Here is a 60,948-nt window from a genome sequence, read left to right as displayed (position 1 = left end):
GACTTGACTTCAACCATAATCAGCATTATCAAAATAATAAAAGGCGTTTCATTTGACTGGTAATAGTCCCGACATTTTGGTTATTTATATTGCATCAAAAAGAAAATTGGGAACTTTATCAAAATCTACAACTTGTACAAAAACGAGAATCATATTTTTGGATGTGCACTATTGATACACTGTTGTGAAGATAGAACAAGTAGTTTTGACGATTTCAAGTCTGAAGTATCCCAAAAGTTGTGTATATTTACTTTTGACTGTCTTATGAAAGTGATCCAATTCAAGCAGAGCAGAGAATCGTACTAAAGCAATTGAGGAAAAACTGTAATAGACCATCGCTTCATGTAAGAAGCATGGCTGATATAACATACCTTGTTGTGTTGTCTTTATGAGTCGGCGGGATTTATAAGCATTCCAAGCTAAATTGGAACACACTATTAAGCAAACACAATATATGGATTGGAACTCTTATGTTCGTTAACTTGCACTAGCTGTTGACAAGCAGACAGCGTGCAGACGGATGAGAATGCGTTAGGAGCTGAATGACGCACGTGAAGGCCAAAGCTGCAAAAAGGGATGCGCGTGCTCGCTCGCTATCTTCACTCAACGCAAGACGTGCCTTGCTGGCCTGAGGACACTTTTTACAGCGATCTCCTCCCCGTCGTCGTCAGTGAGGGGGCAGGTCCTTTTATACTGATCAGTGTTCCGTCCTCCGGCCAAGTGATGCTGTAGCTCACATACATGAGGGCTTCGCTCAGCCTTCCTAGCTCATTCTCCACACCAGCGAAACGTTTTTGTAGGTGATCACTTCAGCACCGCAGCCAGCAGACAGTTCCATCACCCTCCCACGTCAAGCGGGACTTCGGGCCGCTACTCCCCCGCAGAGGGCTTCACGACGCGGCTTGCGATCTCGCAGCCTGTGGCGCGGCGGTTGGACCAGCATATTTTTTTACCAAATTATACTTCATTGAGGATGGCGCCAAAGAACCTTTGCTTATTCCTTCTTTTCTTTGTATTCAATCTACTTAACCAAACATCTGCCTTTCCTACACCGACAGCATCAAGCGATGGTGAGTATTTACTATCACACATTTGCGTTGTGAGAAAAAACTAACTACCGGTAACCAAATATTTCATAGTAGAATAATAAAACGTACCAAGTACTGAGAATAAACAGATGTTTATTAATCTATAACTGAAGCTGGGATAATAGATGAGTTTGTGTCTATTTGTGTCTGTTTCCACGGTTCCATGTCAATTTAGCTTAAAATCTGCTCATTAAGAGAAAACAGCAAAGTTTAGCCTCAGCTCAGTGGCGACCGTTGAGGCCTGTGGTCTATTTTCAACTCTGTTTAATCTTTTGTTTGATAATCCGATTGAGGGCTGCCCAAAGGGAGGGTGGGTGTTGGAGAGGGAGGTTAGCAAGTATTTCTATGTCTAGAAGTAAAAGCGGAAGCCAATTTATGAAATTCTGTATTAATTACTGTCACCGGGTCAATCATTGCAGACAAATCAGTTTACAATCGACAGCTGACAGAAGAACGGCCACTCCAGGAGCAGGTGAGGGTCTCTTTTCTTTCTAAAGGAAATCAAGAATAAACACAATGTATAGTTGCTATCTATTCATCAAAATCTCTATATTTCCTCAGATTGCCGAGGCAGACAGTGTTAAGGCAGCTGTACAATCGACTGGTAAGCGGAAATTGTAGTGCCATGCAATCAATGAATGACACATCCTCAGTTCAGGTTTCAGCACTACCAGTAACTTTGGCGTCACTTTGTGCAGAAGCTTCAAAATAATGAATGATGTGCAAATTTGAGGGCTTTGCTGATGAGGTGAAAAATTCCTGGTAGATTTCTATGAAAATCTAAGACAAAAAAATTGAGGCTGAGCAATAAATCCAATCAATGTTAATTTCAAATCGTGCTGTAAACTTGTTATTTTCCAATTTGCTAAATCTGCAAATTAAAACGTATTTTCAGTACTCTGATAAGACTGATAAGTATAGAATATTATGGGTACTAACAAGGAAATCGTTACATTTAAGCAAATCAGACATTTTTAAATACTGTACCATATTTACAAGGACTAAATTTGCTTCATTTATTGTAACTAGAGAGAAAAAATTAGACACTCAATATGATAATTAGATTTTGTGTGGTTTTCTTTTCTTGTTTTTTTTTTGTTTTTGCTTTATCATGAAACAATCAGTATTGACATGTGGAAGCAGGATGTTATCAGATATCAACATTAGTGGGGGGGAGTTATTGTATATTCCTAGTTCACTGTTGTGAAATCAGCTATTCTTGTCAGGAAAAAATGCACCGGATTCCTTTGTTCAATCACTGAATAATGTTTAAACGAATATGCGTAGTTAGGAATTGATTAAAATCAGAATCGTGGATGATACAATAGATATTTCGTTTTGTGGCCATATTGTCTCGACCAGAAGCCGGCACTCTGGTCTTTGGGGGGCTGCATTTCCTACATGGTTTCGGAGGTTTCTCTTTTTCAACTCGGGTAAAAAAAATCATCTGCTCGTTAGCAAGATATCAGGAGCTTATAAACAATCCTGGTAATTGAAATCATCAAAGTTAAAAAAGAGAAACGTCCAAAAACTCGCAGGACATGGGCCCCTAGAGGACCATGTTGCCCACCTCTGATCTAGTCCTACAAAAACTGTATGGGAATTATCCTGAAAAAGAGACTGCTGTGAGTAAGTTCATGCTCGTGCCTGCAGTTTTCCTTTGTTTCTATTTGTAGGTGTGGCAAGAAAATGGTGAAAGTAAAAAAAGGTCTGTTTCAGTTACAGTCCAAACGCCAACCCAAACCCCAAAAGAGATGAGATATGAGTTCATTAGAGCATGTCTAAGAAATGCATGTACATGCTAGTGCATGATAAAGAGCTTGACAGAGTGGTGTATTTTGATTTCCACATCTTTCTATAAAGACTCACGTTGGAAAATTGGGGTAATTTTCCACTCTTGTTTAAAAGCACTACTCAGTGTGTAGAGTGATGAAAGCTTTTCATTTTTTCATCATCAGAGAGTAAGCGACCCGCCACCTCTGAGGAATGGGACGCCGACGACCCGACCGTGCTGAAGTCATTAGCACCGAGCCACAAATCCAAGCAGGCTGGTGAAGAGGTCGAGCAGAGGAAGGACCAGTATGTTCCGGATGAATCTGACTCAACCAAGAGTCGCCGTCTAGCTGAGGAATACGACTCCACCAAAAACGGGATGGAGCAAGGTGAGCTTATGTTTCAAGTATTTACATTCAGTTTTTTCAAGATCAGCTTGACAAAAATAAGCTACTGGATGACGTTTGAACATACCACGTGCGTCTGCAGGCGGGCATGAAAGACAACACGTGGATGTCAGGGGGATTATCTTCGAATGCCAATGTGCCAGCCCTCAAAAGCGCTATCTTGACAATTGCCCTTTTAATTCAATGTTTTCAAAATACTGGAGATCGCATAAAAAGTTAAACATGTTTTTCTACTGGTTGATTTTTTTTTTATCTAACAAGATGGCGGACAAACATGTCAGCTCCCTATATGTGAGCCTCATGTTATGTAAAATCAACACAAATCTACCTAAAAAAATGCATGTTTATACAATAGTTAACACATTTTTCCTTACTATTCAGATCAATATTTTTTTTTGTTAATAATGAGTTTTATTTTTACTGCTAGGAGGCGCTAAATAATACACAATGCCCAATACACAATACACAACATACTCGTGCTTAGTTGATTTAATTTTAAATTTTAATTTTTTTTAATTAATGAAAAGGTGAAAAATATGCTATTGAAGCATTGTTTTGGAGGTTGGTAATCCATAATCCACCAGCTCAGTAGCCTAGATGGTAAGGCGCCCGCTTTGAGACTGGGAGGTTCGGGTTCGCGCCCCGGCCGAGTCATTCCTAAGACTTAAAAAGTGGTCGGCGGCGCCCTCTGTTGGCTGCGGCTGCATCGGCTCGCTACAACGGGTCAGGTGCAATCGACATTTCGTTCTGTGTACATTGTTACACAGAATGACAATACAAGGAAATTATTATTATTATTATTATTATTATTATAAAAAGCGAGTACCACACCCATTCATAAAAGTAACTGAATTAATAAACATAACAAAATCAGGAAATTCTGAAAAACTTAAATTTTGAAAATTAGTAACCTGTTCTGAACATACTGTGTATGGACAATAAGCATACTTTAACATTTTCTTGATTTAGTTTTGTTTGGTTATTGTTGTTTCTCGAGTCTATCAATATGCTCCAGTACCAAATGTCTATCATATCAGGCCAGGGACCAACGTTTGGAGACTACTGACACGAAGAAATACAAACATTTCTAAAGGTTATAAATAAAGTGAATCCCTTACAAAAGCTCAAAATATTGACACATGTACTATAAAACAAGTCAGTAAGATATAAATGCGGATGTGGCAAAACATATTCGTAAAACCCTATATTGTATTTGCCAGACTATTCCCAGATTTCAGCGCAGTCAGTAAAAATGGCATAGTGTTAACCATCTGAAAATACAAACGTTCTGCCGCATGATTCATTGTGTTACAATCTCTTAATTGAGGTGACTCAGGCACAAATCAGTTCTCGCATATGGCCCAGAATCTGTGATCTTCTCATCAGCTTACGTTGTTAGGTCACAACATGCAGCAACGCACACTTTGGATTGCGGTGTTTTGTTCCCGAGTCAGACAACAATAGAATGAAGATGATCTAATAAGTCAACACGGCGTTGCTCTTTGTGGGATGTGTAATATTTATAAAAGACTTGCACTGCTTGAATTGGATCACTTTCATAAGACAGTCAAAGTAAATATACACAACTTTTGGGATACTTGCCAAAATCCTACTTGATGTAAAAATGGAAGAAAATATTTATAGTGTTTACTGCATTTTTGCAGTTTGATACCGACCTATTGCAACTTCCTGCATTTAGAACTATTCTTCTTTTTTATGTGCACCTCTCTGCTGTTTTTCAACTCAGGACAAAACATTGTGTAATATAACATCCTTTGATGCAAAAGATGGTCATTGGCCAGAGATATAAATGCAGTGCCTTGCCGCTATTTAAGTGATAAAATTAAATTAAATTAACATGGCCACCATCAAAATGTTTCAAGAAAAAATGATATGAAACTTGGCCTTTTTTTTTTTAAATATACACTTGTGGTTAAAAAAAGTTGAAAGATCGGTGATTAACAAAAAGTACGTAAAAACGTAAAAATCCATACAGCTACCGCCTTACTCCCACACTTAACAGTCAGCTGATTGTAGAACAGGAGTGAATATGATGAGAAGTTGTAGTAAAACAGTCTAAAATCCAGTTGCACATTGGGTAGGCAGGGCGAGACAAATGTTCTCAGTTATTGGAGAATTCCGACCTCAACATCCATATTTCAGTTATCAGGATTTTCACCCTTTCGGAAAAGTGAGGCAACAGAGAGGAGAGAGAAATTGCAATAAAACAGTCCAAAAATCGGAGGTCTGGGGAAAATATTGATATTCCACATTGTAAGGTTTGGAATGTAAGCTTGTACGAATAAAATCCATAGATCTAAGCATTTCAACTGTTGTAAGCTACCGGCACATTTCTGCAAACCGTGAATATTCATATTTTATTTATGTAAGCCTAATGAAGTGATTTTATCTACCCCTTCAATTCTTCCTGATATAGCCTCAGTGGAAAACGCCTACTCCTTCTTAATAAATTAATTGAAGATGCCTGGGAGACTGTTCTATCAAATGAAGTGAACGATAGACAATTAACTGACCAAGACAAATGATGTCCCCTCTCATCCCAGATGACACAGACACGTTCCATCAGGTGGATGGAACACCGCTGACGGCCGACGACATTGTGCAAAAGATTGCAAACAAGATCTACGAGGAAGACGATAGGGGCGTCTTTGACCGGATTGTGTCCAAGCTGCTCAAACTGGGTTTGGTACGTTGGCCAGTACACATCATCATGCTTGACTCTATGTAGGGGGATGCACACAAAGCTGATATGTGCACAAATATACACTAAGTGGTGAAGACCCCTGGCCCATTCCTTTGTCTCTTCTTAAAAAAAGACAATTTTTGAATGTTTGAGTTTACATCTCTCTATTTATATAAGTCCTATTGACTGACAGGGTCTTTTAGAATGGTAGCATTGGGAAAACATACCAGCAAGCTGATGTTTTCAGAGTTTTAGTGTTGTTCAAATTGGCACCAAGTTCTTCTTTCCAAACTATTGTAGCTGTGACCGAAATTCTTACAGATACAACAAAACCAACAATATGTGTGGGGAAAAAAAGAAATATCTTAAAGAGCAGGCTGTCCACAGAGTGTAGTATCACAGCACAATCACGAAATGTCTGTTGAGGGGGAAAAAATAGCAGGAAACGCAGCTCACCCAAAGAGACGACCACAACCTTAACGCCATTGTAAAAATGAGATGCTTCCAGAATTTGGGGGAGCTTCAAAGACTGTGGAGTGAAGCTGGAATCCTGGTTTCAAAAGCCACTGTTCACAGACTTGTGTGGGAACTGGGCTACAAATATAAAGTAATGTATACTTATGTTCCCATGGTCAAACCACTTCTGAATTGTTGAAGTGTCCATGGGCAAGACACTGAACCCCTAATGCCCCCAATAAGCAGGTAGGCGCCTTGCATAGCTGCATAGCCGCTATTGGTGTGTGAGTGTGCGTGTGAATGGATAAGTGTGAAGCACATTGTGAAGTGTTTTGGGAGGTCTACATTGACTTGAAAAGCGCTATATAAATGCAGACCATTTACCATTGTCTCACATGTTGTTGATTCTTAGAACATATTTTGAGTTTTTTATCTCTAGGTTTGAAGCCTAAAATATGGCAATATTTCAAAAAGTTCTGCGGGGTAATACTTACGCAAGGCACTGTACATCAAAAAGTCTCTGCAAGTACATGAGTTGAATCAGTCAGTCCTTATTTTACACAAGAGCCTTAAATACAATTGCCGCCTTTATACGAAGATAGCGTTGGCCTCTCATCTGAGGTGCAATAAAGTAAAATGCAATCAAATATGAGTGAATAGGATTTTGTTCACTGGTGTATTACTGTTACAACACAACAAGTGCTCCGTTCCTCTAAACTGGCCACTCACTAGTGCAGATCTAATTTATTTAATCCTCACACCTGCTTTTTGTCTTGCGCTTAGATAACGGAAAGTCAAGCTGACACCCTGGAGTACCAGGTGGCTGAGGCCCTGCAGGATCTCATTACCAAAAATGCCAAAAACAACGAGATTGAGGACAGTGACGAAGAAGAAGTCAGGGTGGCGCAGGACTCCCAGGTAGAAAACTTGGTAATATCAAATTAACAAAATCTGACGTTCGTATGGAGAGGATTTCAATACTTACAAACATGCTCCTTGTGTTTGTAGAACAAATGGGAGCAACCCAGTCGGCGTTACAATGACGAGGACGAGGACGACGAGGTATTGGATGAGGCAGACAGGGACGCTGAAGACGAGGACGAGACCCTAGACAAAGCTTGGGCTAGAGACGATGACAACGAAGTCAACCCCGAGGACGGCCTGCGTGATCTCCAGTACTTCCCTAATTTCTACCGGCTGCTTAGGAGCCTCAATTCAGGTGACTGGAAGGATCATCTTACAAAACCTTCTGAGACAAAGGCTGTGTCATTACCATGACAAAAATGTGTTCACATATGGGTCACTGATTCGTCCTCCTTTGTAATTTTGAATCCAGGAACACACAAACACGACACTAATTATTCATCCTCCCAGCTGCCAAACCCCTGCAGCTAAACGCTACATGATAATACCAACACAACCGCGTCCAATTACATTAATCCATCTATTATATACATCGCTTATCTTCAGTAGGGTCCCGGGGGTGCTGGAGCCCGTCCCAGCTGTCCTCGGGCAGTGGGCAGGGGACACCCTGAACTGGTTGCCAGCCTGTCGCAGGGTACACAGGGACAGACAAGCTATCACATAATCAGTGAGTTACCTAAGTGGTGAAAGTACTCCTGTGGTTCTAAAAACACTGAGTACTTATTTAAAGGGGGTTTGATGTGTCTTTAAAAGTTAAAATTAGAATATTTTCTCTATTAAGTACTGTATGTGTTAACAATGTCCAAATGAGTTCAAATACCTTTTAGAATTGTTTACTTATTGTTTCCTTACTTATGACTTCATATGCAGGGCTAATAAAGTACAAATACACCTTGAACAATCTACCACAATACATCATTACAGTACTTGGCTACCTGCCATTGCTCCCCCTGATAGTTTTATGATTATCACAGACCAAGACGCTCAGGAAAGAGAGACTCTCATCACCATCATGAAGACACTGATAGATTTTGTGAAGATGATGGTCAAGTATGGCACCATTACACCTGAGGAAGGCGTTTCCTATCTGGGTAAGAAGCAAAGCATCAACTTTTAGAGCTATTCCTGAAAAGGCACTGCAAGCACCTAGAAAATAGAAATAGAAAAGGCCCTAAAGAATGCACAAACAAAAATTATGAAGACTTCACTGATTCCAAAGGTTTGTGTACATGTTTGTTCTATTTTTCTAAAATCCAGCTCAACCCCTGTTAAGGCCCAGCACAGCCCAAGCCTGACCTACTACCTTTATTTAAGGGACCGAACACGAAGCAAATCCATCATTGATAGATCGATAGATAGATAGATGTTTTCTGTATATTCCTTTATTTTTTATTATCATTAATTCAAGCTATCAATGCAGCAGAGGACACGAATTAACAGATGATTACTTAGTAGTTACATAACTACCCTGCACAACTACAAGATAAAAACTGAAAGGTGAATTTACATTTAAAAAAAATCAGGAATCACCTTGGGCATTGGTGTAACATGCAAAATGTAAAAAATGTTTAACGTTTACATTTTAAAGTTCACAGTGCACTTCAATAGTAATAAATCTGGAGATGAAAAATGTTGGGCATAAGTAATTGAATCTCTTTATGTGTAAGTGCACATCAAAATGTGTGCATGTATGCTGATTATTCATATGGCTTAGTCCAAATAAGAGTGGAAATGTATTGAGGTAATTTGGCTTGCAGACAAAAATGGATGAAATTACATGAGTACGAAAATCAATAAAGACTGAGGTTACATACTGAGGATTTATTGTCCAATGACCATGGAAAGTTTGCCACAAATACAGTAGCTCACATCCATTATCAGGATGTTGATCTTCCCAAAACAGAAATGTACGGCACTCACTCATGTCCGTTTCCTTCACATGACCCTGAGGGGCATCTGCGCATTAATAACCGTGATGTGGGTTGCCATGGTAACCCGTTGGCCTTGGCCATATGGTCGTGAGGGGGTGGGCCGAAGGGATAATTGGAGCGATGTTCACGACCGCCTGGCAACACGTAAAGTTGAGCCACCTTCACCCTTGGTTGAGTCAGCAGGCAATGTGCACAATATCCTGAGAACACAGGAAAGAAAGCAAAAGCAAAGAAACAGATTTTTTTTCTTTTTTTCTCTTTTTTGACTGTTGTCAAAATTCTTAAAGATACAAATTGTGAGAAAATAGTAGCTAATTTTTACATAAAATCTATATATTTCATTGGTATAATCCTATTGTTTTTTGAGATAATGCATTTTGACGTTCGCATGTCTTGTCTACGTCATCCTGATCTGTGACGTCATCTGAGGAACACCAGCACGCGAGCATGTTTCAAGCAAAGTTTTGGTTGTTTTTGAGGTGAATGGCTAAGTGTCTGACAAAGAGCCAGCAGTCAAAAATAAAGAGCTACCAGCGAGAGGCTTACCGGGACTGATCAACGAAAGGCGACCGCGGCCTCAGCGGAAAAATGCGAGGCTGGCGAACCAGAAAACATGCAGTGAGCTGCCAAGCTGACGGAGAACCAACAACGAAAAGCGTCAGCGGCAACGGTGATAAACACAAAGCTGGCCAGGAAAAAACAAACCGAGGAATACGGCAAAACCAGCACTAATGCCAGGCGAGCTGATTACTAAACACATAGTGAACAGGATAAATCAAGGGATATGGCAAAACTTCTGCTAGCGCCAGGCTTGCAGACCAAACAACACAACGAGCTAACAACAGTGCCAAGAGTGCCAACCGGGAACAAACAAAACAGGAAAGCTTTCGGCAGCCCCATCGTCTATCTCCAAGCAAAAATGATCGGTATGCAAATGCTGTCCACTACAATTGCTGTCTGTTATGGAGCTGGCCTCACATGTTGTGTTAATGGAATTTGTCGTTTTGAAAGTGTTGCGTTACTTCAATGACGTCACAGCTAAACAGCAAACATGCTAAATGGGTCAACTTTGAGACTAAAAGTCCCCGATGCATGCAGTGCTTTGCAACATATTTATATAATAGTTGGAAGGTACACTGCACGTTCTGTGCCTAATTGAAAACAAATCTGTGAGGGAATGCCTTTGAGAGGAGGCATTAGAGAGAAAAAAGAGCATTTTACAACACTAACGGGGGCCGTACAGACAGATTTGTTAACAGAGAGTGACATCATTAGAGAGAAATTGTGGCAAGCCATTGTAATTGTAAACAAGGGGAAACGTGTAATGTAAATTATGAAAAACATTACCATTACTCTACATTTACTTATAAAAGTAGTGACGTATTTTTATGTTTTCTCACTTGTGCAGAAAATCTGGATGCGATGATTGCGATGCAGACCAAGAACAAGCTCGGGAAGGTTCTAGGACCGTCAGACTTTGCAGGTAAATAAACAAAATACATAGTGGCCAAAGAAAAAATTGATTGTGCCGGCAAATATTTCTTGGCATAAGGATGATCTTATGCAAAAGTACCGGTGTATCAATTCCATCCATTTGAATTACATTGAATTGTAACGTATTGTAAATTGTAGTTAACAAGCCCCTACTTTTTGCCACATTTTAAACACTGCGACTTTAAATATGGTGGTGCTTATTCATATTTTTCTTTTCGTGGCAGCACCAAGTAAAATGGTAATACATGTATACTCCTTTCCATAATGCATGTGCTCTAAATACAAAATACCGCTGTTCAGTTCAAACTTTAGTAGACACTCAAAATAAGACGAGAAAACATCAATGGATTTAGAATTTGCAAGGAAGACCAGCAGAGGGGCTTTCAGATAAGAGAATTCCATCCCTTCTTCAAACCATCTTCGAGACCCCTATTTTTATTAAATCTTCGAGGTTACAAAACCAGATCAGCCCTAAAAGGTGTGGATAACCAAGAGCAACAACATGATTGGCCGATAGTGACGATGATGCAATCGTCAAAGCAACGAAAAAAGTGAGTTAAAATAAGGAACTGACATCCTATGAAATCTCCTTTGCACTTGTCCAATCGTAAAAACAGAACAAAAGTATCAACCATGCTGACATCTGGAAACATTTATTGATTTAATTTCATTTAATTAATTTAGTCCAGACTACATGCATATAACTGGAGCAAAGCAAGAAGTTTAACAAAACTTTATTAAAAATGTACAACATACTCACGATATTTATTTTTTTCACTCTGTTTTATTCCTCAATGTATACATCCGAATTGAACAGCAGTGAGAGTTATCCCTCAAAAACGCTACACTTCTCTTTTCGTATCATTGCCGTCAACGTCAGTTCGCTGAGGTTTTCTTTAATCCTTGAGAAAGGATAACAAGGCATGCGATTTGATCCGGTGGTCTGCCGAAACGTCCTACCGTCTCGAGACATCATACCTGACCTGACAGTAGCAATTTTGTTTCCTTTATAATCAAGTTAAACTAGCAACACTGAAACTCATAATTACTGAACTTTTACTGATGTTATAAAACGAATGTTGTCATGCATACGTACACTGCATGATTACCGTAGTCACCGAACACCAAGCTATAGAGATAACACAGAAAAACACGCCAGGCTTTAGAGCTATGTCAGAAAACAGTATTTTCAAGCAATGAAAGAGTCAAGTAAGACAAAACCAAAACGAAAATCAAAAGTTCTCACCAATTTCAAAGCCACATATTGCTATCAGCACTGTGCACGTGCGTACGCACTGGGCATTGGTTGGACGTCTTGAGAGGTGAGAAGGAATTTCAGAACACCGGTACCGCAGAAACCACCGACGAATACACAAAAACTCAACTTCCACCTCTGTGTTACCATCTGGCTCTATTCTCAGTATGGTTGCCTTGGTGCTGTTGTTCAGAAATATAAGGCTCACTTAAAGTTTTCTTGCGGCGAAGTAGTAAATATGTGCTAGTCAAAGTGAAGAGCGATTTTATGCTCTTCTTTGAAGTTTCCTGCTAGTGTAGCGTGAAAATGGTAAAAGTAAGAAATGTTCTGTTTCAAATACAGTCCAAACGTGAACACAAATCCTAAAAAAAGGAGGGTGTTTTTTTCAAGCGCCTCTAAGATATCCTAGTACTTGATGAATGAAGTACCTTGCGATCATGACTATATGCCAGTAGATTACAGCAGAGAGTAACATAGTTTTGAAATCCGGACAGCACCTTTGAGTATTTAAGAGGTAACAAAAGGAAAACTGTATAAATAGTAGTACTTTTATAGGTCTAGTTCAGTTGAAGAAGGCCTAGGGATTAAAGGAGTGTCATGTTTCCGGGCAGTGAGCAAGAATTTGGACGAAGACGACAACACCAAGGGCGAGGCTGCAAAGGTGCAGAAGGAATACGAGAACCTGAAAGACTCCACCAAGAAGGACCAACCTTCTACCAGTCAGTCCGCAAAGCAGATGAAATGAACACACCACATGCCTCCAGCCCTCAGATATGATCCCATATAGTTTCTGAAACCAAATGGGTTTTTAAATTTACTCATGCCAACTTTCTTCTCTTGGGGGTGTGTTTTCACCCCTTTACGCACTGTTCCAGACAAAACTCCTTTTGACACTTAACAGAAATAAAACGTCATCATTGCTATTTTTTTTTCTTTCAAACTGAAATCTGGATTGGATTGGTGAACCAAACGCACTAAGACGGAAAACAATATTTTGAGTGTTTCTTAATTGTTTCAAATAAGATTTGCCTTTTGTTTATTATGATAAGATACTTTGGTCCTCTACATACAAGCTTGTATCTAGAATCTCTCATATCTTGAATGAATTATCTTCAAAAGAAATGACTGAAAAACAATCAATGTATTCTCCTCCTAACAAAATTATCCAAGTTAACCTTAAACATAAAACACATCTTCCTGATCACCAAAACACATTTTAATAGTACTTGAACATAAAAATACAGTAATAAGATAAATAATGTTTTATTAACTAGGTAAAATGTGAGTTTATAATAAGCGTTTATCATGGAAGAAGTTGATGGTTGTTATCAGAGGTGTATCCGTAGGGGTGGAGGAGTGAGGAAGAGAGGTGTGGGAGGAGAAGGGGAGCACGGCCATCTATTGGGAGCGTCTGAACATTTTTGTAACTTGGATTTTCTCTCATATTTCAGGCAAGATTTTGTGCTCGAAAGACACCAATGTTTCGTAACCAGAGTAGCTCATAACAACTATAGGTTCAATAGTTTGTATTGAATAAACAAAAGTTGTATCAATACTCTAACTATAAACCGTGAATATTATTTTTTTGGGACACTTTCAATTTTAAACCTGTCTGTGAAACGATCACATTAGGGAAAGTTCCCAAAACATATACCTGTTGTTGGCTTTTAAAGGCCCAAAAGAAAATCTGAAAACAGTAAATGGGTAAAACAGCATCAAATTGCCATTCATACAAAATAGAATAAAACTCTTCCATTGGTCATAAGGGGTGTGGCGAAGAAAAACACACTTCCTGTTTCATTTAGCTCCAAAAGGCTGATCAGACATTTTTTAAAAGATTGGTTCTTTGTATCGATATGCAATATAATGATATTCTTGTCTGAGAACAGTGGTTACCAACCCTTGTTTTAATGAGATAATCCTTGTGAAATATGTTCTCAGCTAAGTAGCAGGACAGAACTTTTTGATTTTGGTATATATAAATAAATAACAGTAACCTATTTTACTTCATTTAAATGTGAACTGTAAATTTATCTTCCAAAAAAGAATACAAAATCATTTAGGAGAACTATTTCATATCCTCCTCAAGGGTCAAATGCCTCTTCTCCACAATACCGACTCCTCATGCCATATTGCCATATACCGTCTTTCCCATTTCACTCTTTGGGCACAAATGTGGCTGATGCCTAGAAGTTTCTTGTAGCATTGCATCTCCATGGCATCACACCAAAATCCAAACGTGGGTCGCTGGGGTGCTGGGCTCATCCCAGCCATGTTTTTTGGAATGTGGGAGTAATCCGGAGTGACAGAGGGCACTGGGAAAACATGCAAACCCCGCACAAATATGCCGGTAGCTGAAATTGAACCTGAGTCCTCTGAACTTTGTGGCGGACATGCTGATAGCGACAACTCCGGTTGCTACTGTGATGTTTGACACAAAACGTCAAGGTGATCCGTATGCCAAGTAATTAATATTCTAATTCAAACGTACAAACTCAAAGCCCCAAATAAGTTCAGTCTGAAACACAGCAGCAAATGATGGAATTCATTTCTCTTTCTGTGCAGCCAAGTACCAAATTACCCACGGTCTGTGGCCTGGTGGTTAACTGATTCAATGCCATTATGTATATTGGTAAACACATTTTCAGAGGAATTGTCAGGGTACCAAAATGTAAAAATATATATTTCTTTGTTGTTGTTTTCTTTTAAAAATCATTATAAAGCGTTTGGCGTAACTCGTCTGTAAGTATCAAGCCTCCGGGAATAATTCACTATGACAAATCACCAATAGATGGCAGGAGTGGCTTTAAAAGAGATCTCTGTCCACACATCAAGGAAGCCCCCACTTCCTACTATTGTTCCCTGTATCCTGCGATTGAGAGTGTGTAGGCAACCTCATACGCCAAGAAGGCTTAATGAAGCAGTGTTGTCAGAGTAGTCAAGATATGGATAAGTACAGCAAGATAACGCTATTTTTCTTTCTAAATAAGATGACGAAGTTCGTCACTCTCGGGGCAGAGACGGATGACGTCTCATGCATGTCCGCAGGAACGCGATCGCCATGGTGACCAAAATTGTGTGATCATGTCACCAAAACATCGGGCGCTGAAAGGTTTTTGCATCGTTCATGCATAATGAGTTCAGTGCTTCGACAATAAAATGTTGTTTTGCAAGCAAAGTGCCTTTGGGTTGATGGAAAGCGTTGTTTTTTCTCAAAAGTTTTCTCGGAAAGTAGTATTTTTCACAATGTTCTTGTTGTTTACTAAACAATGGTTAATGCTGAAAACATTTTTCTAATGAAAGATGAGGGCCCAATCTATCTTTTGATATGTCCAATGCCTATATAGCAGAACTAAAAGTTCTTTAGGCCTTCAAAAATGAGTCAAAATGGGAAAAAATTGCCTCGCACCGGCTTTTCCCAAAAGAGAGAAACGTCTTACATTGAATGCGTGAACTGAACAAAACATCTTCCCCGTCGTGTTTCCACGAAAAAACAAAGCAAACCTTTTGTTCCCTCTCAGCAGAGCTAGCGGGAGAAGAATATATAAATAAATAATTTGGCACATTGCAGCCAATCATAGCACAGAGTCCGTGTTTGGCCAAAAACTAGGCCAGTCCAATAAGAGTGGAACGGGCAAAAGCTTCTCACAGCTGTCATTATTTTCCCTCCCTGTGTGCTGCAAACTACTCGTTCAACTGTGAAAAAGGGTTATCCGAAGGAATAATATATCACATGAGAAGAATTTTCATTTCATTGTTTTGGAATGATGACCCTTAACACTACATGTATAAACACTGATGTTATGGCTAGTGCAGGGGTAAAAAAAATAAGAACCACGGGCCGGCCTGTTAAGTAAATGAGTCCGGGCCCGCGAGACAACAGCAAGAGAATCAAAAGACAAAAAACAGTTGTCACCAAAAGCCAGCCTCCACTCACAAAGCAACCATAGCTTTGTTTCTTTCTTAGTCTCTCCCTCTCTCTCTCTCTGTGTCTCTCTCTATCTTTCACTCTCTCACTCTCTCTCTCTCATGCTCCTAAACTCTCTTTCATTCTCTCTGTCTTTGTCTCTTTCCCTACCTCTCTCACTCCCTCTCTCTCTTTCTCTCTCTCTATCTCTCTTTCTCTCTCACTCCCTCTCATTCTTTCTTTCTTTCTCTCTCACTGTCTATCACTGTCTCTCACTCTCTTGCTCTCTCTCTTTATTTCTCTCTCTCTCTTTCTCTCTCTCTCGCTCTGTCTTTCTCTCTCTGTTTATATCTCTATCTCACTCTCTCAATCTCCCTTTCTATCCCTCCATCTCTCTCTCTCTCTCTCTGTCTCTCCTTCTTTCTCTCTCTCTATCTCTCACTCACTCTTTCTCTCTCACTGCCCGTCACGTTTTCTCACTCTCTTGCTCTCTCTTTCTCTATCTCACTTGCTCTCTCTTTCTATCAGTCTATCTCCCTCTCTCTGTTTATTTCTATATCTCACTCTCTCTATCTCCCTCTGTCTCCCTCTCTATCCCTCCCTCTCTCTTTCCCTCTTTCTCTCTCTCTCAATTTCTCTTTCTTTCTTTCTCTCTTTTCTATCTCGCTCTCACTCTCTCTCACTCTCTCTTTCTCTCTCTGTCTCTCTTTCTCTTTTTCTTGTCCTACAACCCCCCACCCCCTTACCTAGTCTGGCTTTCATTAGAACGTTTTTTTACCATATGGCCCACGACCTAATATAATTTTAACTGGGCTAGTGCATCAGGTTATGTTTGTGAATTTCTGATTGGCCAAGGCAATCATTTTAATTTGCATATTTTGATGGCTACCTACAGACGGAGCCGGCAAGTCCGAGATGTATCTGGAGGCCATCAGGAAAAACATCGAGTGGCTGAAGAAACACAACAAGAAAGAAGGCAAAGACGGTGAGTTGAAAGAAGTAACTTAACTGGCCGCTAGCTTCCGGCAATTGTTGGTGGGTGAAAAGTGGGTCCAAGTCACAGCGGAGCTTAAAGCTTTAAGCTCTTTTTGTTGTTCCTAATCTGCATTTCAAAAGTGTGCCACATAGATGCTTGGTCCATAGCTATTGAATTTGGATCACGCTTGATGAGTTTGTCCTCATTACAGATGATTTGACTGCATTGTTGGAACACAAAAGGTAGTATTAGTAAATTCATCACTAGGACACAAATCTTAGGAGACACATTTTTCTAAGAAGAAGTTAGTTTTAGGCGTAGAAAAAGCTATTTTTTTCTGTAAGAGGCCAGTTTTCAGCATAGAGCAACGTAACAAAGATAGCTTTCTGTGTAGAAGAATTAAGGGTTCACCATAGAAGACAACGCTAGTTTTTGATGTAAGAGAGGCTAGTTTTCTGCACAGAACGTTTTTTGGGGCAAACTGCTGCCAGCGGGCCACATACACACTTTATGGGATAACTAATAAAAAAAACATTTTTGGGAGGTTCCGACTTTAGCCCAGTTGTCCTTTTATGTCTACAACAACAATACTATCAAATACAACAAAATGACTACAAAACTAAATATCAAATTTAGTGCTTAAAGACAGGGACTTCTACAGAAATACTTTAAGATAATACTACTACCACAGACATATCAAAAATAGAAGTACCGGGTACCAGTAAAACTACAGTAATACCACAAATATTGAATTTTGGAAAGATTGCAAAAATACTTGAAAAAGAAAACTATGGTAACACTACACAAATAATATAAAAATACTGTAAACATATGGAAATACTAAATTCTAAAACTAAATCTGACTTAACAAATACTACTTAAATACAACAACAACAAAAATACAACTATTGTAATACTACAAATTGCACCCTGGTCATCCTGGAAGGAGGGTTATCACTTGTGAAGCCCCTTCCCGAGGTTTCTTATTTTCCTTATGTTTAAAATTTTGAGTTTTTCAGTGCCCGCATGTTGGTTCAAGATCAGGGAATGGTGTGATTCTAACCTGTGCAGTCTTTTGACACATTTTTATGATGAAGGGCTACACAAATAAATGAGACTTGACATATCTAAATATCAAATGAAGTGCCTAAATCCATGCATTTTCTGCGCCATGTATCTTCAATAGGGTCGCGAGGGTGCTGGAGCCTATCCCAGCGATCTTCGGGCAGTGGGCAGGGGACACCCTGAACTGGTTGCCAGCCAGTCGCAGGGCACACAGACCCAGACAACTCACTCACCCACTCACACCTAGGGACAATTTGGAATGTGGGAGGAAACTGGAGCGCCCGGAGGAAACCATGCAGGCACAGGGAGAACATGCAAACTCCGCACGGGAAGGCTGCGGTAGCTGGAATTGAATAGTGGACTCCCGCACCGTGGGATTTCGCGATAACCACCCAACTGCCGTGCCGTCTTGTGATTGAAATAGGGACCTAATATATTATTTTGCTTTAATCGTGATTGTTTCAAATCCAATTTGATAAGACTAATCCATTTAAAAGGAAATACAAATATAATATCTGCATGACTGAAAAAAATTTGATCCGTCCCCAGGATCAGCCCTTTGATCAAGTTTTTTTAACCCAATGCGGCTCCCGGCTCTAAATAGTAGCCCACCCCTTGCACAGAAGAAGCTTAGAAGAAGACAGTAGTTTTGGGGAAATAAGATCAAAGTAGTTTTTGGTGTTAAAAAAGCTAGTTTTAGGTGTAGAGGAAAAGGTTAACTTTTGGCATATAATTAATCAATGCTACGTTGTCAAAAAAGAAACTCGTTTTTAGCGTAGAAGAAGCTTGTTTCCAGTGTAGAAGAAGATGACGGTAATCGTTGGCGGGGAAGAAAAGCTGTTGTAAGAACCGCCTACCTATAAAACAACGATTATGTATTAGTCCAGAAAATACGATAAATAATTTAAAAAGATGGATTTTGAAAATGAAGAAAATCTGAGACTTTCTGTCGCCCAACAAACACTTTTGTGGTCATGTCTACTAAGGGTGGCAAAACCACATATGTTGTTACTGTCAATCCAATGCTTGAAAAATATGGCTGTTTTGTTCCAGTAAATTGGTGGCTTCTTTCGTTTTAACCTAAACAACGGCAAAGCAGGGGAAATTATGAACAAGAAATTGGCACATTTTAGGTTTATCCTCAGATTTGATCAAAAAGCCTAAAACTGTAATAATAATATCCAGTGGCAGGCTGTGCAGTTACGCCTAGGCCTTCAGTCCTCGTCTGTTTAGTGATGTGTTATCGTGAACAAACCAGCTCTTGGAAGGGAAATTTCCAGTTTTATCTGTGAGAATTCGGGTGGGGGAGTGGTGATTAGAGTCAACCACGACCGACACCGCGCGTCTAGTTCTCTGGGTCCGACGTAGCTGGCCTTACGGGAAGCCAGCATTGCAGACTGCACAAGAGAGGGACGGAGGGCTCTTTTGTAACAAAATCTTAGTTAAACAAATTTGTTTAGACAGAGACAAAGGAGAACAATGACGGGTGGATAGTAAAAATACAAAAAGTCAGCGAGAGAGAAGCTCGGCCAAACTGGAATGTAATGACTTACATTTAGGCCCGACCACCCGGAAATTTGGATCGGGTCGAGCTTGGGCTCAGGCTTAAGATCTTACCTCTGAGCAGAAAATGCCAGATAAAACCCTTTCCAGCTTGAGAAAGGCTAACTCCCTTCGGAGTTGTGAGACCTTTCACTATTAAATCAACACAACAATATATTTCCTTGCGCAGCTTGGTCTCTTCAAGGTAACGGCTGACGGCGCGATCACTTTCATGGATTAACGCCCCCAACCAATCATAGTGTGTGAAACCGGTGATGTTACCCAACGCTTGCCAGCAAGCGCTCAGAGGCCAACTTAGAATCTGATTGAAAACCAACAGCTTTCTTGAAGACTAATTTTATGAAACTGTCAGGACCAGAACAGAAACAGGACCCACTTGCGTGACGTTTACCACAAGTTTTATTAAAAGGAGAGGAAGGGCTGCGCCCACGATCCAGTGTTTGTTGGGCGCAGGAAGCAAGTCGGTCTCGTACTCGGATTGTGATCCAAACACGGAAGTGGATCTTCCGTAGCGAGCGATGGCAGAAAACTGGTCGGTAGCCGGGACTGGGAGAGCAAGACGTGGTCGGGGTCGGAATCTAGTTGTAAGCCGGGATGGGAGAGCAGTCGTCATCAGGATCTAAACAGGTCGTAGAGGGAGACAAACAGGAGCAAAACACTGGACAGGTGTGAGTCCGGGTCAAAAAAGGCTTGCCGAGTATACACGGAGATTCGCAGACGGACTGACAGGACAGGGTTCAAATAGTGACAGGGATCCAATCAGGACCCGCAGTGGTTGGCGCCAAATGAGCGGGCACAGGTGAATCGCATCAGTAATCATGACAGATACACGGCCTTCAGGATTTTTTCTGAAGGCCTCTGGGTGGAATCCGGAGCATAGCAACAACTAATGGCTGAAATATGATTAGTTATATTCTTAAATATAAAAGGGCACATCTGGAAGCAGCGCAACTATGGAGAGGCAATGAAAGGAGGCTGACAGACAATTTTGATTTATTTATTACGTAATAATAAACAAACTATAATTAACATCACACGATTCAGATATTTTTCAGGCCAGCAGAGAAGGCCTTGCAGGCCCTGACGGCCCACCACTGCTTATATCTCGTATTAAATACTGGAAATTTGGCGCTTTCATATTTTCTTTCTTTTTACTATAAAAGTTCCTGACCAGTTCCATGTCAGGCTGCCCTAATCCGCAGCTCAAACTGCATAAGATGAAACTGCACACCAGAGCGTGGTAGCAAAGATGAAACTGAATCCAAGCATAGATGATATCTTCAAAGATCGATTATCTCTGCTTTTTGGCAAGGGGTGTTGTTTCTTCCGTTATGGCTGTCTACCCTGAAAACTGATTGACGTACAAAAGCCACCGTGCTGCTGTAAAAAAAATCAATGCTCGGCGGTATTTCATTTGGCGACAGGAAATGAAATGTTAATGAGACCTAGCTGTGCGAAGGAAATTGCTTCTTACCCCGGGCGCACCGAGGATTCATTTACCATGTGTTGAAAAGCAGGTGCTTGGAGAAAAAAGGACAAGTGCCTTTTAAAAGACGTGGCAAAAAATTAGCAGTGAGGTTTTCACGGCGTCTCATCTTTGTGCATGTATGTGGGACACTTCATTAGTATTCTAGTGTGGGGTGGTTGTCTGGGACAACAGTCTCCTCCCCCGCCTGCCAGTTAACCGTTTGGCTAAAGGAGAAACATCTTAATAATAAGGAGAAGATACAAAGAACACCCTCGCGTTTCGAGTGTACGGCCAGTTTTCTCAAAGTGGGACACTCTCTTGTTATGTAAATCAACAATTTTAAGCTTTTATTCCGGTAGCCTCGATATTCAACTCCTGTGTACTTTTACAGTGGTGGCCTGAGATACGAGTGATTTTATTTGCAAACATTTCGAGATAAGATCTGCAATGGGGTCGTTATTTCTTGATGAGCAAAAAATGTCAGACAATAGCGTTATAATGACTCCCCTCATTTCGCAAAAATATTCAGGTTTGGGGCGGTCGATACCGGAAGTTTTGGTATCCATCCAATTCAAGTAAATACTGGGTAGTATCGATCAGAAATGATCTGATACGGATATTTTTTGCTTAGAATTTTAGTATTGACTAATTGAACACTTCTCTCCTTGATTTAGTTTATATTTTTGATATACCTGTATGCAACATACAAATTTTAGACACCGAAAATGTTTAATTTATTCAAAATAACTATCACAAACTTAAAGTATAAAAATACATATATATATATGAATATGTATAATACTGCTTCAGAGCAGATGGAAGAGCGTTAAACCAAAAAAAGCAACAAGGTAACTAAAACGCAAAGTCTGTATAACTAAAGTGCCGGCCATTCAACAATACAGTAGTTTGAAATTAAATCGGTGCTTCTATTAAAGTTTCAATTTTCTCTTAATGGCTCTTTTGGCATAGTGACAACGACATTACAGGTTTTTGTTCAAGAACAGTGATATGCTTAGATGTTTGGTTGCAGCTCGTTGGTCAGGGTGAGCTTTTTCAGAGTGTTTATGTACATTTTTGGTGATGCCACAGTAGCAGACAATTTTACCACACAAATGACTTACTTTTCTGTTGATGGGGGGCAAAAAAGTCCACCCTTTTCTGCGTTTCCCATTTGACTCTGTCATTTTTAGCTTCTGCTAGTGTTGGTCGCAAAGATTTGGCACTCTCTTCTTCCTGGCAGGCAGGATACAACAACCGGCCAGGTCAAGTGAGGTGCTAAAATTGTGCCTGTTAGTCACTACCTCAGGCTTAAAGTGACCCAGAGAAAGAAGGGCTGAGCTTTTTACATAGAGAAGCAGTCAAAACGTGCCTAAGACTTTTGGAACACCCTTTCCATAATGAAGGTTTTCAAGTCATGTTTATTTTGTATAGCCCTTAATCACAAGAAGTCCCAAAGGGCTGCACAAAATCCCCAAATTTTCAGAAAGGGTGCCGGATTTGATAAAATGAAGATGTGTGACTGCCGACTATTCAGCCTGGCATTCTTTCAACTGTATTTAGTAAATTCACCCTCCGTAAAAGGTTAGCAGTGCTTGGCGATCAGCGTCACGACCTCGCAACTTTCGTAGAAAAGTTCCTGCCGCTCTGCTTTTTAAACAGCTTCCAGTTGCTTCACCTTTTCACAGCCTTCGTCTGCAGTTAGCTTTCAGCGATTTAGAAAAATGAATCAACCTGCCTCAACTGCCTCACCTGACTTCATGTAACTGTTAGACCTCATAGCTGTGTGTCTGATTATGTGTCCAAAGGACTCAACTCAATATCAATTTTATTGTCAAATATCCTATATGCACAACAAACAGCAATGATGAAATGACTCCCTCTTTCCCGTGTTCAAACATGCAATCAATAAGGTACAATACCAGCTATTTTATAGCAGCAAGATCATACTAGTATGACTACACTTTACACATTAACTAAGATAGCAACATTTTCAAGTAAATGCTAATTAGGCAGAGAGGTCACTAGAATGTTCAGCAAACAAAGCGTCATAATTATATTGACTGTTCTATTGTCGGAAGGGAGGAACAGGTGGGCAGCGAAGGCCTCTGAGTTTTTTCCAGTGTCATGGAGACGGAGCAAATAGCCTTTTAGTGTGTTTACTCCAGCAGACGTTCCCATTAGGACAATCTCATCTGGCAGGTTGCTTGGAAATGTGCGCTTACGCCTACACATCACAGAGATTAAGCAGGGCAGCAGATGGACACAGCGGCTACATACTGCTTTTCCATCTTGGCTCCTCACAGTCAAGATTGAAAGAGTCCAATCAAATTGCATTTAAATCCCTAACACGCACAATGTTTGTCATTGGCAAACTGTATCCCGGCGACTGTATCGTGGATGGAGGTTGCCTCATCAACAGGGGTTTTCCTTCTTGAAATTCATAGTGTACTGTAAATCTCCGGATCTTTAATTAGTTTTGGGAACATTTGTTTTGTTTCTGCGACTGATAAGAAAAAGCTCATTTCGGAAGCTCAAATGATATCGCTGTGACATTAGCGGGAATGTGAATAAAAGGTCAAAGGAAATTGAACTGTCTTTCATTATAAGGTATTCCCAAAGTGAATTTTCTTTTTAAATAGACACAGAACGTGTAGTGTTCCGTCCCACAATTATGCAAATATGTTGCAAAATACGAGTCAGGGAGACCAAAAATGTATACTCAAGGTTTGTTTGCTGTAGAGCTGTGAGTGTTGTGATTTTGCCCGAAAGCAGGAAGCTCACAGTTCTCAAAAATGTTTGTACTTAATCACAAAAATGCTGAATAAAGTAATGAACAAAGGTCTTAAACAACAATAAAACTGTCTGGACTAAAAAAAACGAAAATGAAAATTACCCAACCCTGTGTGCTGTCCAAAATGTCCTTATAAAGGGTCAGGCTAAGTAGGGACGTGTGGGGTTATTGTCCCAATTACAAGCCCTCTCTTGGGTGGAGGTGGACCAGACCCTAACGGTTACAGCATTAAATAAAACAAACACCTTCAAAATAGCAAATCCCATTAAGACAACATGTAAGGCCAGTTCTGAAACTGAAAGGGATTTTAGTGAACAGGGATTGTATTCTTTCCGTGGTCGATCACTATTGGCTAAAGTTATTCGGAGGTCAAGGGGCGGATCCTTTTTATCATTTACAGGCTGGCATAGGCTTGAACGGCAAAACAAAGCCTGCAATCGGCCGAAAAAGATGTGACAATCATCAGTTGAATCGATCACTATTGGCTAAAGTTATTCAACGGTCAAGGGGCGGATCCTTTTTATCATTTACAGGCTGGCATAGGCTTGGACGGCAAAACAAAGCCTGCAATTGGCCGAAAAAGATGTATCAATCATCAGTTGAATCGATCATTATTGGCTAAAGTTATTCGGAGGTCAAGGGGCGGATCCTTTTTATCATTTACAGGCTGGCATAGGCTTAAGCGGCAAAACAAAGCCTGCAATTGGCCAAAAAAGATGAATGTGTATAGCACGTGGTTGACGGCATACAGAAAGCATTTTTTACTATTCTGTATTTGTAAATATTTTATTCTCCTGGATTTACTACACTCACGGATATAAGAGGACCATGGCTGCACATTATTATTGAACACAACGACTTCGGTGAGCTACTCCGGCTATATATTTTTCCTGTATCTTGTTTCAAACTGAACTCGATGTTTCTGCGATAAGCGGTGCAGATAATGGATGGAATGGAGTGTCTATTTTTAAATTAAACTCAATTCCAAGTGTTTATTGTCATATGCACAGTAAAGTTGCGAGCGAAAAAGAAAATAGAAACTAAGGAATGGTTGGCATTTCTTGAATCCCAAGACTTTAACCGTCCGAATGATGAAACGATGCATTTGAGTGACATCGTACGGACACCGCATCCGCACGTGTTCTCGACACATATTTGCGTCTTTGCAAGCTTTCGGAATGTTAAGGGGGTAATAAGTTTGACTAAACTATCTGACTGTTTTGTCGACGTTCCCATTGTAGCGCCTTATAATCCGGTGCGTCTTATGTATGTCAAATATAGGACCAAAAACTATTTTTTGGGGTGCGCCCTATAACCCGGCGCGCCTTATAGTGCGGAAAATACGGTACTTTAACTGAATTACTTACTCCAATACCAAATATGCTAATAAAAGACAAAAGAAACTAAATATGAATAAAATTATGACTCACAACACGTGGTAAGCTTTCTCTCTTGTAACCTCTTCGACCAGTTAATATGTAAAACAATAGGGTGACAGGTTCTGGTGTTCCTTCGATGACATCAAAACACGGTGAGAAAATCAAGACATGCTGTCTTCAAAATACATAATCTCGGAAAATAATTGCAATATACCTTGAAATATATATAGATTTTATGCAAAACCCATATACTATTTTGCATGTTTAGAATTTGGGATTACCTTGAAATATGAAGTTTATGTATGTTGCTCAATAAGAGGATTTACTTTTCTAGAAGATGTATTACAAATCTTGTGTGAATTATTTAATAAACACTAATTAAGAATACTTCAAATGTGACTTATCACAGACACTTGGGCATTTGACAACAACACAAAACTTGGTGACAAGTCTTTTAGAATTAAATAAAGAAAGTAGTATTTTAATATGTATTATTAGTGAGTTAAGGATTCCAAATGAATGCTAACGTGAAACTTTTTCTTAGCTGTGTTGATTGCTATGCTAACTGTCCAAGAATAAACAGCAACATTATCAAAATAGCTTTTTCTAGAAAATCAATAAAAGTAACAAACCTAATTTTAGCTGAAAGTATGAAAAAACTACATAAATGAGGTTTATAGCATTATTATTCCTTGATGAGATTTTTCTTTTTCGGATTGTTTTATTTACCGTTTTAAAAACAAGCCAGGTTAAATAATTATTAAGAAAGGCAATAAATATTTAACGAGTTAGATACTTTTTGTGGTACCGCCGCTGTCATGCAAAAAAAAACCTAGCTCCATTTTGGGGCTATTGTTGTATATTTTTACTTTCTATATTTTTTAACAATTACACTTTTCAGCAAAGTTCTACAAAACGGCTAACTTCTTAAATAATCAAAATATTGGTATCTGTTTACATTATAACATTCCATGCAAAAAAAGTAAAAAAGAAAATTACAAAAAAGAGATATTGTATTTAACATTAGAAATAGAATTGTCTTTGATAACAATGTAGTGAACATTGTTTACAACGAGATTGGACATGGCACGTAATAAATACACAAAGAAACATAGTGTCTCTCCTTGGGGTTAAAACATCTTAATTAAAAAAAAATCTTCTTAGTTAGCCTATAAACGTTCATTAAAAACTATTTATTGATTTTACATAAACATGAGGCTCACCTAGGGGAAGCTGCCGCAAGTACCCCCGAAATTTAAAAGGCTTGTGAAAGGCTGAGCCAAAAAAAGGAAGAAAATGGTGCAATATGCTCACTTTTGAGTCCCTGTAGTGTGTACCGTTCAATTCCAATTGCACTACACAATACAGTGACATCTAGTGGTCAAATATTACAAAGTGACTATTTAAAAGAGAAAAATAACGTTAAATAAATGTCATGACAAATGGGCAAAAATGAGTGCGATGATATGTTTGTTATTTAAAGACATGTGACTTCAATTCAGGGTGACTTCTATTTTGACTTTCATCTTAGTCAATAATCGTCTCATTATTTATAAAAGAAAATCAAGTATTTCTAATTCAATTGCTTTACATTAATTATATAGTGTCCTATTCTGCTTATTATTAGTTTGAGAAGTATAACGTGCTTTTGGTGTCCTTATGCTCTTTCCACCACGCGTGCTTACTCTGACCTCAATCCCTTGTAATGATAAATGCAACCCGGATTACTTCTTGTTTGGGTGGTATGATGACAGATCTGATTCATTAGCCACAACATTGGGGACACTAAACCAGGGTCACAATGTCGAGTCTGTCATAATGATTATAATGCTTTGTATGATCAAGTTACAAAACATTTAAATAATCTCTTAAAGAAAATATCTTTTGGGAATAAAGCGGCAAACCTTACGATTTTCCACAGGAGCAAGTTCTCCTCAGTCAGTCATTTTATCAATACATGGTTCACTACATCACAGATTTTGAATTGAATTGTCTTTATTGTTATTGATATCAATTTATCATGCATTGATTTCTGAGCAGAAAGCACACAGCAAATGTTATCACGGGGGCAATTTAGGGAGGACTTTGTGTGTTGGGTGGACGTGACTGTGTGCACGACTGTGATAGGCTTGTGTGTGCTGTCAGTGAAACAGGGGACAAGCGCACAAGTCAAATCAAGTCATGTTTATTTGTATAGCACTTGAGTTAATGTGTTACCCAAAGCAAACTGGGAAGCATGGCAACAGCTAGCTTATGCAGCTCGTTACATTGAAAATAAATTCCTCAATTAATTTCTACTCAGAGGAGAGTCAGAAGAGCGCAAAGAAATGGTGATCACGTGGATTGTTAATGGGTCCGGGAAGCGACTGAGGCGGCACCGGGAGAAAAGGCAATAAATAGCAAGGTCGCAGTTCCGATCTACTGCTACGGCTAGGCTAACATCTCTCTCAATCTACTCCTGCCGATCCTGTATCTCACCAAGGGCAGATCCATTACCCATGAAACGGATGACCTGGTGCAACAACCTGTGGGAAACCACTACATCTGGCATGGTTGTATTATAATTATTACGTAGACCTGGCTCAATTCGAGGTTATCTGATGTTAGCGTGCAGCTAGCCAAACATTCTCTAAATCACTTTCTTGCACTGAAAGAAGAAGCCCTCCAATTTAAGTGTACTTTTGTGTAATATAGTATAGACTATTCATCCAACTGCAATTCTCTGTTCTGTGTTTTTATTTGTAGATCTATAGTTATTTTGTTGTACTCTCAGTCGGTAGGGACGTCATCTTAAGGTTAGTTTGACCCTTGGGGGCTTTTATGAAGGTGCCCCACTACTTTGCGGATTTTGACTTTTTGAGGGGGGATAATGTCCCCATGAACCGCGATATCCGAGGGATTGCTGTATTTTTGTGACATGCTACACACCAAATAATGTACCATAATGTCAATGTTGTTTGTGCACCAGATTATGACCTGTCCAAACTCAAGGACTTCATGGACCAGCAAGTGGACTCCTATATAACGAAGGGCATAATAGCCAGGGACGAGGGGGACACCATCAAAAGGATCTACAGCAGCCTGTGACGTCCACCTCCAGCTTCTAGAACTCAGTCAAAAATACTAGGAACATTTTCATTTCTTACTTAAACTCAATCTCTACGCCATGGTAAAGTGCATTCATACTAACTGCTTATTCTGCCATATATGCTACAATCAATATAAAGTAAAGAATGTAATAAATAGACGAAATGAGGCCCTAACACATTTTCGTTACATTTTGCATAATACATACAAAACATACTCTTTGTAATATGTGTTTTCTTGGTTATTGTGTATATGTGAGACCTTACTATTTCCCTGCTTCTCATTCTAACAGATATATATTGACATATTAGTTAACTGCCGTAATAACTCTAGGACCCGTAAAAGAGCGATGTGTCATACATTCTTTCATGTGTCTGTATTGACAATTTCATTTCAGTAGACACACAAAATGAGGTATTTTCAAATGTAAATATGTGATTTTTTTTTTCCTGAGGGCGCAAAAGCAATTAAAACTGACTTTTCTTTGCAAGTGTGCTTTATAAGGCCAGCAGAGCAAATCACAGAAGGGAAATGTGAACTGAAAGACATCACAAGTATGTGTAAATGTGAAAAGCCCAGCCTTGCGGGTCTTGGGTTGGTGTAACATGTGCACAAGAAACAATTGCATCAATCAAGGTGTTGGTTCCAATAGAAGATTGTATTCGTCTGCTTGGAGTGATCGGGAGGCGCAATACGCCAGAGAGTAAAAGCGATCAAAATTTGTTGATATTTATTTAGGGTGGGCTTGACATAAAACCTAGCTAAAGAGACTGTAAACTTTCCCAAAAATCGGTTCAGCTGTTCCGTAGCCTACAAATCGCAAACATACACACAAATTGGGATTTATAAAGTAATTGATATGGATTAGAGTAGATTAGATAGATAGATTGAGATTTGAAGACCACTTCTCCTTTGATGAGACGATCAACCCTTACTTAAATTAACATGCTAATAAACTTACAATTTGCATATTGACTGCAAACGTCTATTTAAGATCATGAACAGAAGCCGTTATGTGTTTGCCCTCATAGCATAACATTTATTTGTATAGACCTAAATCACAAAAAAGTAATGACCAGGCTGCAAGGATTTTGCAGAGGTAAATTTAAGACTTGTGAACAAAATTTAAGAGCTTTTCAATGCATTATTGTGAAGTTATCAAATGTAAGACTTTTTCAAGTTTTTAAAAACTTGGGGGAAATGTGTTTAATTTCCCGTACAAAATTTGTTATACAGCGTACACAATTTTAAATGATCAAAAAACATAAAATAAGGGACAATCATATAAGTTTACAGGTATGTGATCACCATTACTCCTCCCGCATTTACCATTCTTCCGCATCACGACTGCTCATAATAAACTCGCATTCCATTTCATTAATATCTTATTCATCTTATTAGCGTATTTTTATGAGTAAATACTATTTACATGTGTATTTTTAAAATATGTTTTATAGCTATTTTAATGTGCTTGATGATTTTAGGAGGACGCGAACGGACCAATTCGTTTTTGATGATTTCATATCAGGAAAATGTGCTTGTTTCATGAGCATTTCGGGTTACAAGCACGATTCTGGAAAAAAATAAGCTCTTAAGCGGTATGAATGTATTTGAGAGAAACCAGTTATGTGTGTGATGTTTAAAAAAAAAGTCAAAGTTCTCCAGATTAGCATGAAAACAAAAGCAAAAACAACAATGCTGCATTAATGCCTTTGTTTGGTGAGCAAAGGCAACAACAGACAATCTATATTGGGAGGGTTACTTCAAAAATGTAATCCAATACAGTTACCTGTCAAAAAATCCATTATCTGCACGGCTGATCTTCAATAGGGTTGCGGGGGTGCTGGAGTCCATCCTAGCTGTCTTCGGGCAGTGGGCAGGGGACAGCCCAAACTGGTTGCCACCCAGTTGCACATAAAGACAGACAACTTACTCGCTCATTCACATCTAGGGACTATTTGGACCGGACAAGTAACCTAACCTTTTTGGAAATGTGGGAGGAAACTGGTGGAAACCAACGCAGGCACAGGGAAAACATGGAAACTCCACACGGGACTTGAACCCTAGACATCCACACCGTGGGGCTGCGTGCTAACCACCCAGCCGCCGTGCAGCCTTGAAAAAATGTAATCCGCAATGTAATCCAAGTACCGTAATAATGCAGTAACGTAACTAGATAACTTTCAAAATGATTTCGGGCCTGAAATGTCAATCATTATGTTTGGGTCGGGCTTCTCCTTGCTGTCTTTTTTTTTATCAATATCCACCCATCATTGTACTTCTTTGTCTTTCTGCCTCTTTCTCTCTTAGTGTCGCGTAAGATTCTTGATGGCTAAATTTTCAACCTGTCAAAATAACAATGGCCTTAAAACTTTCCCATGAATGATGGAAATTTGTAAGTTAATGTAACCTCTGCAGATACAAAAATATAAAAGATGCACATATTTTAGTCTTGTATTAACTTAGTTTAGTTACAAAAGAAAGGTTTTAATTAGTTAACATAAATTGACTTTTCTCAAGTCCACAAAAATAAAATATGAAATTTTGGGTATGATTCAAATGAAATGATCTGCATTTATATAGCGCTTTTTAAGTCAAGACTTCCCAAAGCACTTTTACAATGTGCTTCACATTTCCCAATAGCGGCCGTGCAGCCATGTTATTGGGGGCATTAGAGGTTAAGTGTCTTACCCAAGGACACTTCGACATGTAACACAGAGGAGCCAGCATTCGAACTGCGATCTCTTCATCCCAAGACGAGCGCTCTACCTCCTGAGCCACTCAATTGGTGAAGCACTGGCTAAGTCGGGCTTTAATACCCACAGGCGGATTTTTTAGGGCTGATTTTACCTCTAATTTTTATGACTGTTTGAAAACAGTCTTCCTTCCTTTACCTTTTTGCTCTAAAACATCTAAAAATGTCATGCAGCCCAACCTTAGCTCTGTACAATTTGAGTGAAGCCAATTGTGTGGGCAAACGGTTACAATGTACTTCAGAAAAGTGTCTCTCGACCCCCAATTTTATTGAAAAAGCAAGAACATGGAGGAACAAAAACATTGACTGTTGTCATTGTTTTCCTTTTCTCTAAATATGAAAAAAATTGAAAAATATCCCCAAAAATTACTTAAATATTTGCAATGAACTGCGGCTCAGGTTAAATGTGGCTTTATTTTAAATATTTCTCTGCATATGACAGGATATCTTGGTCACAAACATTCCCATAGGCTACCACTAGAGATTGCTCACCGCTTATGATTGTACCCCCAGCACCATCTCATCCCAGTTTGCGCATGCAAACTACTACAGGCCAAAAAAATTGTGCAAAAGAAAATGTTTTTGGTATACGTTTATTTTAAGTTACAGTAACTTTAACTGTACATGTACATTGTGTGATTACGTATAATAATCAATCTCTCGATCTTTCACCTGTCAACCTCAGGCAAATGCTCATTAAACAGTAATAGCCTTTACAAACGCAGCACATATTTACTCACATTAAGATAGGCAGCACAGCGGCGCAGTGGTTAGCGCGTGTGCGGCGCAGTTCTGAGGTTGTGAGATCAAACCTTCCTGTGTGAAGTTTGCCTGTTCTACCCGTGCTTGCGTGGGTTTCCTCCGGGCACTCCGGTTTCCTCCCACATTCCCAAAACATGCATTTCAGATTAATTGGCCAGTCCAAATTGTCCCTAGGTGTAAATGAGAGAGCGAGTGGTCTCTGTGCGCCAGCGACTGGCTGGCAACCGGTTCAGGTTGTCCTGTCCACTGCCTGAAGACATCTGGGATGGGCTCCAGCACCCCCGCGACCCTACTGAGGATAAGCGGTGCAAATAATGGATGGATGGAAAATAGACTATGTAGAATGCAGCAACGTTATTAGTAGTCTAAGATGACCACATCCACGACCAAGTGGTCTAACCAAACCCCGCCGGCGATGACCCAGCCGCACTGGGGCGTCGGGGTGACTGCTCTCCCCGACCCCTAAAGCCCGCACATGCTCGTGGTGCTATTAGGCTCCGAGCAGGCCGTCAGCTGGGCGTCCCCCATCCCACTCATTCCCTGGTACAGCCTAAACACAGTTGTTCTTTAAATCACTCAACCCCAATGGGTCAAACCTACTAGGGCTGCAACTAACGATTATTTCATAATCAGTAGCTCGGTCGATTATTTTTCGATGAATCGAATTTGTTAAAGACATTTTTTGGGGACGGCAGTTGCTCAGGAGGTAGAGCGATCATTTTAGGATTAAGGGATCCCAGTTCGAATCCCGGCTTGTCCGTGTTACATGGCGAAGTGTCCTTGGGTAAGACACTGAACCCCCAATACCCCCAATAAGCAGGTTAGCGCCTTACATGGCTGCACAGATCACGGCCGCTATTGGGAAATGTGAAGCACAATGTAAAGCGCTTTGGGAAGTCATTGACTTGAAAAGCGCTATATAAATGCAGATCATTTCATTTCATTTCATTTTTTAATTTTCTCTTCATTATTCAAATACTGAAGTTTTGGACCGATAAAAAAATAGTGAACAAAACAACATCCATCCATCCATCCATTACCTGCACTGCTTATCCTCAGTAGGGTTGCGGGGGTACTAGAGCCCATCCCAGCTATCTTCGGGCAATGGGCAGGGGACACCCTGAACTGGTTGCCAGCCAGTCGCAGTGCACACAGGGACAGACAATTCGCTCGCTCGTTCACACCTAGGGACAATTCAGACCGGCCAATTAACCTGACCTGCATGTTTTTGGAATGTGGGAGGAAACCGGAGTGCCCGGAGGAAACCCACGCAAGTACGGGGAGAACATGCAAACTCCACACAGGAGGTTCGATCTCATGACCTCAAAACTGTGCCGCACACGCGCTAACCACTGCGCTGCCGTGCTGCCCAACAAAACAACAGAATATTCTATAATATAAAACGATAAAAGACCAAGTGTTTGTCATTTAACTTGACAATTCACAAAATACATACAAATATATGTTATACACTTGCAAATATGTAAAATAATATTTTCCTACCATCTATTCATCCATCCATCCATTATCTACACCAATTTTCTGCAGTAGGGTCGCGGGGTATTTCTGGCCAGTGGGCAGGGGACCCCCTGAACTGGTTGAGATTATATTATATTTGGACTAATCATACAAAACAAAAAGAAAATAGAAATACTTTTCATTCATGTGTAGCAATTTAAACCAATTTTCAAACTATTGTCAACAAATTTGTTTCTTGGTTAAATCTTTGAATATGATCAACATTCCGAAAAGGAAAATGATATATAATATGCTTAAAAATCTGCCCCTTAAACATGTAATTAATATTTTATATAACTTACTTTTTTATTTTATTTCTTTTTTCTCTTTACTTCTGCAGCACTTTCTGTTCCCGTCCAAACTGGTAAATTTGTTTCCGAATAAAACAATCTGTTATGACCAGAACGGAAGTAGGACCCAGATAAGCAACGTTAATCACAAGTTTATTGAGATATAGAGGAAAGGCAGCGCCAGCGATCCGGTCGTCGCTGGACGCAGGAAGCAAGCCACTTACGGAATCGGAACGTGTTCCGAATACAGAGGTGAATCCCGGAGCGGGAGATCGTAGCGTAGTAGACGGAAAAACAGGTCGTTAGCCGGGATGGGAGATCAGAACGTGGTCGGGGTCAAAAACGGGTCGAAGACAGAGACAAACGGGGGAATCAAGAATGGACGGGTGAAAAACGGGTGAACAAACGGGAGTCAGAGTCAAAAATGCTTGCCTTGTTAAAACAGAGGTTTGCTGACGGACTGACAACAGGCAAGTGAAAGGACTGAGCTTAAGTAGGACTGGGAACCAATCAGGTTGCCAGCAGCAGCTGGCGCCAAACAAGCGGGCACAGGTGAATGTAATCAGTCATCATGACACAAACAAACACTACTAAGTTACAACATGAATTAATGTAATTCATGTAATGATGTAACTTTTTTATATTAAAAAAAAAACGTCTTGGAGCCCTCTGCCAGGCTAAAGGAATACTACAACGGAATTGTGTGCACTTATTCACATTTGAATTAAGGTACTTAATGGCTCATAAATCAAGTAATAGAAGAAATCGATGATCTAATTTGTTGCCAAAGCTCCTAATAATTTAATTTAATCGATTTAATCGATTAGACGTTGCAGCTTAAAATCCTACACTTACTCGTCCCTAAGTTATTCGGACAACGACAGCGGGTGAGAGACTGACGGTACGTAAAGTTCCAACGTAATGTTTCATTTTCGAAAAGGTGGAAATCAGGATTTTACCGCCGACACATTGCATTAATTGATCAGAGATCGATAAAGTCGGAGAAAATGAAAATAATTTTACAACACGACGTTCCATACTTTTGTTCGTTTACTTAATGAACTGTTCTTAGCTCTATCACGCAGATAAGACAGGGAAAATTTTTAAAACCTTTGAGAGGTAAATTTAAGACTTGTGGACAAAATTTAAGACCTTTTCAATGTATTATTCTGCGGTCATCAAATTTAAGACTTTTTCAAGCTTCTAAGACCTTGGGAGAAATGCGTTTAATTTCCCGTACAAAATTTGTTATACAGGATACACAATTTTAAATGATCAAAAAACATATAAAATAAGGGAAAAATCATAGAAGTTGACAGGTATGCGATCACCGTTACTCCTCCCGCATTTACCATTCCTCCGCATCACGCGATCAACACCATTAAGGCGACTGCTCATAATAAACTCGCATTCCATTTCATTAATATCTTATTCATCTTATTAGTGTATTTTTATGAGTAAACACTATTTGTATGTGTATTTTTAAATTGTGTTTTATAGCTATTTATCAGCTGGTAGCCTAGATGGTAGGGCGCCCGCTCAGAGACTGGGAGGTCGCTGGTTCAAGCCGCGGCCGAGTCATACCTAAGACTTACAACATTGGTACTCATTGCCTCCCTGCTTTGTGCTCAGCATTTAAGGGTTGGAATTGGGAGGTTTGGTCACCTAATGACTAAAATGGCGGCGCCCTGTTTGGCTGCGGCTGCATTGGCTCGTTACAGTTTAACAGTACGGGTCAGCTGTATCGACATTCCGTTCTGTGTGAATGGTTACACACAATGACAATAAAAGTAAATTCTTCTATTTAGACTTTACTTGAGGATTTTGGGAAGACACGAACGGACCAATTCGTATTAGATGATTTCATATCAGGAAAATTTGCTCGTTTCATGAGCATTTCGAGCGACAAGCACGATCCTGGAAAGAATTAAGCTCTTAAGCGGTATGACTTTATTTGAGAGAAACCAGTTATGTGTGTGTTGTTTAAAAAAAAAGGTCAAAGTTCTCCAGTTTAGCATGAAAACAAAAGCAAAAACAACAATGCTGCATTAATGCCTTTGTTTGGTAAGCTTATTTATTCAGACCAAACGGTAGTAAAAGATAAAAGCACATTAAAAAAAAAACATTTCCACACCCATAAATATTGCACTCCAAATGTAGAGACTTCCTTTTTAATCCAGAGTAAAATGCGTTTAAGGGAGTAAATGAAGTGACTACAATGACTGTTGTCCATGACCTGATTTTCAACAGAATTAAATACTAATGATGATAAATACACCTGGGGTCAGTCAAATAAGCAGCTGGGTAGAAACAGATAGTACCTGTTAGATGTTACACAAAAGCTGTCGTTTGGTGCAACTGTACAAAAAGACAATCATACAGGTCATAACCCTTGCACATTGAGAATAAATAAAAGGCAAACGTAACACGCAAAAAGGTAAACAAACAAGCCAGGTTCTGGTAAACACAAATGACCATCATATTTCCTGGTATGATGTGGTGGGTGTCGAGTAGTTCCCGTCAATGCTCCTGCAAAGAGGAAGAAAAAGGATCTTTAAAGGAAGATTTCCACAGTGAGAATGCACAGCAGCACTGTTCACAAGGTCAGGTGTGTGTGTTTGTCTTGCGTAAATCATGAATGAGGCTGAACAGATCAGGAGCAGCTGCAACGCTCATGTAACAAGCAAATTTATCCACAGTATGTGTCATTAAACCCATTTTCGATCAAACGTCAGAAATGAAGAAGTGAAAAGGTGTGTTTTTAGTTCAACACGAGTTGACTGTTGGAAACTAGGATGTCAGCCCGTGGAATAAACAGCAAGGGGTGAATTAAACCAAATTTCTGCTCTCATAGCCAATCAGCAAGGAGAGCATGGTTTGCTGAAGCCCACTATGTCATGCCACAATAATAGTGTCTTCAATAGATGAGTAAACAAACTAGATAAAAAATATCGATAGTTGCAGTACAAGGATACATCTATCTATCTTTCTATCTATCTACCCTTGTCATATCCCTCGAGAGGGGTGACTGACAGTTAGATAAACACATACACAAAAACAAAGAAAATTAGAAAAGGGAAAAAGTAACAAAAAACACACACAAATTTTTGGGGGACCATGGCCAACCCAAATGCAAAAACACCCAAACAAGTTAAGCACCTCGGCTCCCAAGTTGGTCATTATCTCGTCCCTCAAGGTGAAACGGGACACAAGAAAGCATCCACGTCACTCGGTTCAGGGTGACAAAGCGAACTCTTCTGTTCACAGCAGGGCCCGACAGCTTTCACCGGTTTACCCCTGCCAAATCATATAGGTGCCCTGCCCATCCCTTAAAACAAGTCTAAACATCCCACTATCCTTTCACAACACCTCTCCACTCATTCCTATCACCAACAAGAGCTCTAGCTTCCACTACATTGAGACCTATTTCATGCAGTGCACTCATAACACCATCCATCCACGTTAACCTTGGCCTTCCTCTCAGTCTCCATCCATTTACTTCTGCTCTGTAGATCCTCTTCAACATTCGCTCCTCATGTGTCCAAACCAACCAAGTACTCTCTCATCCACCCGCTTGCTCAGTTCCGCACCTACTCAATTTCTGTCTCTCACAATTTCATTTCTCAATCTATCCAATCTAGTCACTACTAACATATTCGTGGATACATGAAATCTGTATTTTGAGAACATGACAAGTAGCGCACAAAGAACACACAACATCAACACAATTTTTGCAAATAGTTTTTCATGATTTGGTGTTTTTGATTATTTGCCAAGTTGCTCGACGACAAGTTGCTTTCAATGTTATGATACCAACTACAAATTGTTGCATTGAGTTCAGACACCAATTATTCCACTTGATTATGCAGTGGATTTAAAATTCTTATTATTTTTGTGGTTATTATTGAGCTAGGCTGTAAAATAGTAGAAGACATTAAACTGGTCCGTGGTACTGAAAAGGTTGGAGACCACTGATTTTGAGGACAACTTTTAAGTAATCAACTAAACATAATTCACTGTTAATGTAAAATGTGGCGCTCCAAACGGATACCAAATATTTATACCATTAGTGTATAGAATCCCCTCACCCAAGAATGACGTGTTAAAATTCTAATAATCCCTAAATATGATTTACCTTCTAATACATGAAAATAAGCTAACTATCTGTACCTATAATTTATTATTCCTAGTTACTGATTATAAATCGGCCATAAGAGGGTTGCGCATTTGGGCAACAGCGACACAGATACCTGATGTTGATACTCGTTCCTCCGAAGTTAGATTGTATCATATCATGTCTACTTCAGTTATAAATTGCTTTTCTTAGTGTGAGCGTTACAACACTGTCTTAGTACGCACAGCTTTAACTATAGCTATGAAGGTCATAGTCACTGTCATGTGAAAAAAAATCCACACTTTTGTCATTATTTAGTTAAAAAAATACCACTGTTTTATCATATTTGTATCTATAGAATGTTTATTTTACACATGTAATGAAAGTTTACATATTAAACATTCCATTAATGCGTTTTTTTTATAAATTACAAAACTACAGAAAGTTTTTAAAGAGTGATTTAAAGAGAACTGGCTTTTCAAATCTAAACTGAAGATGGCTGGGGAAAGGTGAGAGGTGAATGTCTATTAAATTCTGAGGATTTACATTACTAAGAAAAGCAAGTGATTTAATTTATGCACAAAAATAAAACTTAATTGGGTGCATCTATGTGTGTGTGTGTGCAAAGTGTAGCTCTAACAGACCCGTGTGATGTGGCCCGAGTCAGCTGCTAGTCAACACTCAGGTCAAAACATATAGAGAATTTATATGCAAGGGTCTGTTAAATGGAGGCGAGATATCGGCAAGAATTGAACAAAAAGTTCTTCTACATTTAGCTTGTGAGTGGTTGACGTCATTAGTCTTTGAGGATTTAGTGTAAGGTAAGCGAGCGTGCACATTGTCGAAAAACAGAAATGCAATGCATGACCGGGCTTGACTCAGCAAGTCAGATACTGGATATTTGTGGGGTGAGGCGTCTGACTTGCAGAAAATTGTCTGCAGCCTACATCTCCCCATTGCAGTAGGTACAATTGCGTAAAAAGCGCTGCAACACTAATATAAAAACTGTTGTTTTCATGAAAGACAAACTTAAGATTAAATTATTCTGTAAGGTGTGTTGATTTACCATTGGTGCATTCTCTTTTAAAAGGGTGCTTGATTTTATTTTATTTTTTTAGAAATTCACCTGGAAAAAACATTGAAAGCTTGTGACTAGAATACCTGACATTGAAGCACATTCCAATTCTTGAAAATACATTGAAATGTAAGCATTTTCAAGGATTTTAAGCACCCGGAAAAATAATGTTCATAGCTCCGTCTTACTTATAACTAAAGGTGCTGAACGGAATTTGGAACTATTATACTCGAGTCAGCCACCTCTAGTTTCGGTCATCATTGCAGCCCCTGTCAGGCACCTTCATGATGCGCGTACAAGTAAGTTCATGTTGACAGACTTGAAACCAATACCAAATGATAACATAAGTTTTGGTTATTTTCTAGCGTGTAATCTTTGTAAATACCCTACCTTTCAAGCAAATGTAGAGCAAATAATGAATCATACATTATACACAAACAAAAAAACGTAAGAACGAGCATGACGTCACTCTCCACCAAACCCCCTGTCCCCACATTTCTCCTGCGTAATGTGTTCCACCCCAAAAAGCTTATTAAAAATAATATAAAAGCAGATAGGTGCGGTGGGAAAAAAAAGCATAAGGACTCTTTGAACTCAGTAGGGCATTGTTAACACATACTTAATAACAAAATATTTAATTTTCATGTTTTTCAGAGACAGCTCAACCTATGCACCCCACATTTAGTGTGATTCAACATGTTTTAAAATACAAAATGTTCATGTTTCAGAATCGATTCAAATTCATTCACAACAGAATTGTGATGCATCTTAGAATGGGTGATTACCCCCACCCATCCCCATATTTTAGTATTTACAATTATAGTTTAAAGGAACTGCACAGAATTTGGAGCTGCCGCCATCTTCTGGCTTGAGTCATCATTGCTGCCTCGTCAGCTCATTCATTCATGAGCGCTAGGATAAACTCTTATTTTATCTGCCATGGGGTTTGTTGGCGTTTGGACTGTCCTAGAAGCAGGCCACTTCTTACTTTCACCATTTGCATGCTACATTAACAAATAAAAATAAAAACCTGCGGGGACGAACATTACGTAATTTGCAAGAACAGCCCTCCACACCCCATTCCTCTTAATATTTTTGCACCGGACCGCTAAAAGCAGACGCATAGGTGTCCTGGGGGATAAAGCATAAGGGCTCTTTGAACCCAGTTGGGCATTTTTTAACACGTAGTTAATAGAGAAAATATTGTATTTTCAAATTTCTAGGGACACCCTAAACAACACACCCTACCTTCAACCATTGTGAAGGGTGAATATATTGAAATACAAATACATACTCTACCTTTTTCTTGTTGTTAGAATTCAAAGTTAAATAACAATTTATTATTTTTTTATTGCTTTTGAGGAGTCTTGTTCTGAATGTGTTCATACAATTGTGTATCTCGTAGAAAAATGACAGTGAGTTTGCAGAATCTACCTCACCTTTCATCCTCTTCTTTAAGCCTGCTTGCTGCCTGCTTCGACTGTTTGATTTGCAAGTCCAGTCTTTGTAAAAAGTCTTTGGCGGAGAGCTCTTCCACTTGAGGCCGAGAGACTCTGGTGTCTTCGGGCGGCGGCGAGGGCCCTGGCGAAGGTCCCTCGATGTCCTGCAGCACTAGATAGGGGGTCTCCATCTCCTGACTCGTGGCTTCACCGTCCGGAGACTCCAGAGATAGTCCGTTAAAAATGGAGCGCTTAGGAACAGCCACAGGGATGTTGAGGCTGTTCTTGAGGAAGATGCAGTCGTTGCTGAACAACTTGTTAGCCCTCTTGATTTGCTCCATCTGAAATGTCCAGACAATGACAAGAAAAAGTGTTAGTAGGCAAAAAAAATGAAAGTTTTTGAGATCCGTGCCGTTTACAATTCACAATTCTGAAAATTTTATGTACGACTTTTTATATACCAAAACCCAAAGCTTTAAAGTTGGAAATTTTGTCAAAGTGGAAGGTTTATTCTCTATGGGTAACGATAACAAGTACATACAATTTTAGTTATTTCCGATATTAAGTACTAAAAGTAACTATCATGCAAATCGTGATTGAAAATCAATCCATGTAAAGTTTCACTGCACCACAGAAACCTGGAGGTAATTCTGCACCCAGATATAATTCCACTTAAAAATAACAGGGTTAATATGCAAAGGTCTTTTTGTTCGAAGATCTTAGGAGAAAAATATGTGAGATCACTTTAGACAGTGGTTCTCTCTGCCTAAAGCTACTCAATGTGTTATGTAAAAAAGTATCTTCGTATTTGTGCATTAAATCATAAGTCAATGCTTTAAAGCTAATTTCACTCTTGAGGTAATGCTCTACTTTCTATTTGATCATTTTTAACATAACTGACTTCCAATTAGCAGAATAAAACTCATCAGAATTCGAATCAGTCTGGATTTGGGTTGAAATTCCCGTCCTGTGTCTGACCATATTTTAGGGCCACATAGTATCGGTGCCTTTTTTTTAAGAATAACTTAATTTCCTCAAGTGTGATGTTTTAGATGTGTGATTTAGCAAGTGAATCATATAGATAGATAGATACTTTATTCATCCCCATTATTCATTCACACTTCCAGCAGTATCCTTGTGTTGAAAATAAAACAATAATAAAGTAAAAGGAATATAATACATAAATACCCAATGTAACGTGTTGATATAGAGTATTTGAATAGTGCTACATTAAATACACACTGTAATAAAAACAGGGTAATCATAATGTGGGGGTGTGGTTTAATGTGGGCTTTTACTACCCCGGGTGGAGTCAAAGAGCCTCATGGCATGAGGAAGAAATGATCTCCTCAGTCTGTCCGTGGAACAAGACTGTGACAGCAGTCTGTCGCTGAAGCTGCTCTTCCGTTTGGAGGTGATGCTGTGTAGTGGATGTGATGAATTGTCCATGATTGACCACAGCTTTTTCAGTGCCCCTCTCCCAGCTACAGTATCTCAATACAATATCTCATCTCATCTCATCTCATTAGCCGTACCGCTTATCCTCATTAGGGTCGCGGGGGGGCTGGAGCCCATCCCAGCCATCTCCGGGCAGTGGGCAGGGGACACCCTGAACTGGTTGCCAGCCAATCGCAGGGCACACAGGGACAAACAACCCATTCACTCATTCACACCTAGGGACAATTTGGACCGGCCAATTCACCTGAAATGCATGTTTTTGGAACGTGGGAGGAAACCGGAGTGCCCGGAGGAAACCCACGCAAGCACGGGGAGAACATACAAACTCCGCACAGGAAGTCCGGAGCTGGATTTGAACCCACGACAGGTTCCCATGACATGAACTGTGCCGCACAAGCGCTAACCACTGCGCCGCCGTGCTGCCTTCAATACAATATCTCCCCTCCAAAATATATAACTTAATTTCAACTGCCACTACACTACAATCAGACTAAGTAAGTTAATAAAGAATATATGGAAAAACAATCAATTGAAGTGTTCACTCACTGTATTCCAAGCTCAATCATATTAACAAAGGTCCACTGGTTTAAAAGGGGTTGTTTACAAATAATACCACTCAGACAGGATGTGTCTATTATGGTAGAATGTCCTAAACGTATATTGTTACTGTTATCCATCCATTATATGCACCTCTTATCCTCGGTAAGGTCGCATGGGGTGCTGGAGCCCATCTCAGCCAACTTCGGGCAGTGGGCAGAGGACACCCCGAACTGGTCGTCAGCCAGTTGCACACGGAGACAGACAACTCACTCGCTCATTCACACCTAGTGACTATTTAGATCTGACAGTTAAGCCGGAATGCATGTTTTTGGGAATGTGGGAGGAAACCGGAGTGTCAGGGGGAAACCCACGCAAGCACGGGGAGAACATGCAAACTCCGCAAGGATGGATGTAAATGAATTTGGATCCATGACCTCAGAACCACTCATCCAATATACCGCCCTTGCTACAGTTATGCTCATTTAAAATATTTCCGTTTAGTTCTTTATAATAAGTTTTTATCAGCAAAATTATAAAACGTTCGTACCAGTATATTGAGGGGAATTCGTAAAATGGAACTCACCGTTACACCGTATTTGAGAGCAATCCCCTGCAGAGTATCGCTGTCTGTAACCCGATGCTCTATGAATTTCTCCCCGAGCGAGGCCGTGACGCTTGCCGTGCTTCCGTAAGAACGTATTTTTGTCCTAGCCAGGCTTTGAGAGAGTTCGCTTTCGGACTCAGAACCGGACCTCGACCGAGGAAAAATAGGCTGGCCGAATCGTCCTGCTGCTCCTCCATCCCGCATTGGTAAGACGGGCGAGAACTCCGCCATCTTCTTTGGATGTAATGTGGAACTTGTGACCTCGGTGTGTGTTAACGCTTGACTCGCGTGGCCAAGACTATAAAAATGACAGCGTGGAGGTATGCAAAAGTTTCCATTCTCGCTACAATTCTACTTGCTAGCCCTAGAACTAAGACATGCTTCGGGGAGCACTATCTCAAAATTTCGTATTCGTCATAGAAATGTCACGTCGACGTCATGACGCCGGAAGCGTCTGTGCGTCCAATCAGCAACGAGAAAAAAACACTTCCGGTACGTTTGCAAAATAAAATTACCGTATATTGCTCGAATTTGGTGATTTTGTGCAGCAGGGGTCTCCAACTTAAATTAATGGTAAATGGTAAATGGCAAATGGTAAATGGTCTGCATTTATATAGCGCTTTTCAAGTCAATGAAGACCTCCTAAAGTGCTTTACAATGTGCTTCACACTTACCCATTCACACACACACACACACCAATAGCAGCCATGCAGCCATGCAAGGCGCCGACCTGCATATTGGGGGCATTAGGGATTCAGTGTCTTACCGAAGGACAGGCCGCTGAAGCGAGTGAAGTTAGGGCAAATAGGGTTTTCCCGAAAAACAGCTCTGATAAAAACATTCTGCTGTTCTTAAAGATACAGTGTTTTATAATTGTCCACAAGATGTCGCTGTAATGTGTAGTGCGACTGAAAATGAGAGGAAAGAAAACTGCAAACTACGGAGACTAAAAAAGAGCAAAAAGCACTCTTTTCTTCCATTTTCACCCAGCTTTTCTCAGAGAAAGACAAAAAGAAGGGTATTTTTTAACGGAATAAAAGAAAGGAAAGAAGAAATAAGAAAAAGAGGCAAAATAGGGAAAATGTGAATAAAATAAAAGTATGGGAAAATAAAGCAAAAAAAAATGAAAATGGAGGAAGCAAAAGAAAAGGGAAAGGAAGAAAAGAAAGGAATTTAAGAGGACAAAAGACAAAAATGAAAAAAAATGCAATAATTTCTTTTTCTTTTAATTTATTCAATGTTTCCCTCTTTATTTATTTTTTCACTTTTCTTTTCCTATTTATCTTGAGTTTTACTTTTTTATTATCTTTTTTTTTCTTTCCCTTTTTTCTCTTAATTTCAAAAGTAATAAGGTGCATTTTGGTCACTTTGAGTCTCCGTATTTGGTCTTCTTCCGTTTAAGCACTCGTTTTCGGTGGCACAGCAGAATACAGAATAATTTTCATATTAAAACTATCAAACTATCATCTTCAGATTCAGATTCAGATATACTTTGTTGTCATTCTTGTACACGTGTATACAGAACGAAATGTCAACACATCTGACCCACGCAGTTTCCTTGAATGTACAGATATAAATAGAATGTTGTATGGAGTTTGAGTATTGAAGTACTAATAATATACTAAATAATTATAGCTATGTATAGTATTATACAGTAGTGCAAAGAGTGCGAGAGGAGCAGCTAACCAGATGTGAAAAATGGGCAGTCAGGTAAACTAGTCACTATACAATAACAATAACCCTGGGGGCTGCAATTGGCACCTGGGCCTTAATTTTGAGACTCCTGCTTTAAAGTGTACACTGTACAGCAAGTTCCCTTCTATTTCGTCTATATTGGCCCCTTGCACGTGAGGTCAAGTTGCCTTCCCCAGCAGAATGACATCCATGCTGGACGAGAGACAAACCCTAGCCATCGGCACTTGAATCAGGATTTGAGTTGAAACAAACATCAATAACGGCAACAGAAGAATATAACCACCAGTTTTTACCATGGTGATTTATTGCTCTGCAAGGTTGTAAGCCAGATTTAGAATTGTATCTCTTTTGATGAAGACAGAAGACAGCAATGTTTATCTGCTAAATAGACCAAAAGGACTCGAGTTGTGCCGAGGCACAACACTGGCAGCCCTGAAGTTTTCCAGGATTTTCAGCAAACATTTTTTACAAAGTACGTTTGATGTATTTCCGAGCAATTGTATGTTAAGAGTCACGTCAAAGGCACTCAAAATGATGTTAGCTAGTGCTAACTAGCTATGTTAGCGACTTTAGTGATTAGCCAGGCATTTAAAAAACAGTAGTCTTTCAAATGTGACATGTACTAAATGTACTGAAAACCTTTATGTGCTCTACCATAAAGCTTATTACGCCAAAATGAACTTCCAAATTATCAACGGATAAAATGAGAGACGAATGTTCAGAAGAGAAACGTCCATTCTCTCAAAAGTGATTGCAAATGCCCCGTGCTTTACTGTTCTATTATATCCCTCAAAAATTTAGATACAAAGTCATTTTAGTAACGTTGGCGCGAGGGGAACGACTGGCATACATTTGTTGTCAAAAAAAAAAGTACAGTAATGCGAACTGGTAAGAATCCAGAATTTTACAAGGTTTGAGATCAAAACTGGTACTCCATTTACAATATAGTGTTACAGAGGTGTGGACTGAAGATAGGCAGAGTAGACGATTTGTGTAGATGTGTGACTATGTCAGGAGGAAGACTGTATAAGTCGGTATCTAATATTGCTAATGTTATCCTCTGTTTCTCTAAAAAGCGATTTTTGCAATTCCCGACAAGGTGAGCCACCTCATCTTACAGCCGCACAGTATTTGTTTGACAAGTCATTGCCAATGTTGTCGAATGGTATATTTTTTGTTGTTGTTGCTGTCTACTGTTTACTGGCCTTGTCCACTGTTTACTACGGTTTACTCCCATCCGTCATGGTGTCGTCGCGTGGCAAGGTGATGTGCGTGAAAATGATCGACAGACCTCATTCCGTGTGACGTAGGCAAACTGCGCGGGGTAGAACAGAAGATTTCCTGTCAGCCAATTGACCAAAACAGATTAAATGAAATGATCTGCATTTTATATAGCGCTTTTCAAGTCAATGACTTCCCAAAGCGCTTTACAGTGTGCTTCACATTTCCCAATAGCGGCCTTGTATTGCAGCCATGTAATGTAGATCATAGATAACGACATCTCAAGTAAGCACAAGGTATGTGGGAGCGGCAAGATAGTGACTTTATTTTTGTGTTCAAAGTCAAAAAAAAAACATTCTCTTGATAGGCGCTGCACATAGTTTGTGCGACCCACTTTGTGGCGCTTTTGTGTCCGATATTTTCACCTCTCATATAACGCCTGTCCATAGCAGGTAACGAGTAAAATACCTTTTAATGACAGCAAGTTAAATGATGAACAGTTGACCAGTTAATGCTTACAATAAATCCCTTTCATAGCTTACGACACCTTGAGCTTCACCTAAAAAGAGCAATAAATAATTAAATGTATGTAATAAACTACTTGGCTAGTATGCCCAACGATTGTTTGCAAAGCGTGCCTCATTTCATTTTCGACCCACACAGTGTTTACAAGGCTACCGTTGGCATAGCCATGCTATCAGTTAGATGAAGCTAAGTAAAGAACAAGATATTTTGCCAATGTAGTAAATAATATGGACTTGATAGCAACAATCATAAACGTTTAATTTATCTCACATAGTATAAAATGCATACCTGTCAACCTCCACGGCTTCTTGCCCTTACAAACTGTCGTATTTTCCCTTACAAAATACAAAAAAATCTTACACCATAATTTTTTTTCAAATGTGTTTATTTATGTAGTTTAACATGCTATATTGTACATGTGTTTCATTATATCATTCTGTACATATTCGTAAAAATAAAAGAAAAAAATCAAGAACAATTGTTATCAGCGTAACTAAAATATCCATAAATAACACTTTAATTTAAATTTTAATTTGTAAATGAATAAATAAAAATATTTTTGGGGAGAAAAAAATTAGTTGGCATTTCTATTTTGTAAACCAAACCAAAATATCAACCATTGATGCTTGTATTTTAAATTGCAAACAGACTATTTAACAGGGACAGAAAATTCAAACCTTTGCAGCCTCGTGACTGGGAAACATGTTTTTCATAAGCCTTGTGAAGTGATCGGCAACTGTTGGAGGTATGTTGTGCTCTGCGTGTCGTGTCCAGCATGGTCGCCGTAGCGACCCGCTGGCCCCGCCCCCTGGGCACCGGCTGTAGCAGATCGCCTAATTTGCGTGTGTGCTTCTTAAGGGGGGTTTTGGGTATTGCCGGTTGCTGGTTCATTGCGTTTTCTGTTCTGCATTAATCTGTTCTGTCTGACTTGAGGAAACCTGTGTTTGCACGTTCTGAGTAAAAGCCTGTTTTGTGAGTATTCCTAGTCTGAGTTCCTGTTTGCCTGTAAGCCTGTTTTTGTTTTGTTTTGTCCCTGAGTGTTGGATGATTTTTATTTCCTTAATAAAAGTAACTGGTCGTTACGCGATTGAGTTCATCCTTCCTGCCTCCTGCCTCCGATCTGGTTCGGTCTCGTGACACTGCGATGAAATGGCAAAACATCACTTCTGCAGCTGTTGAGGAGTTTTCCGATGTAGTGTCTAATTTCGACTCCCCTGCAAAATCCTCCCCCCTTGCGTTAACGTGCATTCTGCTGCGCTTCCGACAATAGCTTTATTGTTTTAATAAACTTGTTATATAGAATACGATCGCTATTGTCGGAAGCGCAGCAGAATGCGCATTCACGCGAGGGAGGGAGGATTTTGCAGGGGAGTCGAAAGTAGGCACTACAGCGGCAGACGCATGCGTACAGTAGCATCAAACGCTCACTTCGTTTGCAACCAAAAATCGGTACCGAGATAGAGGCTATCACAGCAAACTCGTTTGACTTGATTGATTTGCCGTTTCGTGATAGTCTGTGTATACCCATAATTGACAAATATGTACGTCGTACACGTCTTAAAATGCATAATAAACGTACTTTCTACGGCAAAAACGTACTGGTTGAAAGGTATGGAAATGTAGCAGCAAACCCGAGCATTTTTCATGAGTGCCTTGGTCCAATCTTTTGGCTTTATTACATAGAACAACAACGCCCTTTTTTTTCTTTTAAAAGAAGTGTCTGCTGGGATCCTGTAAAACTTTTAACAATTTAAAATCACTCATGTTTTTTTCTCTGATTCTGGCACACAAACACACGATAATATGACAACTAGCAGCAACAACAACTTTCTCTTCCACAGTCTTCTGACCAGAGTATTCTTTTGACTCCAGGCTAAGCCCCACCCACCGAATACATCACAATGTTTACAAATAAATGAAAGGGTGGATAGCTCAATTCACACATAACTTAAAATTTTGGAGAATTGACTCCCAGCGACTGGGTGGTTAGCACGCAGCCCTACAGTACGAAGGTACAGGGTTCAAGGCCAGCTACTGCAGCCTTCCCCTGTGGGGTTTGCATGTTCTCCCCGTGCCTGCTTGAGTTTCCTCTTGGCACTCCGGTCTCCTCCCACATTCCTAAAAACATGCAGGTCAGGTTAATTGGCCGGTCCTGATTGTCCCTAGGAGTGAATAAGCGGGCGAGTTGTCCGTCTCTGTGTCCACTGCCCGAGGACGGCTGAGATGGGCTCCAGCACCCCCGTGATCCTACTGAGGATAAGAAGTCGGATAACGGATGGATGGATGGACTCTCCTTCAATAATAATAACAAAAACGACAATTAATCAATAACATTTTAATAAGAATATTATAATGCATTATTATCATTATTAAAATATGTAGTATAAAATATAAATTTATACTGTTAATATGTTTATTTTTAATGTTCCATCTCATCTCATTAGCTGCACCGCTTTTTCTCAGTAGGGTCAAGGGGGTGCTGGAGCCCATCCCAGCAATCATCGGGCATTGGGCAGGGGACACCCTGAACTGGTTGCCAGCCAATCGCAGGGCACACAGGGACACACAACTCGTTCGCTCATTCACACCTAGGGACAATTTGGACCGGCCAATCCACCTGCATATCTTTGGAATGTGGGAGGAAACTGGAGTGCCCGGAGGAAACTCACGCAAGCACGGGGAGAACATATAAACTCCGCACAGGAAGTCCGGTAGCTGGATTTGAACCCACACAGGAGGTTCCCAAGACTTTAGAACTGTGCTGCACACGCGCTAACCACTACGCCGCCGTGCTGCCTATTTTTATTGTTATAATTTTTATTATTGCTAAATAGACCTACTTGCTAGCACCGGTAGTAGCAAACGTACAGTCTATAGTAGATATTCAGTTTTCAAGTAAATCTAAACTACATAAAAACCCACGCAAGCACAGGGAGAACATGCAAACTCCGCACAGAAAGGCTGGTAGCTGGATTTGAACCCATGACCTCAGAACTGTGCTGTGGACAGGTTAATCACTCATCCGCTGTGCTGCCTTTGGATCTACAATGCTTTCAAAATAATTAGAAAGTCATATGCAGATGAATTGCTCATCATAACCAACTTTTTTCTTTTTTGTTCTTCTTAGAAAAAATCAAACTAATGACATTATTCATTGTACACCAGTGTCTCAAAACAACAGTTTGATTTGGACGGATGGTCTGACAATGGACGGACAGATGATCATGTAGAAATGATCATGTAGCGATGGGAGGTGTTATTTATGTTATGCATTTATTTTACGCTTTTATTCTGGGTAGGTGGTTTAGGTTATGTGCGAAGGTAGATTGATAGATACAAAAAAATATCAAGTTTAGAACGTCCACTATAATATTTTCTATGAACTGTAGGAAGTCATGAATATTTTATGATTTCTTGATCTCGGCTCTCGCAGCATCTCCAGGGGTCTGTTAGAACTGTATGCGCAAGGACGATCATTGAACTGTCGAGATTATTATGGGAACACTGTGTACCCGCAAGGGGAAGAACTCTCAGCGTCTAAATATTCTTCTCAATTTCGCATTAATGCTATCAATATTTCAATGACCTCCAGTCTGTTTCTTTTTACGCTCCACAAAAATTGAGAGCACAGAGGAATCACCAAATTCACTTAATTAGTTACACTTCTTGAATTAATGAAGTCAGAGGTTTATATAGTCATTTAACAAAAGTGGTTGTACATAATGATGGGACTGCAGTGGGCAGTGTTGATGAAATGTGCTATTGTGTTATTCAGCCGGACCACAGAAAGAGCAGGTGCTGCGCTGCGATGTACACAATGAAATCTAATTTGCCTCGGTGGAAAATATTGGGTTACAATATTCATGATGGTCGCTTGGTAAATATATTATATTGAATATTCAAATACACACAAAAAAATGTCTGTTGCTGTTATTTTTCAAATGGAAATCAGAGGACACAAAGAGAACAGTCATTTATGATTCACAAAAGTAGGAGTAAGGGGTTGGAGCACATAATAGCATCCACATTATAATTGCGCAAAAAAAAAATATTGGTACAGTAGATATGTATTCATTTTAAAGGATAGTATTGCTTAATTCAGCATAATATTCTTTGCTGTTTGTTTTACAGTCGTGTGTTATATATGTGCTAAAAGAAATCATATTTACGGGACAGTGTGTATTATTTTGCACCTACATAGTTTTCCCCCGGCGTTTCAGGATCTTGTATCACGATGATCTTCTCATCTCTGAAGAGCAGGATGAAGCTTTGCACTGAAAAACAACGGCGACCAGATGATGAAGGTGCTGTATCTGTGTCTGATCACTCGGTATCTCCTGCTACCCGGTAACCATGGAACTCAGGACTATATTTTTCATGTGGGGGAGCAAACCCCTACCAAAAACGGCCCGAGGAGGAAATGGCGCCGCCAGGCTGAATTTTCCTAAGACACAACACGGGGAGTGGTGCCCCGACAACCCTGGTGGTTAACGGATGAGAGAAATGTATCCATACTGCAGTAGTCAGCACATCCGCCTCACTAAAGGTCACCGGTTTGAGACCGGGTATAAGCATATTTTGGCCCGGAGAGGAATGGGTGCAACCATGCTGTACTAGCCCAAGACACACCAGAGGAAATGGTGCCTCTACGACCCTAGTAGTTAAGGGATCCAACCAACTAACCAGAGAAATAATGCTAAATGTAAAAATAAAAGAAAATGTGAACATGATGCAATGTTAGAGTAAACGGCAATGTTTCGAAGCATGGGTCACTAACCTTTTCGAAGTTGAGAGCTACATTTTGTTACTGATTAGAGCAAATGCCTGCCAGTTTGATATGCGTCTCTAGAACAAAAACTTGTTTTACTATTACATTGTAATTATGATTATTATTAGTAAGGTTTAGATATGCTCAGTCAACCTTCCTGAAAGTTAGTGATCAAAATTCCTGGAAAATGCCCAATCACTTGTGAACTACCGTATTTTTAGAACCGGTACACAGACTACTCAGGAGTTCTTAGAGGGCTACCTGGTGCCCGCAAGCATCATGTTGGTAACCCCTGGTATAAAATATGCGTAAAGTCAAGTCAAGTCACATTTATTTTCATAGCCCTTAATCACAAAAATGTCTCAAAGGACTGCACAGGATTACAATGACACAATTACCTGATCTTAAACCAACATGCGGGCAAGGAACAACTCAAAACCTCAGCGTGAAGAAAAAAGAGAAACCTTGAGAAGGGACCTCACAAGTGGTAATCCCCCTTTCAGGATGACTAGGGTGAATTACATTTAGCATTACAGTACACAAACATAGTAAACACTAGGTAACATGTTGAAAATTTGTCCGGAAAGTGCATGACAGTAGCGACGCCCCCAGCCTGTAATCTAGTCCAGAAAGTCTATGACGGCCAAACGTTAGTTTTTGGGGTTTTTGCTGTTTTCTAAGATTGAGATGGTTTTGTAACGTCAATATGTTTTCTATTCTTTTCTTCTACTTTTGATTCCTCATTTGAAACATTGTTTTTAAAAAAAGATGATATTTCTCAATCTTTGTGAAGTCCAATAACAACATAAAATTACAGAGGCAGCCCTCTTAAACACCAAGAGCAGTAAGAACATGATGATTCATAGTAACAGTCTATTTGCGTTACCATGACGACTTTCAACAGAGCTGCTTCCTGGCGATGCGAACAAAAGCACAGATGTTGATGGCTAAAATTTTACATTGTTGCAAATCCCTTTTAAATATCAGCTCATCTTGGTTTTGCAACGTTAGTAATGGCATTGAATAATTAGCCATCAATTTTGATTTACAGATATTAATTATCATCTGGATGGATGTAAATACACTACAATTTAGATTAGTGAGATGAAAAATCACTCCCTATTTTAATTTCCATTACATGGTTTTATTTTGTGTTAAGAAATCTAGGATGTTACACATGTAATCATCCTTTGGTAATCTACTTTACAACATAGAATAAAACATGAGGCCTTTTTTGCCGTTTTTCTCCTTGTTGGTTCATGAAGACTGTGCTTACTAGAAATGGGCGGACTGATCCGAACATTAATATCATATGAATTGATATCATGTATATGATATTATTGATTGGATCGGATTGTTCTTATTGACATGGATCGACACTTCACTCTTCCACCAATTTTCTCGAAGCAGAGCTTCTCTATGTAGATGGTGCAGGCATTCTGTCTTAGTCAGCTCCCTCTGCCATGTTCTAAGTCTATGCCTAAGTGTGTGACAGACAAGCACACCTATTTCTACCAAGCCTGTTTCTGCATCCATCTTGCCAGGGAGAAGAGAGGGCCAAATCTAGGTGCCCACCGCTAAAAATGGCAGAGGCAGCACAGTTTGGACTTTTATTTTAACTACAGCAAAGGACAATGCCAGGTGTAATTTGTGTTGAAGTGGTTTGCTACTGTAGCGACACCACAAATTTACATAAACACACGAGAGAAAAAAGCTTACCCTGCAGAGAGCAACGAGCTGCAACCAAAATTTTAACCATGTTAAGGTTCCTGAACAAAAACCTGTAAATCTGTTGTCACTACGACAACAGAACCTATGAGACTCTATTTTCATCATTTATTTTCAAAATATGCAAGACAACTGTCTTGTTGACATTGTTATACAATGTTTGTTTTTTGTTTGTTTTTTTACTTTCTTGGCTTTTGTTCAGAAACAGTTGCAGTAGAAATATTTCTATTTTTATTATACTGTTAAAGTTTGCAACGTGGTTATTCATTTTAAAAGTTTATAGTGCTGTGTTTAGTTTTAATTGTAATTGTAATTTTAAAACAACTCAAGGAGGAAAGGTACATTTTTCAATAATAGTGTTATTTTCACGCAAAATGTATCAGCATCTGATTGATATCATTCGATACTGCCTTGTATTTACTTGGATCGGAACGAGACCCAAATTACCAATGCTGCCCTTTCCCAGTGCTCACCATTATGCAGTGCATTTCACACCTAGGCCTTCAGTAGTGCTACGTCTGAATCAATCCAACACTCAATAACATTACCGCGCAGCGAGAGTGAGACTACAAGCATTATGTCTGGGATTTGCTCTGAAAGTTCCGGGGCCAACCCCAATGTTATTTCGAGCTTCAAACCGGAGGATTTCGAGGAAATCGGGGAGACTGAATACACAGTCATCAAAAGCCTTTATCAATTTCAAGTGCATATGATACAGGGGTGGCAGACTACCCCAGAAGGGGAAATACTGACAGCTCTCAGTCAGCTCCCTCTACCACTGTCCAAGTCTATGCTTGAGTGTGTGACTGACAGGCACACTTTTAGCATCTATTGCTGCCCCATGCTGGTTTTGCATTGATATGTTTTTCACAGCGTGTGTCTCGGCTGGTATTATTTTGCCCATTTGTGTCGGGCTGCCGAGAGCTTTCCTGTTTTGTTTGCTCTCGGTTAGCGTTCGTTGGCTGCCCACTGTGTGTTGTTCGGCTGTAGCCGCTTTTCGTTGTTCTAATCGCTTGAGCTTGGCGTTAGCCCCGGTTTTAAAAAGAATAGATTGTCTTTACGGTATTGTCATCAATAGCATGTTGTGACTTATTGTATGCAATGAGATCAGACATGGAACTCCAGGGTAAAACATGTAATAAAGACTTAGAAGAGAAAGAAGAGAAAAACAGTGGTTAGCTCGTGTGCGGCACAGTTCAAGGTCTTGGGAACCTGCTGTGTGGGTTCAAATCCAGCAACCGGACTTCCTGTGCGGAGTTTGTATGTTCTCCTCATGCTTGCGTGGGTTTCCTCCGGGCACTCCGGTTTCCTCCCACATTCAAAAAACATACATTTCAGATGGATTGGCCGGTCCAAATTGTCCCTAGGTGTGAATGAGCGAGCGATTTGTCTGTCCCTGTGTGCCCTGCGATTGGCTGGCAACCAGTTCAGGGTGTCCCCTGCCCACTGCCCGATGATTGCTGGGATGGGCTGCATCACCCCCGCAACCCTACCCTACTGAGGATAAGCGGTGCAGCTGATGAGATGAGATGAGATGAGATTTCTGTACAGTGGTATGTATTGAAGAACGGTAGTCTCCGACATCCCAACCTTTTGTCTTTTCTGACTCCTACAGGTACATTGAGGCACTGCGGTTCAATTTATTCTCGCATGATTTATAGCGCCAGGGAGCGCAATGAACCAAGGTATCGTGATATGTGAATAGATTTATAAGTACTATTGTAATTTAAAATGGTGGGTGCATTAAGATGGAAAAAAAATCTGTGCAAGAAGGGTGCTTGAACGATGTAGGAACGTCAATTTATAGTTAATAGAGTGATTACTGATTTAATTCTTCCAGTTGTGAAACAATTGATAGGCGCCAGGGTCCCGTGTTTTCCCAAACAAAGTTTTTGTGAAGAATCAAAATCAGGCCGTTTGGTGAGTGCAGTTTAGAGGCACCGGTATTTGACATTAAAGGGACAGTATGTAATATTTATCGCCTCCGAGTAGTACAAAAAAATGGTTGGTTGGTTGGTTGGTTGGTCTAGGAGCACCATTTCTTGTGGTGTGTCTTGGGCGAGTACAGCCTGGTGGCGCCCATCCCTCTCCAGGCCAACATTACAGTATAAGCGCATCTTTAAAAAAATGTAGGTACCTGCAAGCGCCACACAAGCAGCTTGACAGAGGCTGCAATAATGATTTAAGCCAGAAGATGGCGTCAACAAGTAAAGAATTTTCTTATTCCGGACAGACCCTTTGCGTATTCTCCAACCCCTTTAAATGATTAAAGAAATGGACATTTAGGGGGGTAGTTACATTTCAGTGACTTCAAAGTGCTACACTGTATAATTTTCGATTCATTAAAGGTGGTGTCCATGACGTAAGAACATTCTATTGTAGACGCCATTGTCTGGCTGAAATCATCATTGCAGCCTCTGCCATGACCTTTAGTTGCATGTGCAGGTATGGTTTCTTTCTCAGAGGCGCTCAAATAAACTACCTTTTCTCATTTTTTTGTGGTGTTGGCATATGGACTGTATTTGCAAGTAAGATAAAAACAGATACGTGCAGTAGAAAAAATATATAAACGTTCATGAAATCAATTTTGCATTGCCAACACATACTTAATAGAGAAAATATCAGATTTTATACTTATTAAAGACAACACAAATAACTCATACCCACCCTTGAAAAACAGTGGTACTCAGCAAGCTGTAGCTCTTTAGCGCCACCCAAAAGATTCCCTTGAGCTTTCTCAGAAATGTTAGGAAATTGAAAAAGGGCAATATATATATATTATGTCATGGTTTTAAGTAGGACAATCATGACACAAACATTCTTTGTTATGTTTTGGTCAGGCGGATTCAAGTGCATACTCACAAGCTGACTGATTAGTGTTTTTGGGGGGTAAAGAGTAAAAACAAAAGGCGCTCCTGCACTTGAGAGAGGGAAGAAAAATGAGAAACAAAAATAACAATCTAGAACACACTTACAGCTAGGATGGGTCAGGAAATCCAGAACAGATTTACAAGTATACTCAAACAGGAGATCAGAAATATAAAAGCCAAACAACCACCTGACAGCTTATGCTGTTGGCATAGTTCTTTAACAGTAAGTTAAAATTTGTCTGCTTGTTGGCACCCTATGGAGGATGGTGGTGTCGTAACGACTTTTAACATTTTAATGCTTTGAAAATATTTTGAATAATAAATGGTTCACTTCGATGCATTAACTTTTTTATTTTAACTTAATAACAGGATTCTATAGGGTTTTTTAAATTTTATTGCAGCTCCACACAATTTTGTTTTGGAGTCCGTTACCCGTGACATAGAGGAAGCTTACATGATTGTCTGCATATTCACCAACACTACTGCTTTTTTATCTTTAATGCCAATCGGTTCGAATAAAAAAAAACTTCTTCAGATTTAAACCACCTCAAAAAAATCCTGATTTGAGACTAGTAGTTTATTCTATAGCTGCATGATGTAAACGCAAAACTGTGTTACTGTGCTTGAATTAACTGTTTTGGTAAAAGTTTGCCCCTTACAGTTTTAAACTAGCGTGTTTTTTTTTTTAATATTCCATAGAAGGATTGTTTCATGCGTAAAAATAGTGCGCTATAAAATCTACCAACTTTTGGTTGTCGAAAGCTTGGCAAGTGCGTGTCTGCCGCTACAGATACCCAAAGCCCCCAAAACCCTGAGAAAGGCACGGCACAGAAAATTATAAGAAAAATGGCGCGTTTTGCTCACTTTGTTTCTCCATAGTTTGTATTTTCTTGTGCTTTGTAACACTCGTTTTCAGTGGCACTACACAACACAGCAACATCTTGAGGTCAAATATTACAGAGCGTTCTTTTCAGGGTTTACATTAACTGCATATAGTGATCTCAAAAGGATTCCTTCAGTGAAATACAAAATTCTCACCTCTGGCTCAGGCCACATGAAACCGGGCGGATGAAGTCAGACGTACGAATGACATCACCCCCCATGTATGTGCTAACAATCACAGAAACAGAATTGAAGGGTGCAGAGGAACACCAGGAAGATCATCTCCCAGACCATCAAAAGAGATGGAAGAACTGAAGTCACTTAAACTGATCAGAAGTCAGTACAAGAAAAGGATATTAAACAGACTTAATGTAAAAACATTTATTGTTGAGGTTATATATTCAGCAGTGCATTTCACCGTTTATTTTTCTGTTTAGTCGGCACCTGTTTGACATATTGTACAAAGAAAATTGCCACAGTAGTTGTGCAGATCTGTGTCTCACACACGATGCATTTGAGATGCCGTTTTACATTTCATATACGTGAGTCACAAATTGTCAACCAAGTCCAACAAAGAAGCTGCACATTAGCTTTCCCCCTGTGTCTTTGCCTCGTGAAAAGAACATACATGGGCATGCAGAAACCCAACATGGCTCTGAAAAATCGTGTGGAAATAATTTTATATTTGATAATAAAAGTAGGAGAAACATTTTAGCAAGATGTCATGCCAGAACATATAATTACAGTAAAAGTGTATTTACAGTTTTCAAGGAGATCATTTGTTGCCTAAATACCTTAAGAAGTCTGCACCTCAGGCACACAACACGTTGGAAATGAACAGTACATTAATGGGAGAACATGTTGAGTATGAAGTGAAAGTATGTGGGGGATACTGGGATAAACCTGAAATCAATCATTAATTTGTTAATCAATGCATTAAAAGTTAACGGCGCTGTCCGGAATTTGTAATTGTTCTGCTGACGCCAACTTCTGGTTTAAATCATCATTGCAACCTCTGTCAAGTTGCTTGTTTGGCGCATGCAAGTATATGCATTTCTTAGAAGCTCTCATACAAATTATTTTTTTGATCCTTTTCGGGGGTTGGGTTTGCGTTTGGACTGTATTTGAAACAGTCATTTTCTTACTTTCACCATTTTCATTCAATAGCAGAAGACTTCAAGCGAAAGCATGATATCACTTACAATCCCAGCCCCCCCTTTCCTCAGAACACCTTAACTAAAAGTAAGATAAAAGAAGATAGGCGCGGTGGGAAAAAATATATTTTTGAACTGATTTGGGCATACTATGTAGGGACAATTTTATACCTATACAACGCATCCCACCTTTAACACTAGAATATTTCGCTGTTTAACATTTTAAAATCCATTTACCATGATTGGATTTTGCCAAATCTTGTAGCATTTTGGTGCCAGGAAATTATGATGGTGAGTTATAGAATTTAGCTTAGAAAAAAAACACTACTTTGCTGCCATATAATGGCAACTAAGACTAGCTGATCCGTGACGGATATTGTGATCTCTTCAGATCATTGACAAACATTTACAATTGCAGAGATTTACTGATAGGGCAGCATCTCCTGCTACTGGTAACCATGAAAACAAGTACTATCAGGTTCATGTGGGGGAGCAAACCCCTACCCCAAAAACGGCCTTAAGAGGGATAGGTGCCACCAGGCTGTACTTGCCCAAGACACACCACAGGAAGTGGTGCACTGACACCCCTGAGTGTTAGGGATACACGAACTGTGAAGATTTGCTTCAACTGTTGCTGTGACAATTTGTTTCGATCCCTGATTATCACTTTTGGTAATCACGATGAGATCATTAGCGTGATCAAAGTTTTCACCAAATCAATTTGTAAATTCAGACTAGTAGTCCTTTGAATTAGCAAGTACCAAGGAAGCAATAAAACAAACAAAATTAGTCAGGCATCACTGTCGAAAGTTAATAACAGCAAAAATTGTTTGATTCCACACAAGTACTCTTGAGGGGGTGCAACGTTGTACTAACCATTTTTTTAGCTATTGTTGCCCCAAAAGGGTAACACAATGATACAAAAAGAACAAAAACAATCATGCACAAGGAATAAGGAATGCTCTTCAACTAAGAACTTGACCATGTCAAACAAAACTTTGTTCGGTATAAATACTTGGTCCAAAATGAAATAAGCAACACGTGTAATGGTCTTTGGCATGGTTAAACATTTGAGTACAAATTTATGGCTTCATCTGCTAAACCTTTTTACTACATAATGACGTTATCCTGCAATTCAACATTAGTTCCAACCCACATGTACTCAGCAGAATCAAGATTTCCCTGCCGTTTCTTTGATTTACTCAACAGAGTTAGTATTTCCACTTGTTACAGAATGTCGAAAAAACAAAAATCAGTTAAAACTAGGGATGTTCGATACCACAAGCTTGCACACCATTACAATATCTTAAGCAGTCATGGATACAGATAATACATGATACCGCAATCCGAACATATTCTTACTAAATATGACATGTAATTAATTGCGATTTATCGTTCATACAATTTTTAGCTCCAAATTGTTAAGTCTAGATAGCTCTTGAAACAGGCTTGGCTCTGGGCAGACCCAATATGTGATATCCGTAGTCGCCCATCCCTAGTTAAAACTAACGTCCAAAAAGAATGTGCAGTGCTCCTTTAAAGGTTTTAGGTGAAGAGCACAAGACCGAAGTGGTTTATTAAGGCTGATTGCAGCACAACGTCATCACTGACTCAAGTAAACATTCTTTGCTCACATGAATCAGTCCACCCGAGTGCTAAGATGTTTTACAAGACAGAACTCATCTCATCTCATCTCATTAGCCGTACCGCTTATCCTCATTAGGGTCGCGGGGGGGCTGGAGCCCATCCCAGCCATCTCCGGGCAGTGGGCAGGGGACACCCTGAACTGGTTGCCAGCCAATCACAGGGCACACAGGGACAGACAACTCATTCGCTCATTCACACCTAGGGACAATTTGGACTGGCCAATCCACCTGAAATGCATGTTTTTGGAATGTGGGAGGAAACCGGAGTGCCCGGAGGAAACCCACGCAAGCACGGGGAGAACATACAAACTCCGCACAGGAAGTCTGGAGCTGGATTTGAACCCACGACAGGTTCCCATGACATGAACTGTGCCGCACAAGCGCTAACCACTGTGCCGCCGTGCTGCCCAAGACAGAACTAATGAAAAACAAATTAAGCGGCGCTACATGTGCCTTCACTTACAGTTGCGACCATTTTTTTTTACATGGTGAAGGTGAGAGACGTGGATTTTTAAGAGCTCTGGAGGGTTGCTTTTCCTTTTGGCCGGCGGTGTTCCTAAGAGGTGCTGGTGTGACCCTGGTGTCCCATGAGGTGATTCTGAATGTTAATAATCCTTTGTACTCTGCTATGTAGCCTTACAGTAAATTTGCATGACAACAGTATAAAGAAAAAAAAGTAAAAGGAAAGATTAGTTTAGGCCAAACGAAAACAGGGAGCAGCTGAAATGGAAAAGACTAAAAACTAGTTTGATTTACACTTTCAATGACAGCATAAAAATAGCAGTTAAAAACATATATAAGGGTAGAAGGGGCATTTCATTCCAGTTATTTATCTTCTTCTCAGATGTACGTTCTTGCGGCACAGTTTGGCACAATATTTGTTCCATACAGTGAGATGAGATTACGGCGTTGGTGGAAATTAAACGTTTCCACATGGCGAGATGAAGCGACACGGTTGGCTGGAAGACGGGTGGAACGCCGCCTTCACTGATCCCCTTCCACTCGTTTCTTGCGGACTGCGGACAAAAAACAAAATTTGAAAATGTCATCATTGCTTCTGCCAAAACTGCATGAGAGGGAAGCTCAATGTCCATGCCAAAATGCAACTTGTTATTGTAAGAACGTGCGAGTCAGCCCGTGGTCAATTTTCACACCCATTCCAGGAGAGTGCATTAGTCCATACAGAATAAGTAACTTAGTTGGCACCAGTGGTGGGCTTTGAAGGCCTTCTCTGTTGGCCTAAAATATCTGAATAATGTGATATATATATATATATATATATATATATATATATATATATATATATATATATATAAATAAATGAGAGCGAGAGCGAGAGCGAGAGCGAGAGAGAGAGAGAGAGAGAGAGAGAGAGAGAGAGAGACAATAAGAGACAGAGACATTTGACGTGGAGGAACTGTTTTTAAAATTGCCTTTCAAGATGACGTACATGTTTTTTGTATTGGGTTTTTAGCTGAGAGGTAAGATCTTAAGCCCGGGTTTGACCGGAGCCTAAAATGTCAATCACTACTTTCAGTTCGGGCCGGGCTTCTCTCCCGCCTTTATTTTTTTATTTCAATGCACCCGTCATTGTTATTTTTTGCTCCGTTTATATAGTCTTGATTAACTAAGATAT

The 60,948-nt window shown here is 39.8% G+C and overlaps 3 protein-coding genes across 7 annotated transcripts in view; 1 reads left to right on the top strand and 2 right to left on the bottom strand.

Annotated features, from left to right (window-relative positions):
• Positions 1-600: 600 nt before the first annotated feature.
• Positions 601-28,758, top strand: scg3 (secretogranin III). 3 transcript variants are annotated; one of them, XM_088334291.1, is made up of 12 exons: positions 612-1,070; positions 1,508-1,560; positions 1,650-1,692; positions 3,047-3,250; positions 5,833-5,975; positions 7,212-7,358; positions 7,437-7,647; positions 8,327-8,443; positions 10,692-10,766; positions 12,644-12,751; positions 16,835-16,924; positions 28,150-28,758. In XM_088334291.1, the coding sequence occupies exons 1-12, from the start codon at positions 974-976 to the stop codon at positions 28,266-28,268; spliced, it is 1,407 nt and encodes a 468-aa protein (XP_088190417.1). In that variant the 5' UTR covers positions 612-973; the 3' UTR covers positions 28,269-28,758. The 3 variants fall into 3 exon arrangements, with proteins under 3 accessions (XP_088190419.1, XP_088190417.1, XP_088190418.1); XM_088334292.1 differs by having other exon boundaries at positions 620-1,070; positions 7,212-7,346; XM_088334293.1 differs by lacking the exon at positions 12,644-12,751 and having other exon boundaries at positions 601-1,070.
• Positions 28,759-35,641: 6,883 nt separating this feature from the next.
• On the bottom strand, positions 35,642-43,272 carry lysmd2 (LysM, putative peptidoglycan-binding, domain containing 2). Its single transcript, XM_088334290.1, has 3 exons — positions 42,803-43,272; positions 40,222-40,562; positions 35,642-36,122 (listed from the first exon to the last, which is right to left on the bottom strand). The coding sequence occupies exons 1-3, from the start codon at positions 43,052-43,054 to the stop codon at positions 36,071-36,073; spliced, it is 645 nt and encodes a 214-aa protein (XP_088190416.1). The 5' UTR covers positions 43,055-43,272; the 3' UTR covers positions 35,642-36,070.
• A 13,606-nt stretch (positions 43,273-56,878) lies between these two features.
• tmod2 (tropomodulin 2) overlaps positions 56,879-60,948 on the bottom strand; it is an 18,295-nt gene continuing 14,225 nt past the window's right edge. For all 3 annotated transcript variants that reach the window (XM_088334287.1, XM_088334289.1, XM_088334288.1), the window contains exon 10: positions 56,879-60,328. In XM_088334287.1, the coding sequence (XP_088190413.1) occupies positions 60,297-60,328 (32 nt within the window). In that variant the 3' untranslated portion in view covers positions 56,879-60,296. The remainder of the gene's footprint in view (positions 60,329-60,948) is intronic.

Source organism: Urocampus carinirostris, chromosome 4, assembly GCF_059441175.1.
Source record: "Urocampus carinirostris isolate Australia breed hairy pipefish chromosome 4, RoL_Ucar_1.0, whole genome shotgun sequence".
Taxonomy (NCBI): domain Eukaryota; kingdom Metazoa; phylum Chordata; class Actinopteri; order Syngnathiformes; family Syngnathidae; genus Urocampus; species Urocampus carinirostris.
This window is presented reverse-complemented; position numbering and strand designations above follow the sequence as displayed.

What these genes read in the sequence shown, in the direction of transcription:
- scg3 (XM_088334291.1), top strand. Translation starts at nt 974, where the DNA reads ATGGCGCCAAAGAACCTTTGCTTATTCCTTCTTTTCTTTGTATTCAAT. An exon ending in AGCTGCTCAAACTGGGTTTG is followed by an intron (nt 5,976 to 7,211) that starts GTACGTTGGCCA and finishes TCTTGCGCTTAG; the next exon opens with ATAACGGAAAGTCAAGCTGA. An exon ending in ACTCCCAGGTAGAAAACTTG is followed by an intron (nt 7,359 to 7,436) that starts GTAATATCAAAT and finishes TTGTGTTTGTAG; the next exon opens with AACAAATGGGAGCAACCCAG.
- lysmd2 (XM_088334290.1), bottom strand. Translation starts at nt 43,054, where the DNA reads ATGGCGGAGTTCTCGCCCGTCTTACCAATGCGGGATGGAGGAGCAGCA. An exon ending in CTCTCAAATACGGTGTAACG is followed by an intron (nt 40,563 to 42,802) that starts GTGAGTTCCATT and finishes TGGACATTTCAG; the next exon opens with ATGGAGCAAATCAAGAGGGC. An exon ending in CTTAAAGAAGAGGATGAAAG is followed by an intron (nt 36,123 to 40,221) that starts GTGAGGTAGATT and finishes TCCTCTTTGCAG; the next exon opens with GAGCATTGACGGGAACTACT.